The following is a 71575-nucleotide window of genomic DNA, read 5'->3' as shown; positions in this document are numbered from 1 at the left end:
ACCCGTGGGGTCACATGGCGCTGTTGGGTATCTATCTCAGCGACTCCACGCTGCCCCCAAGTCCTCTTAGACCCAGGCAGTCCGCTAGCTGTTCCAGTATGGCACCTTGCCACTCTGATCCCAAGAGTCAGTTCTGGCACCCGTGGGGCTATACGGAACTAGTCATAGTATCTTTGATTATTATCTCTCCTAGCAGTTCTCTGCTAGCCGTGAACTCCCTGGTCCCAGCTACCTGGTAAAATCAAGACTCAACGAACTGCAACCCAACAATCAGATATATGTGTTAAATTCCCAATCCACAATACATCCACACAATAAACTCATAACCCATTGATAAGGGTGTAATCCGTCCATTCAGATAAGATAAATTTTCCTACACAAATCCATTCCTTAAGGAATATACATAACTACCTTGGCAATTCAAGATCACCCGGATCTAGGTCATCCTTCTTGCTCTCCATCTCGATTCTCCTCCTCCTTCCCCTTCTCTCCCACCTTACAAAAGCTTTCTCCCCGCCTTATTATTTTTTTACTGTATTTTTTACTGTACAATCATGGCCTTGACCTAACCTGTGCCAGCCCTCACTTGCATATAGACATCAACCTACACTAGGTTATTATGGGAGTTACACCCTTTCCTTGGCCTGTTGTGTTCAGTGAGTTCTTGGATCTGTTTTCTCTGATACTATTTTAATATAGCCATGTTCCCCTGTGGTCCCAATTAACCCCAATATATTTATTAGGTACCTTTCTATTCCCAGGAATAGGTCATCTCTGCATGTCTGTGCATGTGGGCAGTGTTGAGCAGCAGATGCCCTTCAAATGCTTACCCAAATGCAGTCATAGTCCCTCTTCCAAATGTAGGGGAAGGCTGCTTCCCAAATAGAGTCTCTGTCTGAAGCTCTGCTCACAAAACCCCATTGTTGTGCACTCTTTGGAATGACAGTAAGAAAAGCCTGCTCCCAACAGAGAGAAACTCAGTGACACTGCATGATTTTGATTCTTAATCCTTTGAAGTATCCATTGAAGAACCTGGCCAGCGAGGTTCTTGTTACTTTTACTTTCTTTGAACTCAATAGCTGCACTTCTTTGCTATTATCTTTGAGAATAAATATCCGGGTGCAATGGCTGTTCCAGGTTGTCAATTTGACTATATCTGGAATGAACTATGATCCAGAATTGGAGGGCTCAACTGTAATCCAGATCTTGAGTCTGGAACACACAAGTTCCTGACCTGGATCTTCACATGGAGATCTTGACACACAGTGGCCATGAAAAACTTAGGCCTAGGCAAGTAGTACACAGCCTTAATTTGGGAAACCAAGGCAAGGAGATCTCTGAGTTCAAGGTCAGCTGGGACAGATCCAGGCATGGTGGTACACACCTTTAGTCTGGACCACACCTTCTGCTGGAGACCTACATAAGGACATTGGCCGAAAGATTTGCTCTTCTTCACCTGCTTGCATTTACTTGCCAGCACATCCCTGGGAACTCAACTTCTACAGAAGACCAGCTGAAACAACTAGCCTTGTGGGACTGAGTAACTACTAGATTCTTGGACTTCCTAGCTACATCTGACCATTTTTTGGGTAGTTGGACTACAGACTGTAATCACAGTATATTCTCTCAGTATAGAGAGACATTCCATAAGTTCTGTGACTCCAGAGAACCCTGACTATTACACATGTAATCCCCCCAATTAGCTGTGAGGACTAAAAGCATGCTGAGAGGTTGACTGTAGTTAATTCATAGTAAGGGAATACTAAAGGTCTTAGGGGAGAAAAATAACTTTTACTCTTATGAGCCTTTACACCTAGATGCGTTTCCTTTCTCTTTTTGTTCTGATCAAGAATGACGGGAGTGTAAAGATTGGTGAGAAAGTCTGGAATGCCTGGAGGACTGATATAACACTGGGACAGCCAATGGTATCAGTCACAGGCTATATTATTCTCAGGGTAGGACTACCCTGTCTTGCTACCCTATTTCAGGTATCCTCCAGACTGCTATGCCCACAAATCTCTAATCACAGATGTTTATGCCCTATGGGTATTCAACTGAACTTTCATGGCAACTGTGGGTATTAAGGTTGACAGAAAACTAAATTAGGGATGGGCAAGATGAATCAGTGGGTAAAGATACCATCAAGGCTGATGACCTGAGTTCAATTCCCATGCCCCTCAGGATAGAAGGAGAGATCCATCTCCTTCCCACTGTCTTCTGATCTCCAGATCTGCACTGTGATACAGGTAACACACACACATACTCTCTCTCTCTCTCTCTCTCTCTCTCTCTCTCTCTCACACACACACACACACACACACACACACACAAATAAACATAATATTTTAAAGGCAGAACGAGAATACAATAACCAACTACCACATGTTCAACCTCTCTCAGCTGTCCATCCTGACCATCCTCATGCTGACATACGAAAGTGTGGCCTCAGTATTGGTCTGAGCCTTAGCCTCTGGCTCTGACCAGTTTCTTCCGTTTCATTTGTGTCACATGCACCAGCTTATGCTTCACGTTTTCACTGCTTTGCTTCCTCACCATATTGGACTCTGACCCTCTGAGATCATGAGCCAAGCCAGTTAAGCAGTTTCAGTGCTTGATGACAATCATATAAGGGGAATTTAATATACATTAATAGACAGGGTGAACACACAATGGCCTGTGTGTGTTAAGGGGCAGACGTCAAAATATGAGCCACAGTTACCAAGCATGGTAGGTTGAAAAGTTGGGAGGTTGAGGAGGAAGAATTTTGAGTTCTAGGCTAACCTGGGTTACATAGTGTGATACTATCACAAACAAACAAACAAACAAACAAACAGAGGTTAGACAAAATGAAATGAAATTGCTTTACAAACACAGGGTTTAATTTAGCAAGATGTAAAATGTAAGCAAAGGTTGTTGGGGGTACCTGGAAGAGAATGGGGGACAAGAGACACGAAGAAAGACGCCAAGACAAGAGTCTGATCAAGGCGACAATTATATTTTTCCCAAAGCTGAATTTATACCATAACATGAGTAACAGAGCGGGGGGGGGGGGGACTGTGAAACGTTTATGTAGGCCAAGGACACAGTATTCGTGTGGTCAGGGAGTCGGCTGATGTTGACAGGATGTCAGAAAGGTCACAGGTTTGTCATATTATTAGTCAGCAGGAGAGCTTTATCGTATCATTCATCCTGACCACAGATTTGTATTAGTCCTCTGCAGCTCGCTGGGGATTCTCCATGAACCCAGTCATACTTAATTCTAACCATAATAATAGCATCAACAATGGAGGGCTTCAAGGGCATCGCTTCCAACAGTAAAATCCGTATTATTTTTTTCATAAATGGTGTTCTCTCCTCCGTAAGAAAAACAAAACAGCTGGCTAGAGACTGGAGTTCAAAGTGTTCTTTTGAGGACATCAAAACACTTTGTCAAATCAACTACTTTAAAAAGTATATTTATTTAAGTGACTGCTCACTCATTTACCCAACTGATTTGAGTTTGACTGCGTGACTGTGTTCTATACAAATAGTTAGCATAGCAGTGAAGACAGAGGCTCCCAGCGGACAGGTTATCTATCCAGTGGCTGCAAGTCAGAGCAGGATACAAGTTAAGTATTAGCTAGGTACTCTAGTCTTGCCAAATTTGGGTGCTTAACAGATTATTCTGGATTTAATGTTCTTACGGTTTCCTCCACACAAAGCCTCAGGCCTTTGAGAGGACTGGCATGCCTGCCATTCAAGGGCTGCTTCCGGTGGTTGTGTAACTTCAGTTCTTACAACGTTGACATCGACTCTATCTTTAGGGGATCTTTTCTTCTTTAGTTCCTCTGTTTCTAATTTGGGGAAAACAATGCATTTCTTTCTCACACCGAGGCAGTTGAAAATAAAGAAATGAAGCAACTGGGGGGAAAAAGGCAAGAAACCACGGGATGGGATTGGTTGTTGGTAGCATGTTTGCGCGCTGTACGTGAAGCTGCAGGTTCAGCCTCCAGCACCGAGCAGGCATGCTGGTGTGTGCCTGGAATCCAAGGGCCAGAGGAAGTCTAGGCAGGAGGATCAGAAATTCAAAGTCATCCTTGGCTACACGAGAAGTTTGAGGCTGGTCTGGGATACATAGCTCTGTGTCAAGAAAGAAAAGAAAAGAAGATTCAGAGATAATGATAATGATTTTTGGCTTTCTGGAAAAGAAGAGTCCTTTCCCTGTTTTGGTCCGGGTGCATAGCTAACATCTGAGCTGTGGGTCTGCCCTGAGCTCAGTGCTGGACTGGGGCATCCTCACAGCCAGTGTCTGATTTCCTGTTCCTCATACTCTGTATATCTTGTCAAGCTCTATGAACTTGGTCGCTTCATCTAAGTAAGGCCACCATGCATACAGGAACTGCTCCACGACGAATCTCAGCCAGGGGGTGACTTGGACTTCACCCCGGGCCCCCCTTTCTAGGAGCTCTTCCAGTTCCTCTCGAGTCAGGTAGCTGAAGCTACTGACTTCACTCGGATCTGCACAGATCTTGACGTCTTTCTTGATAAGCAGAAGGTAACAAACTTCGTGTTCTCCCCAGACTGCATCAGATTTTGCCTTATAATGATACCTTGTCATAAACACGATGTCCTCTAGAGAAACCTGTGATAGAAATGGATACAACGAGAACAAATGCAATGGTGTAAAATGCAGAATACATGGAGAAATAAAAGCAAATATATGTGTTCTCAAGAGACATTAACAACTTTGTTTAGTAGTTGGTAATTGATTAAAGCTTAATTTGGTTGACTGATCTGTTCATTTTTTTGTGATTGTAATATATTTTATAAATGATGGATTTTTTACAGTATATTCACACACGTGTAAAATATAATTTACACACACACCGTTTAACACCACTTGCCTCTTTTTACAATTCTTGTTGTTACCCTCTTTCCTAACCACCAATCTTCTGTTTTCACCATAAAGACACACACACAGACACACACAGAGACAAACACACGTACACACAGATAAACACACAAACACACAAATCTAGATTCTGTTTATGAAAGAAAATGTGATAATTGTCTTTCTTAGTCTTGTTTTGTTTGGTGTGATGATAACACACATAAATTAATGATAAAATAAATTTTAAAATATTTTTAAAAGAATATATTACACACGCATATCCCCCACATTTGTTTTAAATGATATCAACCTTTCATACATCCAATCCAGTCTACTTCTACACTTTGAGTGCTGTGACTACTGTCCCAAGAAACATACACATGTATCTTTGTTGTATGTGTATAAGGATTCCTATGGGCCTGTGTACAAGAGCTATAGAACCAGCTCAAATGGAAGTCTTTTTTTTTTTCTTAACAAGCAGCAACATCTTGTTTGGCATTTCAATGTAGTTAGGGTAATCATTAGGGTAATGGTTATGATGTTTAAGTTTCACCCCATGCCCTTTAATATACATTAAAGATATAAGACCCGTATGAACTCCAGACATGAAGGGGAGAGATATACTTCCACAGCACTCTTTGCCATTTTTCTTAGAAGTTTTCAGATGTGCCATAGGGAGTGGCATGAGCTTGCATCATCTCTAGGCATTTTCTTTGGTACTCACAACACAACACTGGTGTAAAAAGAAGGGAAACAGGGGCTGCTAAATAGGGCTCGGGCTTGCTTTATTTCTCATGGGAACACAGGGGCCCCCACACTGATACTGGAGAAGATGATGCTTGGCAACTGCTTGGCATAGACAGTTATAGAATAACCCAAACATCTGTGTCTCTTTCTTCTAGCTCATGTTGAGGTGCAGATATGGAAGAGGAAGCCTTATCGAGAGGCCCCGAGCCAGCCTGAAGGACTGCTATTTAAAAGACAGTTCTTCAACCTACTACTGTGTCTTGATTTTGCCAATAATTATTTCATTAAAACTTTGGAAGACATATTTATCATCAATAGATTTAATCGGTGACAGAGCTGTTTAATCTGTCCTCCTCTGCCTTCTCTATCCTTGCTGACTTCTTTAGCCAGTTGTCTCAGCTCGTGGCAAGTGCTTCATGCACTTTGCAAACAGACTTGAGTCCTCAGAAATTTACAAAGGACTCAGAGGCCTTATCTAGAGCACTCGTAAAATGCTGATCAACATTCAAAGCTGTGTTGATACGTTGGACAAATTTACCACGTACTTCCAAAAGTCATTGTCCATGTAGTGTTGGCGTGTTTTCCGTAATCACTCCCAGGCCCTTGCTGTGGATGAGAGTCCTCTGTTCCTGAGTCATTATGAGGTAAACCAGTAGACACGGCGTGGTGTAAGTCATACATGTTTGCCATGTCATGTTTCTCTTGGCAAGTAATATGGCATTCCACATGCAAGAACTGTAAGGGGCCTGCTGTTGTCCGTTGGGGATACTCATGATCACTTTAGTATACGAACTTGTATGGATTTTCAACACTGAAATTCTTTATCTTTTAGTCCACCTAGAACCTTTTTCCTATGTGGTGATAATTTGATTTTTTTTATAATAAACATGAAGTTTCTTGCTTGCAATAACCCCCTGCTTCAGTTGGAAAGGGAGACTCCAAGATTCCCTAAAAAAAAACTTTAAGAGAAAAAAGTCCCTTAAACTCTTCAGCGTGAGCCAAGGAGTTAACAACCCTGTGGATTTCTGTCTGGTTTAGGTCTTCTCCACCACAGTCATTTTGATTTCTTGGAGCAGCTCTGGGAAAGGGTGGTTTGAAGGAGTTCAACCATGGATTGGTGCCGCGTGTCTAACCTTGGCTCTGCTCTTTCTGCCAGATCAGCTTCTGTCAACTTATCCTTTTTACTAAACTGGGTAATGACACACCTATTTAAGCAATCCCTTTAATCTCAACCTGGCTACTACTGTCTGCCTAGGACTCATTTCTCAGTCTCCAGGATGCTCTTGTGCCAATGTACAACATGTTTTCCAAACCAAAACCAGACAAACCACCTGGTACCTTTGTAAACTCTTTCTCTACGAAGTTCAGGGTAGACCACGCATAAAGCCCAGGTAAGAGTTGGTCATTCCACATTGCTCTCCTGACATATTCTAACACGATGGCTTCGGTCAGTTGGGCTTTTATTCCATGTCTCATTGAAATCTACTACTATTGGTTCCAAAGACATTGTACTAGTGTGGAAACCTTATAGTTTTTTGTAGGTCCAAAGTCAAGGATGAAGTGAGGGTCCAGAGGTGGGAGTACCTTCTCACATAGCAAGAGATAATAAGTATTTCCTATAGAAGTCTTCATTCTATTTTTTTGAGGAGTTTCCATGCTGATTTCCATGGTGGATACACTAGTTTACACCCCACTAGCAGAATAAGAGGGCTTCTTTCTTTCTAACCACATCTCTGTCAGCATTTGCCATTCTTCCCAAGAAGCCATTTTTGATAGTAATAAGACAGAACCTCAGTGTATTTCAGTTCTTCAGTTATATTTCCCCCAAGGACAAAGAACATTAAAGACTTACAGGCTATTTGCACTTCTGTTATGAACTCGGGTTCACTCATTTGTCAATTTGCTGTTGAGATTGTTGGCCTTTTTTTTCTATACCTTAATTTAGACAACTAAATCTTAGTTAGACCCATTGAAATGGCCTGAATCCTTTAAAGAAGAAACTATTCCACCCCCTATTTCAGAGATCACCATGCAAGCTCAGCAGTTTTCTATGGAAAATATCTATCCCCTCTCAAGCCCCTGCTCCAGTGGATAAATGAAGGGATGTGCACAGCCAATCCTAGACATTCTTTTCAGTGCATATTTGCATATTTTGTGAAACCTCAGAGTTTTCCCAAAAGCCAGATTCCTCAGTAGATTTCACCTTGCCCAGATATCGAATTCGCCAAGCCCTACCACCTCTTTCTCACAGCCTCTGGGGGAGCTGAGGCCAGTGGCACAGACATGACTACCTGGTCCTGGGCGATGCCCAGCTCAGCCTGCAGCCGTCTCAGGGCTGCCCTCTTCACTCCCAAGGCGTCCTTCTCCTCCATTTCTTCAGGATTACTCAGTGGATGACTAGAACAGGAATCACTAAAGTACCCTGGAGAAAAGACACATGAGAAACAATTTTTTTTTTTGGTTCTTTTTTTCGGAGCTGGGGACCGAACCCAGGGCCTTGCGCTGCCTAGGTAAGCGCTCTACCACTGAGCTAAATCCCCAGCCCCGAGAAACAATATTCTTATTTGTCCCTGGAGATACAATAGTTGCAACAGAACTGCAGCCCTCACAGGATCATCAAGGCATGAGAGAGGAGAGAAGGGAAGGGAGTCAGGGTCCTTGCTTCCAGGGCTGTGATGTTGTTAGTTGAAAAACTAAGTGTTAGTTGAAATTCCTGGACAGATCACACCAAGCCAGCTCAGTTCTCCCTTTGGGAGGGGAAGAAGCGAGGAAGAGAAAGAGAGAAGAGAGAGTTGTGTTGGAGATTCCACTGAATCAAATCGTGTAGGCCTGTTCTTGTTAAGCCACTGTGAACCTACCAGGGAAGGTAAGCTTCGTGTCTGCTCGGCGCTGAATCAGAACTTTCTTCTCTGAGTTGAACAAAGCAACACTGAAGGCTCGGTGCAGCAGCCCTGAAAAGGCAAAGGTCCTCGTGTGCGCATGCGTGACAGACTTGTGACGGTTGCCTACATCCTGTCTTCAATCTCCATGTTTCCAAAGAGACCTAGATGCTTCTAGCAGTTGCATGCTTCATAGGACCAAGGTTTCATACCATCTAGCTATTAAAATTTATTTGACAAACTTGTGAGGGAAAACCAGATCTAGATGCTAGCGAAGCAAAATCCGCACACAAAGATTTTATTCAGGATTATTGTAACTGGGACAAAAGAGACCTCGGTATAGATTTGGGACCAACTCTGAGCATCAAATGGACACTTAAAGTCAAGTGACAGAGTGGAGGTGAGGGGAAATGTCTAAATGGGAAGAAAGACAAGGAAAAAGGAGAGTTGGGAGAAATTGGTACGTTCAGCTGGCCTTGGAGATCCATGAAGTTTTGAGGCAGAGGTAGGCAGGTCTCTGTGAGTTTCAGGTCTGCCTGTAATTCCTAGCAAGTTTCAGACCAGCCAGGACTGCACCATGAGACTCTGTCTCAGAACAAACAAATAACACCTAGATAATCCAATACCCCCTGTGATAGGGCTTGAAAACACGATTGAGTTTCAGGAGGGGGAATTCTTTTTGATCCTCACAGGATTCTTATCCCATAGGATTTTAGAGGGAAGTGCGCAGCTGCCTATAAGGTTCAGAATTCTGATGCTGGATGGTTTAAACAGACAATCTTCTGTCCAAGTCGCCTCCTCATTTTCGTCTTTGCCTCTTTATCAAATAAAAAGGGAGAGGAGGAGAAAGGGAGGGAAGAGGGAATGAATGGAGAGGGAGTGAGAAGAGAAAAGGAGACAGAAGGATAGGGAGAGGAAGAGGGAGAGGGAGAGGGAGAGGAAGAAGAGGGAGAGGGAGAGGGAGGGAGAGGGAGAGGGAGAGGGAGAGGAAGAAGAGGGAGAAGGAGAGGGAGAGGGAGAGGGAGAAACTATTGCACAGTAGACAAAACAAAACTACCTTTCTCAATGTTTTTATTCTGATGGCAGTTCCTCTTAGTGTCTGCACCAATGACCTTATCGTTTTCATCAACAATAATCAGCATCTCGTCTAAACGCTGCAGCTGGTGTTTATCGATCCAGTCAACAGTGACATCAGACATGTCTGCTAGCTGTGATCCGACCTGTGTAAAAGAGTAGCACCATCTACTGTTTTGCTATTCGTTATCAGACACCTCCAAGGTCATCACACACCTTCATCCCTCAATGACAGAAAACACTATCTATGGACGCAATATCGTTGTTAGGTACCAACGGGGCATGTATGTTTCCAATTGTATATTTCTGTAGAGAAGATCTTGATGACTTTCTGAGTGAGAACATAGCCCTCAAGGTCCCTTGAGTCTTTTCAAAGATGACCCAAAGGTAAATCTCCACAAAATGAATGAATGCCGAGGAAAAGTACATGTAATGCTGTTTGTGACATATTTCAAAATGAAGGCCTGGCGGTTGGAACAGACCTGGAGACATTCTATATAGTCTTTTCAGAAAGACATGTTCACCCATAGAAAGGCTAGTGTCTCCCTCTTACTGTCTGTCTTAGTTAGGGTTTTACTGCTGTGAACAGACACCATGAGCAAGACAAGTCTTGTAAGGACAACATTTAATTGGGGCTGCCTTACAGGTTCAGAGGTTCAGTCCATTATCATCAAGGCGGGAACATGGCAGCATCCAGGCAGGCATGGTGCAGGAGCTGAGAGTTCTACATCTTCATCTGAAGGCTGCTAGCAGGATACTAGATTCCAGGCAGCTAGGATGAGGGTCTTAAAGCTCACACCCACAGTGACACACCTGTAACAGGACCTCACCTCCTAATAGTGCCGCTCCCTTGCCCGAGCATATACAAACCTTAACAATGTCCAGATGAAAAGATAAAAGAACATTTTGAAATGGGGTTGGAGAGATGATTCAGCAGTTATGAGAGATTATTTCTCTGGGAAAGGACCCAGGTTCAGTTCCCATCACCCTATGGTGGCTCATAACCTGTAGAACCAAATTAAGCACAGAATGTACTACAGGCAAATTCACTCAGTATTCTCTATCCCTTTTCAACGTGCTCCAGAGCATAAGAGAGGGAATGTTGTCACTGGGTTAGTGGAGGAATCTGGATCTGTAGAGCACAAAAATACAAGTCATGAAGAGAAAGAATGAGAGGAGAGAAGGGAGAAGAGACAGATACAGAAGGAAGAAGAAAGAAAGAGATAGGGGTGGAGATCGTGGTTGAAGAATACAAAGAATTTTCCTAAAACAGTTTTCACAACTTTTTTTTTCATTGCTGAAGGGAACCCTGGGCCTCACTAAGGCTCTATCACTGTGCAAGATTTCCACTGTTATGGTTTTCAGAGTTGCAGTTCATAACCAAGATGGTACACATGAAAGCCTTAGAAGAGGATTTATAAAATCAGACGATTACTAGGAAAGCTTGTTATGTTATATGGAGACAAACTAGAAGCAGCAGAAAGAGTATGAGCTATCAAGGGGAGATAGAGAAAGACAGGGCTAGAAGAAAAGCAAGCAATTGGTGGGAGAGTGAAATTTCAGTGGATAAAACTCGGGGTTGCTCTTCCCGAAGACATGGGTTCGATACTCAGCTCCCACATTTTGTCTCACAAGAATCTGTAACTCAGTTCCAGGGAATCTGATGCTCTTTTCTGACCGTCACAGGCACTTGGGTGCATGTAGTACATAGACAGCCATGTAGGCAAAACACCCTCACATATAACATGATAATAAAATGTTTGAAACAAAGATTAAGAACTGCAAAAAGACTGGGTTAAAAGGATTAGACAGAGCAGTGCATATATGAGGGGGACACATGCACACAAAAACAAAACAATAAAAAACAAAACAAACATGTGTACTTTGAAAAACAGTAGCCCAGCTTATGCTTGCTGGGTGTGGTGGCTTACACTTCTAATCCTAGCACTCAGGAGGCAGAGGCAGGTGGATCTTTGTGAGATTGAGGCCATCCTGGTCTACAGAGTGAGTTTCAGGACTGTCAGGGCTACATAGAGAGACATTGTCTCAAAAGAAAAAACGGAATTAGTATTATTGAATTCAGACGGATAGGGCTGGGAGAGGTTCAGTAAGTGAAGCGCTTTCTTCTAGGGGAGACCCTGTGAAGAATTGATATCCTTTTCCATGATTTATTTGTGAGGCCATGGTGGAATTCTGGCAATGAAACCCAAAGCTTCACATGTGCTAAGAAAGTGAACGGCATCTCCGTCCTATTTTCTTTTCAAATGTTTGGTCGAGCTCTCCAGTGAGGCCACCCTGCGTATCCTTTCTCTGCGGTAAGATTTTAATTGCTCATCTCTTAAAGATGTATACAGGACTGGATTCACATCCCTGTATCAAGCAATTATTTATCAATTCCATCACTAATTTTAAAAATATGGGGCTGGAGAGATGGCTCAGCGGTTAAGAGCACTGACTGCTCTTCCAGAGGTCCTGAGTTCAATCCCCAGCAACCACATGGTGGCTCACAACCATCTGTAATGGGATCCAATGCCCTCTTCTGGTGTGTCTGAAGACTCTACAGTGTACTCATATAAGTAAAATAAATATATCTTAAAAAAAAAAACTGCCCTCTCTCTTTCTCTGTTCTGATCTCTCTCTCTCTCTCTCTCTCTCTCTCTCTCTCTCCCTTTTATTAACTTGAGCATTTCTTATTTACATTTCGAATGTTATTCCCTTTCCCAGTTTCTGGGCGAACATCCCCCTAACCCCTTCCCGCTCCCCTTCTTTATGGGTGTTCCCCTCCCCATCCTCCCCCTATTGCCGCCCTCCCCCCAACAATCTAGTTCACTGGGGGTTCAGTCTTAGCAGGACCCAGGGCTTCCCCTTCCACTGGTGATCTTACTAGGATATTCATTGCTACCTATGAGGTCAGAGTCCAGGGTCAGTCCATGTATAGTCTTTAGGTAGTGGTTTAGTCCCTGGAAGCTCTGGTTGGTTGGCATTGTTGTTCATAAGGGGTCTCGAGCCCCTTCAAGCTCTTCCAGTTCTTTCTCTGATTCCTTCAATGGGGGTCCTATTCTCAGTTCAGTGATTTGCTGCTGGCATTCGCCTCTGTATTTGCTGTATTCTGGCTGTGTCTCTCAGGAGAGATCTACATCCGGCTCCTGTCAGCCTGCACTTCTTTGCTTCATCCATCTTGTCTAATTGGGTGGCTGTATATGTATGGGCCATATGTGGGGCAGGCTCTGAATGGGTGTTCCTTCAGTCTCTGTTTTAATCTTTGCCTCTCTATTCCCTGCCATGGGTATTCTTGTTCCCCTTTTAAAGAAGGTGTGAAGCATTCACATTTTGATCATCCGTCTTGAGTTTCATGTGTTCTATGCATCTAGGGTAATCCAAGCATTTGGGCTAATATCCACTTATCAATGAGTGCATACCATGTGTGTTTTTCTGTGGTTGGGTTACCTCACTCAGGATGATATTTTCCAGTTGTTCTGATCTCTCTTAAGTCACGTCCCTTTCCTCTCTCTCCTCATGAGAGTTGGGCATATCCTAAAAAAAATGATCCTATCAATGTGAAGGCAGTACAGATGTTTTTCTTATTGACTTTTGGTATTTTTTTAAAAAGCTAGTAGATCACTTTAGAGAAGTTTTTATTTGCAGAAAAATGAGGAGAAAGCACATTTTCATGTAGTCTCCTCATATGCAAGCCACTCCTGTCCCTGTTATTGCTACTTTGCTTTAGTACGATACATTTATTATTACCAATGAACCTACAATGACACCTCAGTGTCATATAAGGTCAACAGTTTACAAGAAGGCTAATTCTTGGTGTACTTTCTTTAGACAGATGTATAATGACACATACTTGTCATTGTAGTTGCACACAGAAGTTTCACGGTTAATCAGGGATGAACCTGATTAATGAGTCAGAGTTTCTCTGAACAACCAGGATTACAATCCCAAAGGTATCCTCCCTACTCCGACATCCTCCCTAATTTCCAGCCCATCACCATTGAGCTTTTAACTGCCTCCATTTAAAAGAATAGTTTTATTTTATTCTATGTGTATGGGTGTTTTTCCTTCATTTTTAAAAAAAGATTTATTTATTTATTTCAATTATGTGAGTACACTGTCACTGTCTTCAGACACACCAGGAGAGGGGTTCGGATACCATTACAGATAGTTGTGAGCCACCATGTGGTTGCTGGGAATTGAACTCAGTACCTCTGGAAGAGCAGTTGGTGCTCTTAACCACTGAGCCATCTCTCCAGCCCTTCCGTTCAATTTTTATGCACAGCATATAAATTCATGGTTTCCCAAAGGCTAGGAGAGGTGTCAGATCCCCTGGAACTGGAGTAACAGATAGCTTTGAACTGCCATGTGAGTGCTGGGAACAGGTTTAGATCTTCTCTAAGAGCAGTCAGTGCTCTTAACCACAGAGCCTTCTCTCTAGGTCCCTAACTTTCTCTATTTTAATATGTTAAATTCATTCTCTGAGATTTTCATATGTGCATATAATGTATTTCTATCTTGTTTGCCTCGTATTCCCACCAACTCCTCCTGGATTCTCTCTTCACATTCCCCTCCAACCTCACGTCTTTCCTTGTTTGGTTTTGTAATGTCTTGGGTGACACCGCCTTTTCTTTTCCAGAATGTCATGTGTTTGGGACAATATGCTATGTTTCCTTCTGAATTGAGAAGGTTGTCTTTATTCTTTAAGTGGCTGACTCTTTAAAACACAAAAAGGTAAAGTAATTCGGAAGGACAATCAAGGGAGATTCTGCATATCAACCTCACACTGCCGCACATGTGCACTTGAACCCATACAGACATGAGAACACACCCGTGAACACATGCATGCAGAAGTTTCTTTCTCTCCATCTCTTTGTCTCTCTCTGTCTCTCTCTGTCTCTGTCTCTCTCTGTCTCTCTCTGTCTCTCTGTCTCTCTGTCTCTCTCTCTCTCTCTCTCTCTCTCTCTCTCACACACACACACACACACACACACACATGAGAAATGAAAGAAGATTAGAATAGATGCACGCATGTCCCTGTGTCCACATCCTCTATCAGAACGTGGCCATCCTAACTCGTGGTACAGCTGTCTCTGTTGTCCTCAAGCCTTTGGGTCTGATGCCATGATGTCAGTTTCTGTTACAGTGTTTTCTTACCATCTTTATTTAGTGGTTTGCTTCCAAAGCCATTGATTTTCCCGATTCTATTCTCTTCTCAACCGATTGATTTCCTCTCCAACCTTCACTTTCTTTCTTTTTTTCTTGAGGTTAGTTCCCTCTTCAATTTCTGATTTCTTGAGGTGTAAATTGTTATCTGTCTGAGGTTTCTTATGGCTTTTAGAGTTTTGTGTACACATGTGTGAGCGTGCTCTTGTGGGTACAGGTGCATGCACCCATGGCATGAATGTGGAGGTCAGAGGACAACCCTGGGTGTCTGTCTTCAGGTGACCTTTATCTGCTATTTGATATGGGGTCTCTTATTATCCTGCATCTGTCCCTACTAGCAAGCTTCAGAAGGTTTTGTCTGTTGCTTTCTCCTGTCTCACCATCACCAGAGGTACAAGGCTGCCACCACACCCAGCTTTTCAATGTGGAATCTAGAGATCAGAACTCCACTCCTCACTCTATGGAGGTAAATAGTCTACAACGGTGCCATCTCACCAACCCATTCGACCTTTTTTTCTGATATGGGCACTCATAGTTATAACTGCTCCCCCAGCATTATTTATCAATATGTTGTGGGTGTCCCTCACTTGATTAAATATATTTCGCTAATTTCCTTTGTGATATCTTTGAATTGTAAGTTACCTAGAAGAAGTGTGTGATTTAGCTTCCAAATGTTTGGATTTTATAAATTTCCTCCTGTTATTGATTTGTGGTTTAATCTTATTGATCTCATATGATTTTGTTTCCCTTTACAGTTATTAAATTCTATTCCACGTCTCAGCCTATCCTGAAATGTATTCATACACATAAAATTAAAAAAATCTAAATGAACAAAATTAATCAGCAGAGTAGTCTTCAAAACTGAGATTTTTTTGGGAGGTGGGGGGTTCAAAATAGGGTTTTTCTGTGCAGCCCCATCTGTCCTGGAACTCACTCTGTAGACCAGGCTGGCCCTAAACTCACAAAGATCTGCCTGCCTCTGCCTCCTGAGTTCTGAGATTAAAGGTATCTTCCACCATTGTCCAGCTAAAAGTGAGAATTTTTAGTATTTACGGGATCTCTCCTCCCCTCTAGCTTTGATTCTGAAATATGTCATAACCATCTTTTTCTTTGATCTAGAATTCTGCCATGATTAGAGAGAAAGAATGACTAGGCAAGGTTGGAGCAACATGAAAGCAGATGGTTGAGAAAAGTGTGATTTTTTTCCCCTCAGAGTTTATCATTAGTTCTGACATGACCTCTAAGTTTTTCTTAGTTTTCTATTTATTTTTAACGTCTCCTTGAATGATTTTCCTTATTTTTAAATTTTAATCACAGCAGCCTGTTCATGTGTGACCTTCAGTTAAAACTTTCAGTAGAGTGAGGAAAAGAAATCCCAACCATACAGGGTCAAGGGTTTCCCCCATAAGGCAGGAAGAAAGCCAAGTTCTTTGTAGATAGCCTTCCCATTTTCCCCAAATCCTCATGAGTTGAATTAACATAATCATAAAACACAGGAGCAGCTAAAGTACCAAATTACAGTTTCCCCTGCAACCATTTCCTCTTTTTGTCAAATTAAATATCAGAGTGATGACAGATGAAAGGTTCAAGTGAGCACACAAACAAAAGGATACCTTAAATCGCTTATTGAAAGCAGCAAAATGGCACCCAAATACATCTGAAAATCGAGCTCAGAGTAAACCATCAGCAAAAGAGTGGACCATCAGCAAAAACATGAAGGTCCCAGCCCAGAAAGAACTCCCTAACAATCCACTTGGGGTGGCAATATCAGATGGTCACGAGGTCCCGTGCTGGTATCCGGTGTCTACCTGGGTGACTCGTTTGGTGATCACAGATTGTTTGGCGTGCCCAGATTTATCCACACAAAACTGTCAACACAAAAACGAAACTCTCAACTCCAGGGGAATAAGATATTATTATCAAATATGAGTGATCACCAGGTGGGAACACAGATTCCGGTTATCTCAAACCTCATGTTCCACTGTGAAAGTGTAGTCACATGGGATTTTATTAGTTATAGAACAAAGTGAGAAAAAAAATAGGGACCTTTACCAAACACATTGGTGGAGGACAATAGGTAGATATGAACTAAGGAAATCTCTGTTAATGACCCAAATATTTTCCAGTGATATTCTTTGGCTTTCAAACTGCTGAAGGCTAGTGTTTTTCTAAGAGAATTGGATAGTAACAGATATAAAAGAATGACATAGAAGAATGGCTTCCAAAGGAACTGAAATTAGCCCAAAGTAATTGGCTCTAACCTGTTATATTTTAACTCTATAATCATAGGTTCCATCATTTGACCTTGTAGAATCCTTAACATATGGGGCTCCTCAGTATGTGTTTGTCAGATAGAGTTCAAAAGGCAAAGAGATTCATTCAGGTCATGTAAAGGCGAATGTGTCAGTATTTAGTTGAGCCAGCCTCTCCTAGCTCCACGGGGATGGGAGGATGATTAGAAGACCCATGGCAACACCTTGGGAAAAAGAGGCAAACCTGTTTATGGAGAACATCTGTGGATGTTAGCAATCTAAGTAAAGCAGTGCCTTCCCACCATTGCATTGAACTCAACATTGGTCTTTTGACGAAGCAAGTAATGGAATCTTTTCATCCTGTCTTGTTACTTGCAAACATTTTGCTTTAGTATCGCTTTCATTGCTGATTTCTGGTTCAGTTTTGGCTGGACATCTGTGGGCCCTCGGAGATCCTTCCATTCCTCGGTGAATAAATACAAAGATTGTATCACATGGGTGACATACTGCTAGCCTCTGAGTGTTTATAGAATTGGAGAAACAGTTGGAAAAAATCAGAATTTTTAAGTGGTATCCTGCCTGCATGAAAAGGGGCTTAACCTCCCAATCCAAAAGGGTATCAAATGAAAATTCCAGTGCAAGGGATGGCATCATTCCCTGTGAAGTGTTGATCAAGAAGACCCAAAGGCCCCTAAAATGACAGAGTATCACTAATGCTATTGGTTGCATGCCCGAGCTAGATGGTACAACTATAGGCTTAAGATCATGTAGTATGTGAAGAAGACAACCTCAGACTGAGCTGAAAGCTGCCTTCTGAAGGGTGACTTTTATGGTCACTGGAAGTTATTATTATCCAAGATGTCAAGGGAGCATTTTCGACAACTGTTCTGTGCAGGGGTGGACCTTATCAACATGAACAATAAGATTTGCCATCTAGTACAGTAGTGGCATAGGTACAATGGTTATGAACAGAGCAACAGATTCCTGGTTGGGTTTAAGAACTGCTCCATAAAGGAAAGTCATGTCTGGCACTGTAGTCAAGGACAAACTTGTGATTTGTGAAGTCCTAGGCCCCATTATGGAAGCAACAGCGACTGTCTGGTTGAGTAGGGTACCTGTCAAATTGTCCTCTCTCTAAACATTTGTGTTGATGCCTATAGACTACAGCTGCTGTTCCACATTTGTTTTGGAAGAAAACAACAAATGGGTAGTGGTTGCTGATAGATTTACCACTGGCTAAAATCTCAGGTAGAGATGAAGTTTAGGGTGTCATTGCCGTCCAACATTAAAAGAGGGATTATGAGTATATCACCCCTTCCAGGGTTCAAGGAACACTGTAGACAAGAGGATAGAGAGAATGTAAGAGTTGAAGAAAAGGGGAGGTAGCCTCGATCTAGACATGGAAAGTAATGATTAGTGGAGTAGAGTGATAGAATGATAGCAGTCAGATCTATGGTGGCAGTCATGGGGCTAATGATACTAGTAGATGGGTGGGGGTAAACTCAAAGGATCTTCACTTGGGATTTAAGCCATTCATCCTTTCTGTCTTTCCCACTCCACCATCTTCAAATGATCTTGGAAAATGCTAGAGCATTCAAGAAGTAGACGGCTGATTGAAGGAGGACTCCATGATGCAGCTTCTATATTGCAAGGACTGTGAATTGACTCAGCCATTTTGAAGTCACCCAAATTCTTGTAATGTACCCTTGCCCCATGCTCCATAAGGAAATGAACACACCGAGTCACCAACCTGGATTCTGGTGGACTCACACTTTGGTATGTCATTGGTGTCCTATCTGAGTGAACAGGCATTTGTTTTCATCTTGCCTGTTATTGTAATCATTATGTCTCACAGTATATTCAGATGGAAAAATGAGGAAAAAAACCACCCTGTGTACATAGAACACATTAATAATTAATTTGTTGGCCCCTGAACATGCACTTTCTTTTTTTTTTTATTAACTTGAGTATTTCTTATATACATTTCAAGTGTTATTCCCTTTCCCGGTTTCCGGGCAAACATCCCAATAACCCCTCCCCCTCCCCTTCTTTATGGGTGTTCCCCTCCCCATCCTCCCCCCATTGCTGCCCTCCCCCCAACAATCACGTTCACCGGGGGTTCAGTCTTAGCAGGACCCAGGGCTTCCCCTTCCACTGGTGCTCTTACTAGGACACTCATTGCTACCTATGAGGTCAGAGTCCAGGGTCAGTCCATGTATACTCTTTAGGTAGTGGCTTAGACCCTGGAAGCTCTGGTTGCCTGGCATTGTTGTACATATGGGGTCTCAAGCCCCTTCAAGCTCTTCCAGTTCTTTCTCTGATTTCTTCAACGAGGGTCCTATTCTCAGTTCAGTGGTTTGCTGCTGGCATTCGCCTCTGTATTTGCTGTATTCTGGCTGTGTCTCTCAGGAGAGATCTACATCCGGCTCCTGTCAGCCTGCACTTCTTTGCTTCATCCATCTTGTCTAATTGGGTGGCTGTATATGTATGGGCCACATGTGGGGCAGGCTCTGAATGGGTGTTCCTTCAGTCTCTGTTTTAATCTTTGCCTCTCTATTCCCTGCCAAGGGTATTCTTTTTCCTCATTTGAAGAAGGAGTGAAGCATTCACATTTTCATCATCCGTCTTGAGTTTCGTTTGTTCTAGGGATCTAGGGTAATTCAAGCATTTGGGCTAATAGCCACTTATCAATGAGTGCATACCATGTATGTCTTTCTGTGATTGGGTTAGCTCACTCAGGATGATATTTTCCAGTTCCAACCATTTGCCTACGAATTTCATAAAATCGTTGTTTTTGATAGCTGAGTAATATTCCATTGTGTAGATGTACCACATTTTCTGTATCCATTCCTCTGTTGAAGGGCATCTGGGTTCTTTCCAGTTTCTGGCTATTATAAATAAGGCTGCGATGAACATAGTGGAGCACGTGTCTCTTTTATATGTTGAGGCATCTTTTGGGTATATGCCCAAGAGAGGTATAGCTGGATCCTCAGGCAGTTCAATGTCCAATTTTCTGAGGAACCTCCAGACTGATTTCCAGAATGGTTTTACCAGTCTGCAATCCCACCAACAATGGAGGAGTGTTCCTCTTTCTCCACGTCCTCGCCAGCATCTGCTGTCACCTGAGTTTTTGATCTTAGCCATTCTCACTGGTGTGAGGTGAAATCTCAGGGTTGTTTTGATTTGCATTTCCCTTATGACTAAAGATGTTGAACATTTCTTTAGGTGTTTCTCAGCCATTCGGCATTCCACAGCTGTGAATTCTTTGTTTAGCTCTGAACCCCATTTTTAATAGGGTTATTTGTTTCCCTGCGGTCTAACTTCTTGAGTTCTTTGTATATTTTGGATATAAGGCCTCTATCTGTTGTAGGATTGTTAAAGATCTTTTCCCAATCTGTTGGTTGCCATTTTGTCCTAACCACAGTGTCCTTTGCCTTACAGAAGCTTTGCAGTTTTATGAGATCCCATTTGTCGATTCTTGATCTTAGAGCATAAGCCATTGGTGTTTTGTTCAGGAAATTTTTTCCAGTGCCCATGTGTTCCAGATGCTTCCCTAGTTTTTCTTCTATTAGTTTGAGTGTGTCTGGTTTGATGTGGAGGTCCTTGATCCACTTGGACTTAAGCTTTGTACAGGGTGATAAGCATGGATCGCTCTGCATTCTTCTACATGTTGCCCTCCAGTTGAACCAGCACCATTTGCTGAAAATGCTATCTTTTTTTCCATTGGATGGTTTTGGCTCCTTTGTCAAAAATCAAGTGACCATATGTGTGTGGGTTCATTTCTGGGTCTTCAATTCTATTCCATTGGTCTATCTGTCTGTCTCTGTACCAATACCATGCAGTTTTTATCACTATTGCTCTGTAATACTGCTTGAGTTCAGGGATAGTGATTCCCCCTGAAGTCCTTTTATTGTTGAGGATAGCTTTAGCTATCCTGGGTTTTTTGTTATTCCAGATGAATTTGCAAATTGTTCTGTCTAACTCTTTGAAGAATTGGATTGGTATTTTGATGGGGATTGCATTGAATCTGTAGATTGCTTTTGGTAAAATGGCCATTTTTACTATATTAATCCTGCCAATCCATGAGCATGGGAGATCTTTCCATCTTCTGAGGTCTTCTTCAATTTCCTTCTTCAGTGTCTTGTAGTTCTTATTGTACAGATCTTTTACTTGCTTGGTTAAAGTCACACCGAGGTACTTTATATTATTTGGGTCTATTATGAAGGGTGTCGCTTCCGTAATTTCTTTCTCGGCTTGTTTCTCTTTTGTGTAGAGGAAGGCAACTGATTTATTTGAGTTAATTTTATACCCAGCCACTTTGCTGAAGTTGTTTATCAGCTTTAATAGTTCTCTGGTGGAACTTTTGGGATCACTTAAATATACTATCATGTCATCTGCAAATAGTGATATTTTGACTTCTTCTTTTCCGATCTGTATCCCCTTGATCTCCTTTTGTTGTCTGATTGCTCTGGCTAGAACTTCAAGAACTATATTGAATAAGTAGGGAGAGAGTGGGCAGCCTTGTCTAGTCCCTGATTTTAGTGGGATTGCTTCAAGTTTCTCTCCATTTAGTTTAATGTTAGCAACTGGTTTGCTGTATATGGCTTTTACTATGTTTAGGTATGGGCCTTGAATTCCTATTCTTTCCAGGATTTTTATCATGAAGGGGTGTTGAATGTTGTCAAATGCTTTCTCAGCATCTAATGAAATGATCATGTGGTTCTGTTCTTTCAGTTTGTTTATATAATGGATCACGTTGATGGTTTTCCGTATATTAAACCATCCCTGCATGCCTGGGATGAAGCCTACTTGATCATGGTGGATGATTGTTTTGATGTGCTCTTGAATTCGGTTTGCCAGAATTTTATTGAGTATTTTTGCGTCGATATTCATAAGGGAAATTGGTCTGAAGTTCTCTTTCTTTGTTGTGTCTTTGTGTGGTTTAGGTATAAGAGTAATTGTGGCTTCGTAGAAGGTATTCGGTAGGGCTCCATCTGTTTCAATTTTGTGGAATAGTTTGGATAATATTGGTATGAGGTCTTCTATGAAGGTTTGATAGAATTCTGCACTAAACCCGTCTGGACCTGGGCTCTTTTTGGTTGGGAGACCTTTAATGACTGCTTCTATCCCCTTAGGAGTTATGGGGTTGTTTAACTGGTTTATCTGTTCCTGATTTAACTTTGATACCTGGTATCTGTCTAGGAAATTGTCCATTTCCTGAAGATTTTCAAGTTTTGTTGAATATAGGTTTTTATAGTAAGATCTGATGAGTTTTTGAATTTCCTCTGAATCTGCAGTTATGTCACCCTTTTAATTTCTGATTTTGTTAATTTGTACGCACTCTCTGTGTCCTCTCGTTAGACTGGCTAAGGGTTTATCTATCTTGTTGATTTTCTCAAAGAACCAACTTTTGGTTCTGTTGATTCTTTCTATGGTCCTTTTTGTTTCTACTTGGTTGATTTCAGCTCTGAGTTTGATTATTTCCTGCCTTCTACTCCTCCTGCGTGTATTTGCTTCTTTTTGTTCTAGAGCTTTTAGGTGTGCTGTCAAGCTGCTGACATATGCTCTTTCCTGTTTCTTTCTGCAGGCACTCAGCGCTATGAGTTTTCCTCTTAGCACAGCTTTCAATGTGTCCCATACGTTTGGGTATGTTGTACCTTCATTTTCATTAAATTCTAAGAAGTTTTTAATTTCTTTCTTCATTTCTTCCTTGACCAGGTTATCATTGAGTAAAGCATTCTTCAATTTCCACGTATATGTGGGCATTCTTCCCTTATTGTTATTGAAGACCAGTTTTAGGCCGTGGTGCTCCGATAGCACGCATGGGATTATTTCTATCTTTCTGTACCTGTTGAGGCCCGTTTTTTGACCAATTATATGGTCAATTTTGGAGAAAGTACCATGAGGAGCTGAGAAGAAGGTATATCCTTTTGCTTTAGGATAGAATGTTCTATAAATATCCGTTAAGTCCATTTGGCTCATGACTTCTCTTAGTCTGTCGACATCACTGTTTAATTTCTGTTTCCATGATCTGTCCATTGATGAGAGTGGGGTGTTGAAATCTCCCACTATTATTGTGTGAGGTGCAATGTGTGTTTTGAGCTTTAGTAAGGTTTCTTTTACGTATGTAGGCGCCCTTGTATTTGGGGCATAGATATTTAGGATTGAGAGTTCATCTTGGTGGATTTTTCCTTTGATGAATATGAAGTGTCCTTCCTTATCTTTTTTGATGACTTTTAGTTGGAAATTGATTTTATTTGATATTAGAATGGCTACTCCAGCTTGCTTCTTCTGACCATTTGCTTGGAAAGTTGTTTTCCAGCCTTTCACTCTGAGGTAGTGTCTGTCTTTGTCTCTGAGGTGTGTTTCCTGTAGGCAGCAGAATGCAGGGTCCTCATTGCATATCCAGTTTGTTAATCTATGTCTTTTTATTGGGGAATTGAGACCATTGATGTTGAGAGATATTAAGGAATAGTGATTATTGCTTCCTGGTATATTCATATTTGGATGTGAGGTTATGTTTCTGTGCTTTTCTTCTCTTTGTTTTGTTGCCAAGACGATTAGTTTCTTGCTTTTTCTAGGGTGTAGCTTGCCTCCTTATGTTGTGCTTTACCATTTATTATCCTTTGTAGTGCTGGATTTGTAGAAAGATATTGTGTAAATTTGGTTTTGTCATGGAATATCTTGGTTTATCCATGTATGTTAATTGAGAGTTTTGCAGGATACAGTAACCTGGGATGGCATTTGTGTTCTCTTAGGGTCTGTACGACATCTGTCCAGGATCTTCTGGCTTTCATAGTCTCTGGCGAGAAGTCTGGTGTGATTCTGATAGGTCTGCCTTTATATGTTACTTGACCTTTTTCCCTTACTGCTTTTAGAATTCTTTCTTTATTTTGTGAATTTGGTGTTTTGACTATTATGTGTCGGGAGGTGTTTCTTTTCTGGTCCAATCTATTTGGAGTTCTGTAGGCTTCTTGTATGCCTACGGGTATCTCTTTTTTTAGGTTACGGACGTTTTCTTCTATGATTTTGTTGAAGATATTTACTGGTCCTTTGAGCTGGGAGTCTTCACTCTCTTCTATACCTATTATCCTTAGGTTTGATCTTCTCATTGAGTCCTGGATTTCCTGTATGTTTTGGACCAGTAGCTTTTTCCGTTTTACATTATCTTTGACAGTTGAGTCAATGATTTCTATGGAATCTTCTGCTCCTGAGATTCTCTCTTCCATCTCTTGTATTCTGTTGGTGAAGCTTGTATCTACAGCTCCTTGTCTCTTCTTTTGGTTTTCTATATCCAGGGTTGTTTCCATGTGTTCTTTCTTGATTGCTTCTATTTCCATTTTTAATTCCTTCAACTGTTTGATTGTGTTTTCCTGGAATTCTTTCAGGGATTTTTGAGTCTCCTCTCTATGGGCTTCTACTTGTTTATTTATGTTTTCCTGGAATTCTTTCAGGGATTTTTGTGTCTCCTCTCTATGGGCTTCTACTTGTTTATTTATGTTTTCCTGGAATTCTTTCAGGCATTTTTGCGATTCCTCTCTGTAGGCTTCTACTTGTTCTCTAAGGGAGTTCTTCACGTCTTTCTTGAAGTCCTCCAGCATCATGATCAAAAATGATTTTGAAACTAGATCTTGCTTTTCTGGTGTGTTTGGATATTCCATGTTTGTTTTGATGGGAGAATTGGGCTCCGATGGTGCCATGTAGTCTTGGTTTCTGTTGCTTGGGTTCCTGCACTTGCCTCTCGCCATCAGATTATCTCTAGTGTTACTTTGTTCTGCTATTTCTGACACTGGCTAGACTGTCCTATAAGCCTGTGTGTCAGGAGTGCTGTAGACCTGTTTTCCTCTCTTTCAGTCAGTTATGGGGACAGAGTGCTCTGCTTTCGGGCGTGTAGTTTTTCCTCTCTACAGGTCTTCAGCTGTTCCTGTGGGCCTGTGTCTTGAGTTCACCAGGCAGCTTTCTTGCAGCAGAAAATTTGGTCTTACCTGTGGTCCCGAGGCTCAAGTTCGCTCGTGGGGTGCTGCCCATGGGCTCTCTGCAGCGGCAGCAACCAGGAAGACCTGTGCCGCCCCTTCCGGGAGCTTCAGTGCACCAGGGTTCCAGATGGTCTTTGGCTTTTTCCTCTGGCGTCCGAGATGTGTGTGCAGAGAGCAGTCTCTTCTGGTTTCCCAGGCTTGTCTGCATCTCTGAAGGTTTAGCTCTCCCTCCCACGGGATTTGGGTGCAGAGAACTGTTTATCTGGCCTGTTTCCTTCAGGTTCCAGCGGTGTCTCAGGCAGGGGTCCTGCCGCTCCTGGGCCCTCCCCTACGGGAGCCCAGAGGCCTTGTCAAGTTTCCTCTTGGGCCAGGGATGTGGGTAGGGGTGAGCAGTGTTGGTGGTCTCTTCCACTCTGCAGCCTCAGGAGTGCCCACCTGACCAGGCGGTTGGGTCTCTCTCTCACGGGGTCTGGGCGCACTTTCTTGTCCCAGGACCCAGATAGTCAGCTATCCAGAGTAGAGAGTCCAGTCTGGTCTCCCATCTTATTCTGTCTTTTTGTCTCTGTCTGTCTGTCTGTCTGTCTGTCTGTCTCTCTCTCTCTCTCTCTCTCTCTCTCTCTCTCTCTCTCTTTCTGTGTGTGTGTGTGTGTGTGTGTGTGTGTGTGTGTGTGTACATATTCATGTGGATGTGTGCATGTGTTTGGAGGCCAGATGCTGACATTGTTGCCTTCAACTGTTCTCCTCTCTGCCTTATTTATTGAGACAAGATCTGTTGCTGGGCCTGAAGCTCAGTGACTCTGTTAGGCAGGCCAGCCAATGTGTGCCTGATACCCTCCCCTTCGCTCCCCTCCTCCCAGCATTGTCACCAGGTTTACAGGTGCTCACTGCTGCACTTGGCTTGCTACCTGGGTGCAGGGGATTCATGTTCTTGCAGGACACTTTACTGACTGAACCCTTTCTTTAGCTCCTAAACTGTCACTTTTTAAAATCTACATTCCCAGCTCTCCACCTCAGGAATAAGTCAGTTTAGGATGACTTGTTGAGAATATTCTCGTGGATTCAAGATAGGTCTTCCCTGTTCCTACGACTTGCTATAAAAATTCTAGGTCAAGTTTTCCTTGAAAATATTTTTTAAGATTTGTGTGCATTCATGCGTGCACGTGTGTGTGCATGTGTGCGTGCGTGCGTGCATGTGTGTGTTTAATACCCTGAAGTACAGCGTGCTCTAATGTTTCTTTCCAGGTGATTTTAGTCTAGGTGACTTTCTACTGTGTAGCTATGATTAGAACACTTTATCCCCATAGAAATAAAGATAATTATTGAGTATGAAAAAAGTTGCGCAAACATGGGAGGAGGAACTAAAGAGCCTAGCATTGATGTAAATCACACGCAACAATGCGCACTAAAGCAAGCTTTACTTGGCAGCAGAGTTAGTATTTCAGTGAATTAAACAAAAGGGAAAAAACAATGTAGGCATAGGACCTGGAGCAAGGACTCATCGACTTTCAGATGATGAGTTACGGAAGATGACAGGTTAACAAAGGCTTTGTTATTTTTTTTTTTTTTTTTTTTTTTATTAACTTGAGTATTTCTTATATACATTTCGAGTGTTATTCCCTTTCCCGGTTTCCGGGCAAACATCCCCCTCCCCCCTCCCCTTCCTTATGGGTGTTCCCCTCCCAACCCTCCCCCCATTGCCGCCCTCCCCCCATAGACTAGTTCACTGTGGGTTCAGTCTTAGCAGGACCCAGGGCTTCCCCTTCCACTGGTGCTCTTACTAGGATATTCATTGCTACCTATGGGGTCAGAGTCCAGGGTCAGTCCATGTATAGTCTTTAGGTAGTGGCTTAGTCCCTGGAAGCTCTGGTTGCTTGACATTGTTGTACTTTTGGGGTCTCGAGCCCCTTCAAGCTCTTCCAGTTCTTTCTCTGATTCCTTCAATAGGGGACCTATTCTCAGTTCAGTGGTTTGCTGCTGGCATTCGCCTCTATATTTGCTGTATTCTGGCTGTGTCTCTCAGGAGCGATCTACATCCGGCTCCTGTCGGTCTGCACTTCTTTGCTTCATCCATCTTGTCTAATTGGGTGGCTGTATATGTATGGGCCACATGTGGGGCAGGCTCTGAATGGGTGTTCCTTCAGTCTCTGTTTTAATCTTTGCCTCTCCCTTCCCTGCCAAGGGTATTCTTTTTCCTCATTTAAAGAAGGAGTGAAGCATTCACATTTTGATCATCCATCTTGAGTTTCGTTTGTTCTAGGGATCTAGGGTAATTCAAGCATTTGGGCTAATAGCCACTTATCAATGAGTGCATACCATGTATGTCTTTCTGTGATTGGGTTAGCTCACTCAGGATGATATTTTCCAGTTCCAACCATTTGCCTACGAATTTCATAAAGTCGTTGTTTTTGATAGCTGAGTAATATTCCATTGTGTAGATGTACCACATTTTCTGTATCCATTCCTCTGTTGAAGGGCATCTGGGTTCTTTCCAGCTTCTGGCTATTATAAATAAGGCTGCGATGAACATAGTGGAGCACGTGTCTCTTTTATATGTTGAGGCATCTGTTGGGTATATGCCCAAGAGAGGTATAGCTGGATCATCAGGCAGTTCAATGTCCAATTTTCTGAGGAACCTCCAGACTGATTTCCAGAATGGTTTTACCAGTCTGCAATCCCACCAACAATGGAGGAGTGTTCCTCTTTCTCCACATCCTCGCCAGCATCTGCTGTCACCTGAGTTTTTGATCTTAGCCAATCGCACTGGTGTGAGGTGAAATCTCAGGGTTGTTTTGATTTGCATTTCCCTTATGACTAAAGATGTTGAACATTTCTTTAGGTGTTTTTCAGCCATTCGGCATTCCTCAGCTGTGAATTCTTTGTTTAGCTCTGAACCCCATTTTTTAATAGGGTTATTTGTTTCCCTGCGGTCTAACTTCTTGAGTTCTTTGTATATTTTGGAAATAAGGCCTCTATCTGTTGTAGGATTGGTAAAGATCTTTTCCCAATCTGTTGGTTGCCGTTTTGTCCTAACCACAGTGTCCTTTGCCTTACAGAAGCTTTGCAGTTTTATGAGATCCCATTTGTCGATTCTTGATCTTAGAGCATAAGCCATTGGTGTTTTGTTCAGGAAATTTTTTCCAGTGCCCATGTGTTCCAGATGCTTCCCTAGTTTTTCTTCTATTAGTTTGAGTGTGTCTGGTTTGATGTGGAGGTCCTTGATCCACTTGGACTTAAGCTTTGTACAGGGTGATAAGCATGGATCGATCTGCATTCTTCTACATGTTGCCCTCCAGTTGAACCAGCACCATTTGCTGAAAATACTATCTTTTTTCCATTGGATGGTTTTGGCTCCTTTGTCAAAAATCAAGTGACCATAGGTGTGTGGGTTCATTTCTGGGTCTTCAATTCTATTCCATTGGTCTATCTGTCTGTCTCTGTACCAATACCATGCAGTTTTTATCACTATTGCTCTGTAATACTGCTTGAGTTCAGGGATAGTGATTCCCCCTGAAGTCCTTTTATTGTTGAGGATAGCTTTAGCTATCCTGGGTTTTTTGTTATTCCAGATGAATTTGCAAATTGTTCTGTCTAACTCTTTGAAGAATTGGATTGGTATTTTGATGGGGATTGCATTGAATCTGTAGATTGCTTTTGGTAAAATGGCCATTTTTACCATATTAATCCTGCCAATCCATGAGCATGGGAGATCTTTCCATCTTCTGAGGTCTTCTTCAATTTCTTTCCTCAGTGTCTTGAAGTTCTTATTGTACAGATCTTTTACTTGCTTGGTTAAAGTCACACCGAGGTACTTTATATTATTTGGGTCTATTATGAAGGGTGTCGTTTCCCTAATTTCTTTCTCGGCTTGTTTCTCTTTTGTATAGAGGAAGGCAACTGATTTATTTGAGTTAATTTTATACCCAGCCACTTTGCTGAAGTTGTTTATCAGCTTTAGTAGTTCTCTGGTGGAACTTTTGGGATCACTTAAATATACTATCATGTCATCTGCAAATAGTGATATTTTGACCTCTTCTTTTCCGATCTGTATCCCTTTGATCTCCTTTTGTTGTCTGATTGCTCTGGCTAGAACTTCAAGAACTATATTGAATAAGTAGGGAGAGAGTGGGCAGCCTTGTCTAGTCCCTGATTTTAGTGGGATTGCTTCAAGTTTCTCTCCATTTAGTTTAATGTTAGCAACTGGTTTGCTGTATATGGCTTTTACTATGTTTAGGTATGGGCCTTGAATTCCTATTCTTTCCAGGACTTTTATCATGAAGGGGTGTTGAATTTTGTCAAATGCTTTCTCAGCATCTAATGAAATGATCATGTGGTTCTGTTCTTTCAGTTTGTTTATATAATGGATCACGTTGATGGTTTTCCGTATATTAAACCATCCCTGCATGCCTGGGATGAAGCCTACTTGATCATGGTGGATGATTGTTTTGATGTGCTCTTGAATTCGGTTTGCCAGAATTTTATTGAGTATTTTTGCGTCGATATTCATAAGGGAAATTGGTCTGAAGTTCTCTTTCTTTGTTGTGTCTTTGTGTGGTTTAGGTATAAGAGTAATTGTGGCTTCGTAGAAGGAATTCGGTAGGGCTCCATCTGTTTCAATTTTGTGGAATAGTTTGGATAATATTGGTATGAGGTCTTCTATGAAGGTTTGATAGAATTCTGCACTAAACCCGTCTGGACCTGGGCTCTTTTTGGTTGGGAGACCTTTAATGACTGCTTCTATTTCCTTAGGAGTTATGGGGTTGTTTAACTGGTTTATCTGTTCCTGATTTAACTTCGATACCTGGTATCTGTCTAGGAAATTGTCCATTTCCTGAAGATTTTCAAATTTTGTTGAATATAGGTTTTTATAGTAAGATCTGATGATTTTTTGAATTTCCTCCGAATCTGTAGTTATGTCTCCCTTTTCATTTCTGATTTTGTTAATTTGGACACACTCTCTGTGTCCTCTCGTTAGTCTGGCTAAGGGTTTATCTATCTTGTTGATTTTCTCAAAGAACCAACTTTTGGTTCTGTTGATTCTTTCTATGGTCCTTTTTGTTTCTACTTGGTTGATTTCAGCTCTGAGTTTGATTATTTCCTGCCTTCTACTCCTCCTGGGTGTATTTGCTTCTTTTTGTTCTAGAGCTTTTAGGTGTGCTGTCAAGCTGCTGACATATGCTCTTTCCTGTTTCTTTCTGCAGGCACTCAGCGCTATGAGTTTTCCTCTTAGCACAGCTTTCATTGTGTCCCATAAGTTTGAGTATGTTGTATCTTCATTTTCATTAAATTCTAAAAAGTTTTTAATTTCTTTCTTTATTTCTTCCTTGACCAGGTTATCATTGAGTAGAGCATTGTTCAATTTCCACGTATATGTGGGCATTCTTCCCTTATTGTTATTGAAGACCAGTTTTAGGCCGTGGTGGTCCGATAGCACGCATGGGATTATTTCTATCTTTCTGTACCTGTTGAGGCCCGTTTTTTGACCAATTATATGGTCAATTTTGGAGAAAGTACCATGAGGAGCTGAGAAGAAGGTATATCCTTTTGCTTTAGGATAGAATGTTCTATAAATATCCGTTAAGTCCATTTGGCTCATGACTTCTCTTAGTCTGTCTACATCACTGTTTAATTTCTGTTTCCATGATCTGTCCATTGATGAGAGTGGGGTGTTGAAATCTCCCACTATTATTGTGTGAGGTGCAATGTGTGTTTTGAGCTTTAGTAAGGTTTCTTTTACATATGTAGGTGCCCTTGTATTTGGGGCATAGATATTTAGGATTGAGAGTTCATCTTGGTTGATTTTTCCTTTGATGAATATGAAGTGTCCTTCCTTATCTTTTTTGATGACTTTTAGTTGGAAATTGATTTTATTTGATATTAGAATGGCTACTCCAGCTTGCTTCTTCTGACCATTTGCTTGGAAAGTTGTTTTCCAGCCTTTCACTCTGAGGTAGTGTCTGTCTTTGTCTCTGAGGTGTGTTTCCTGTAGGCAGCAGAATGCAGGGTCCTCGTTGTGTATCCAGTTTGTTAATCTATGTCTTTTTATTGGGGAGTTGAGGCCATTGATATTGAGAGATATTAAGGAATAGTGATTATTGTTTCCCGTTATATTCATATTTGATGTAAGGTTATGTTTGTGTGCTTTCATTCTCTTTGTTTTGTTGCCAAGACGATTAGTTTCTTGCTTCTTCTAGGGTATAGCTTGCCTCCTTATGTTGGGCTTTACCATTTATTATCCTTTGTAGTGCTGGATTTGTAGAAAGATATTGTGTAAATTTGGTTTTGTCATGGAATATCTTGGTTTCTCCATCAATGTTAATTGAGAGTTTTGCTGGATACAGTAATCTGGGCTGGCATTTGTGTTCTCTTAGGGTCTGTATAACATCAGTCCAGGATCTTCTGGCCTTCATAGTTTCTGGCGAGAAGTCTGGTGTGATTCTGATAGGTCTCCCTTTATATGTTACTTGACCTTTTTCCCTTACTGCTTTTAATATTCTTTCTTTATTTTGTGCGTTTGGTGTTTTGACAATTATGTGACGGGAGGTGTTTCTTTTCTGGTCCAATCTATTTGGAGTTCTGTAGGCTTCCTGTATGTCTATGGGTATCTCTTTTTTTAGGTTAGGGAAGTTTTCTTCTATGATTTTGTTGAAGATATTTACTGGTCCTTTGAGCTGGGAGTCTTCACTCTCTTCTATACCTATTATCCTTAGGTTTGATCTTCTCATTGAGTCCTGGATTTCCTGTATGTTTTGGACCAGTAGCTTTTTCCGCTTTACATTATCTTTGACAGTTGAGTCAATGATTTCTATGGAATCTTCTGCTCCTGAGATTCTCTCTTCCATCTCTTGTATTCTGTTGGTGAAGCTTGTATCTACAGCTCCTTGTCTCTTCTTTTGGTTTTCTATATCCAGGGTTGTTTCCATGTGTTCTTTCTTGATTGCTTCTATTTCCATTTTTAATTCCTTCAACTGTTTGATTGTGTTTTCCTGGAATTCTTTCAGGGATTTTTGCGATTCCTCTCTGTAGGCTTCTACTTGTTTATTAATGTTTTCCTGTGCTTCCCTAAGTGTGTTCAGGTCTTTCCTGAAGTCCTCCAGCATCATGATCAAAAATGATTTTGAAACTAGATCTTGCTTTTCTGGTGTGTTTGGATATTCCATGTTTGTTTTGGTGGGAGAATTGGGCTCCGATGATGGCATGTAGTCTTGGTTTCTGTTGCTTGGGTTCCTGCGCTTGCCTCTCGCCATCAGATTATCTCTAGTGTTACTTTGTTCTGCTATTTCTGACAGTGGCTAGACTGTCCTATAAGCCTGTGTGTCAGGAGTGCTGTAGACCTGTTTTCCTCTCTTTCAGTCAGTTATGGGGACAGAGTGTTCTGCTTTCGGGCGTGTAGTTTTTCCTCTCTACAGGTCTTCAGCTGTTCCTGTGGGCCTGTGTCTTGAGTTCACCAGGCAGCTTTCTTGCAGCAGAAAATTTGGTCTTACCTGTGGTCCCGAGGCTCAGGTTTGCTCGTGGGGTGCTGTCCAGGGGCTCTCTGCAGCGGCAGCAACCAGGAAGACCTGTGCCGCCCCTTCCGGGAGCTTCAGTGCACCAGGGTTCCAGATGGTCTTTGGCTTTTTCCTCTGGCGTCCGAGATGTGTGTGCAGGGAGCAGTCTCTTCTGGTTTCCCAGGCCTGTCTGCCTCTCTGAAGGTTTAGCTCTCCCTCCCACGGGATTTGGGTGCAGAGAACTGTTTATCCGGTCTGTTTCCTTCAGGGTCCGGCGGTGTCTCCGGCAGGGGTCCTGCCGCTCCTGGGCCCTCCCCCACGGGAGCCCAGAGGCCTTATACAGTTTCCTCTTGGGCCAGGGATGTGGGCAGGGGTGAGCAGTGTTGGTGGTCTCTTCCGCTCTGCAGCCTCAGGAGTGCCCACCTGACCAGGCGGTTGGGTCTCTCTCTCACCGGGTCTGGGAGCAGAGAGCTGCTGCGGGCCGGGATCCGCGGGTGTGGGACTTCCGGTAAACACAGAACGTGCCCGGTTCTAGAGAAATTCTGCTTCCGTGTGTCCCAAGCTCACCAGGCAGCTTTCTTGCAGCAGAAAATTTGGTCTTACCTGTGGTCCCGAGGCTCAGGTTTGCTCGTGGGGTGCTGTCCAGGGGCTCTCTGCAGCGGCAGCAACCAGGAAGACCTGTGCCGCCCCTTCCGGGAGCTTCAGTGCACCAGGGTTCCAGATGGTCTTTGGCTTTTTCCTCTGGCGTCCGAGATGTGTGTGCAGGGAGCAGTCTCTTCTGGTTTCCCAGGCCTGTCTGCCTCTCTGAAGGTTTAGCTCTCCCTCCCACGGGATTTGGGTGCAGAGAACTGTTTATCCAGTCTGTTTCCTTCAGGGTCCGGCGGTGTCTGTGGCAGGGGTCCTGCCGCTCCTGGGCCCTCCCCCACGGGAGCCCAGAGGCCTTATACAGTTTCCTCTTGGGCCAGGGATGTGGGCAGGGGTGAGCAGTGTTGGTGGTCTCTTCCGCTCTGCAGCCTCAGGAGTGCCCACCTGACCAGGCGGTTGGGTCTCTCTCTCACCGGGTCTGGGAGCAGAGAGCTGCTGCGGGCCGGGAACAAAGGCTTTGTTAAATGGTTCATTGTGTACTTGGTGAATGACAGAATGGTGGCTGCACAGGGTTGTCTAGTTCTCTTAGGTCCACTGAAAAAAATCTATTGAAGAATCTATTTTCAACTGGTATCCCTTAACGAAATTGGGTTGTTCTGGCTAGTTTTATGCCATCTCCATACAAGCTAGAGTCATCAGAGAGAGGGGAGCCTCACCTGAGAAATGCCTCCAAAAAATCAGGCTGTAGGTAAGCTGTAGGGCATTTTTAAATTAATGATTAATGGTGGAGAACTGAGAACTTATGGGTGGTGCCATCCCTGGGCTGGTGGTCCGGGGTTCTGTAAGAAAGCAGGTTGAGAGAGTCATCAAAAACAAGCCAGTAAGCAGCACCCCCCATGGTCTCTGCATCAGCTCCTGCCTGCAGGCCCTTGTCCTGCTTCAGTTCTTGTCCTGATTTCCTTGGAACCATAAGCTAAATAAACCCTTTCCTCCCCAAGTTTCTTTGGAGTTTTATCACAGTGAGAGTCTCATCACCCTACGACACATGTCTATTACGTTGTGTTTGTTACATAGATTATTGGATAAAGAAGTACTCAGAGGGTTTCAGTCATACCCAATTGTGGTATAGTTCCCATTAGTGTGATGCCAGTTGAGTGACACTGTACTAAGAATAATACCTCTTTCTCTCCCCCACCTCCCCTCACTTCCTTTCCACCTCTGACCCCATCTTTCCCTGTCTTTCTTTTTTATGCAGATGCCAAACTCAGGACCTTGGACACACTAGGCAAATACTGTACTCTAAAAGCTATTTGGCAAAAACACAACAACCAGAAGTCTAAATTTTAGATCTGGAGAGATTCTCAGCAGATTAAGAGCACTTGCTGGTCTTGCAGAAGACCCTAGTTCGGTTCTTAGTACTCATATGTGGTGGTTCTTAACCACCTGCAACCCAACTCCAGGAGGTCTAATGTTCTCTTCTTATCTCTGCAGGTATATATGTACACACACACACACACACACACACACACACACACACACATACACACACACACACGAAGTGGTATTTTATGGTTTCTTTGGAAACTCAGTTATGTCATATGATGTTTTGTTGGGGAAGATAGGTGAAAGGATGTTTTGCTGAAGCAAGCACATGAGAGGACATACGATGTTTAGAAAGAATAGAAATATGACCCCACAGCCAGTGGGAGGAGTCTCTGGCATTGGTTCACCTTACATCTTGTTGCTGATCTTTGCTTGTCATGACTTTGTAGACAGAAACTCACCAAAGAACTTTTCATGATATTCTGGGGGCTGCTTGCTGCTTGCTGCTTCCATGGACTCAGATGAACTGGTGAGGTCTTGAAGAACTTTAGACAAAATCCAAGCTTACATGCATGCATACAAACAAACAACATGCAGGCAAAGCACTCATACACATAAAATAAAATAGGAAAAAATTTTAAAGTCTAAATTTTCTTTGTCAGGTCACCTTATCTATAGAACATAGTTTCCTATTTATAAGGTGACCTGAAGTACTAACTTGTCCTTCCTTTGCAAAACAAAGGAAGAAAAAGTGAAGAGCTAAGTACTTCTTGTTTTGAGGCAGGGTCTCTCTCCTTACACACTAGTTTCCTGCCAAGTCTCCTGCCTGTGCTCCCGTGTCACCCTGGGAAAGCTGAGATTACAGCTGTGCATCACTACATCCAAGGGCTGAAGTCAGCTCATCAGACTTGTATGGCTTTTGCCTGCAGAACCGACTCCCAGTCCCTAGGCGTCATCGTCTTTAAAAGTGAACGAGTAGTTTGCACTGGTTGGCTCACCTTTGCATTCATTCCCCTGCCCGGCCTTGAATGCTTTCCAAGGCAAAACCACCATTGGCTTTTTTGGTGGCTGGATCAGAAAGATCCAATGGCAGTGTGGTTCAGCAGACACCATTTGAACATGAAGCAGAATGGTTGAAATATTCCCAGAAGGGAAGTATTTAGCATTCATATTTACAGAAAATAGATGCTTCTTGTGGTTGGAGAGATGGGTCAGCAGTTAAGAGCACTGGCTGCTCTTCTAGGGGACCTGGGTTCAATTCCCAGCAACTACATGACAACTCGCAACTGTCTGTAACTCCAGTTCCAGGGAATTTAACATGCTCGCACAGACATACATGCTGGAAAAACACCAATGCAAATAAATCATAAACTTCATTAAAACTTTGAGGTTTTTTTTTCTTTTATGTAATTTAACCATCATTTCTCCACTGTGAACTTTGTAAATATCAAACTGTTGTAAAGGTTGAAGGGCTTCAATAGAGTGGCAAAAGGCAAATAAGAAACAAGGTTTTGGCCTGAGGGAATGACCGGATAAACAGTTCTCTGCACCCGAATCCCGTGGGAGGGAAAGCTAAACCTTCAGAGAGGCAGATACGCCTGGGAAACCAGAAGAGTCTACACTCGGCCCACATCTCTGACTCCATAGGAAAACACCAAACGCTATCTGGAACCCTGGTACTCGGAAGCTCCCGGAAAGGGCAGGATCTTCCTGAATGCCTCCGCCTTGGAGAGCTCATAAGCAACACCCCACGAGCAAACTTGAGCCTCGGGACCACAGGTAAGACAAACCTTCCAGCTCCAACTGACCTGCCTGGTGAACTCAAGACACAGGCCCACAGGAACAGCTGAAGACCTGTAGATAGGAAAAACTACACGCCCGAGAGCAGAACACTCTGTCCCCATAACTGGCTGAAAGAAAACAGGAAAACAGGTCTACAGCACTCCTGACACACAGGCTTATAGGACAGTCTAGCCAGTGTCAGAAATAGCAGAACAAAGTAACACTAGAGATAATCTGATGGCGAGAGGTAAGCGCAGGTACCCAAACAACAGAAACCAAGACTACATGGCATCATTGGAGCCCAATTCTCCCACCAAAGCAATCACAGAATATTGAAACACACGAGAAAAGCAAGATCTAGTTTCAAAATCATATTTGATCATGATGCTGGAGGACTTCAAGAAAGACATGAAGAACTCCCTTACAGAAACACAGGAAAACATAAATAAATAGTAGAAGTCTACAGAGAGGAATCACAAAAATCCCTGAAAGAATTCCAGGAAAATATAAACAAACAAATAGAAGCCTATAGAGAGGAATCACAAAAATCCCTGAAAGAATTCCAGGAAAACACAATCAAACAATTGAAGGAATTAAAAATGGAAATAGAAGCAATCAAGAAAGAACACATGGAAACAACCCTGGATATAGAAAACCAAAGGAAGAGACAAGGAGCCGTAGATACAAGCATCACAAACAGAATACAAGATATAGAAGAGAATCTCAGGAGCAGAAGATTCCATAGAAATCATCGACTCAACAGTCAAAGATAATGTAAAACGGAAAAAGCTACTGGTCCAAAACATACAGGAAATCCAGGACTCAATGAGAAGATCAAACCTAAGGATAATAGGTATAGAAGAGAGTGAAGACTCCCGGCTCAAAGGACCAGTAAATATATTCAACAAAATCATAGAAGAAAACGTCCCTAACCTAAAAAAAGAGATACCCGTAGGCATACAAGAAGCCTACAGAACTCCAAATAGATTGGACCAGAAAAGAAACACCTCCCGACACATAATAGTCAAAACACCAAATGCACAAAATAAAGAAAGAATACTAAAAGCAGTAAGGGAAAAAGGTCAAGTAACATATAAAGGCAGACCTATCAGAATCACACCAGACTTCTCGCCAGAGACTATGAAAGCCAGAAGATCCTGTACAGATGTCATACAGACCCTAAGAGAACACAAATGCCATCCCAGGTTACTGTATCCTGCAAAACTCTCTTTTTTTTTTTTTGTTCTTTTTTTCGGAGCTGGGAACCGAACCCAGGGCCTTGCGCTTCCTAGGTAAGCGCTCTACCACTGAGCTAAATCCCCAACCCTTGCAAAACTTTCAATTAACATACATGGATAAACCAAGATATTCCATGACAAAACCAAATTTACACAATATCTTTCTACAAATCCAGCACTACAAAGGATAATAAATGGTAAAGCACAACATAAGGAGGCAAGCTACACCCTAGAAAAAGCAAGAAACTAATCGTCTTGGCAACAAAACAAAGAGAAGAAAAGCACAGAAACATAACCTCACATCCAAATATGAATATACCAGGAAGCAATAATCACTATTCCTTAATATCTCTCAACATCAATGGTCTCAATTCCCCAATAAAAAGACATAGATTAACAAACTGGATATGCAATGAGGACCCTGCATTCTGCTGCCTACAGGAAACACACCTCAGAGACAAAGACAGACACTACCTCAGAGTGAAAGGCTGGAAAACAACTTTCCAAGCAAATGGTCAGAAGAAGCAAGCTGGAGTAGCCATTCTAATATCAAATAAAATCCATTTTCAACTAAAAGTCATCAAAAAAGATAAGGAAGGACACTTCATATTCATCAAAGGAAAAATCCACCAAGATGAACTCTCAATCCTAAATATCTATGCCCCAAATACAAGGGCAACTACATACGTAAAAGAAATCTTACTAAAGCTCAAAACACACATTGCACCTCACACAATAATAGTAGGAGATTTCAACACCCCACTCTCATCAATGGACAGATCATTGAAACAGAAATTAAACAGAGAATTAGACAGACTAAGAGAAGTCATGAGCCAAATGGACTTAACAGATATTTATAAAACATTCTACCCTAAAGCAAAAGGATATACCTTCTTCTCAGCTCCTCATGGTACTTTCTCCAAAATTGACCATATAATTGGTCAAAAAACGGGCCTCAACAGGTACAGAAAGTTAGAAATAATCCCATGCATGCTATCGGACCACCACGGCCTAAAACTGGTCTTCAATAACAATAAGGGAAGAATGCCCACATATACGTGGAAATTAAACAATGCTCTACTCAATGATAACCTAGTCAAGGAAGAAATAAAGAAAGAAATTAAAAACTTCTTAGAATTTAATGAAAATGAAGGTACAACATACCCAAACTTATGGGACACAATGAAAGCTGTGCTAAGAGGAAAACTCATAGCGCTGAGTGCCTGCAGAAAGAAACAGGAAAGAGCATATGTCAGCAGCTTGACAGCAAACCTAAAAGCTCTAGAACAAAAAGAAGCAAACACACCCAGGAGGAGTAGAAGACAGGAAATAATCAAACTCAGAGCTGAAATCAACCAAGTAGAAACAAAAAGGACCATAGAAAGAATCAACAGAACCAAAAGTTGGTTCTTTGAGAAAATCAACAAGATAGATAAACCCTTAGCCAGACTAACGAGAGAACACATAGAGTGTGTACAAATTAACAAAATCAGAAATGAAAAGGGAGACATAACTACAGATTCAGAGGAAATTCAAAAAATCATCAGATCTTACTATAAAAACCTATATTCAACAAAACTTGAAAATCTTCAGGAAATGGACAATTTCCTAGACAGATACCAGGTACCGAAGTTAAATCAGGAACAGATAATCCAGGTAAACAACCCCATAACTCCTAAGGAAATAGAAGCAGTCATTAAAGGTCTCCCAACCAAAAAGAGCCCAGGTCCAGACGGGTTTAGTGCAGAATTCTATAAGACCTTCATAGAAGACCTCATACCAATATTATCCAAACTATTCCACAAAATTGAAACACATGGATCACTACCGAATTCCTTCTATGAAGCCACAATTACTCTTATACCTAAACCACGCAAAGACCCAACAAAGAAAGAGAACTTCAGACCAATTTCCCTTATGAATATCAACGCAAAAATACTCAATAAAATTCTGGCAAACCGAATCCAAGAGCCCATCAAAACAATCATCCACCATGATCAAGTAGGCTTCATCCCAGGCATGCAGGGATGGTTTAATATACGGAAAACCATCAACGTGATCCATTATATAAACAAACTGAAAGAACAGAACCACATGATCATTTCATTAGATGCTGAGAAAGCATTTGACAAAATTCAACACCCCTTCATGATAAAAGTCATGGAAAGAATAGGAATTCAAGGCCCATACCTAAACATAGTAAAAGCCATATACAGCAAACCAGTTGCTAACATTAAACTAAATGGAGAGAAACTTGAAGCAATCCCACTAAAATCAGGGACTAGACAAGGCTGCCCACTCTCTCCCTTATTCAATATAGTTCTTGAAGTTCTAGCCAGAGCAATCAGACAACAAAAGGAAGTCAAGGGGATACAGATCGGAAAAGAAGAAGTCAAAATATCACTATTTGCAGATGACATGATAGTATATTTAAGTGATCCCAAAAGTTCCACCAGAGAACTACTAAAGCTGATAAACAACTTCAGCAAAGTGGCTGGGTATAAAATTAACTCAAATAAATCAGTAGCCTTCCTCTACACAAAAGAGAAACAAGCCGAGAAAGAAATTACGGAAGCGACACCCTTCATAATAGACCCAAATAATATAAAGTACCTCGGTGTGACTTTAACCAAGCAAGTAAAAGATCTGTACAATAAGAACTTCAAGACACTGAGGAAAGAAATTGAAGAAGACCTCAGAAGATGGAAAGATCTCCCATGCTCATGGATTGGCAGGATTAATATAGTAAAAATGGCCATTTTACCAAAAGCAATCTACAGATTCAATGCAATCCCCATCAAAATACCAATCCAATTCTTCAAAGAGTTAGACAGAACAATTTGCAAATTCATCTGGAATAACAAAAAACCCAGGATAGCTAAAGCTATCCTCAACAATAAAAGGACTTCAGGGGGAATCACTATCCCTGAACTCAAGCAGTATTACAGAGCAATAGTGATAAAAACTGCATGGTATTGGTACAGAGACAGACAGATAGACCAATGGAATAGAATTGAAGACCCAGAAATGAACCCACACACATATGGTCACTTGATTTTTGACAAAGGAGCCAAAACCATCCAATGGAAAAAAGATAGCATTTTCAGCAAATGGTGCTGGTTCAACTGGAGGGCAACATGTAGAAGAATGCAGAGCGATCCATGCTTATCACCCTGTACAAAGCTTAAGTCCAAGTGGATCAAGGACCTCCACATCAAACCAGACACACTCAAACTAATAGAAGAAAAACTAGGGAAGCATCTGGAACACATGGGCACTGGAAAAAATTTCCTGAACAAAACACCAATGGCTTATGCTCTAAGATCAAGAATCGACAAATGGGATCTCATAAAACTGCAAAGCTTCTGTAAGGCAAAGGACACTGTGGTTAGGACAAAATGGCAACCAACAGATTGGGAAAAGATCTTTAACAATCCTACAACAGATAGAGGCCTTATATCCAAAATATACAAAGAACTCAAGAAGTTAGACCGCAGGGAGACAAATAAGCCTATTAAAAAATGGGGTTCAGAGCTAAACAAAGAATTCACAGCTGAGGAATGCCGAATGGCTGAGAAACACCTAAATGTTCAACATCTTTAGTCATAAGCGAAATGCAAATCAAAACAACCCTGAGATTTCACCTCACGCCAGTGAGAATGGCTAAGATCAAAACCTCAGGTGACAGCAAATGCTGGCGAGGATGCAGAGAAAGAGGAACACTCCTCCATTGTTGGTGGGATTGCAGACTGGTACAACTATTCTGGAAATCAGTCTGGAGGTTCCTCAGAAAATTGGACATTGAACTGCCTGAGGATCCAGCTATACCTCTCTTGGGCATATACCCAAAAGATGCCCCAACATATAAAAAAGACACGTGCTCCACTATGTTCATCGCAGCCTTATTTATAATAGCCAGAAGCTGGAAAGAACCCAGATGCCCTTCAACAGAGGAATGGATACAGAAAATGTGGTACATCTACACAATGGAATATTACTCAGCTATCAAAAACAACGAGTCTATGAAATTCGTAGGCAAATGGTTGGAACTGGAAAATATCATCCTGAGTGAGTTAACCCAATCACAGAAAGACATACATGGTATGCACTCATTGATAAGTGGCTATTAGCCCAAATGCTTGAATTACCCTAGATGCCTAGAATAAATGAAACTCAAGACGGATGATTAAAATGTGAATGCTTCACTCCTTCTTTAAAAGGGGAACAAGAATACCCTTGGCAGAGAATAGAGAGGCAAAGATTAAAACAGAGACTGAAGGAACACCCATTCAGAGCCTGCCCCACATGTGGCCCATACATATACAGCCACCCAATTAGACAAGATGGATGAAGCAAAGAAGTGCAGACCGACAGGAGCCAGATGTAGATCGCTCCTGAGAGACACAGCCAGAATACAGCAAATACAGAGGCGAATGCCAGAAGCAAACCACTGAACTGAGAATAGGACCCCCGTTGAAGGAATCAGAGAAAGAACTGGAAGAGCTTGAAGGGGCTCAAGACCCCATATGTACAACAATGCCAAGCAACCAGAGCTTCCAGGGACTAAGCCACTACCTAAAGAGTATACATGGACTGACCCTGGACTCTGACCTCATAGGTAGCAATGAATATCCTAGTAAGAGCACCAGTGGAAGGGGAAGCCCTGGGTCCTGCTAAGACTGAACCCCCAGTGAACTAGACTTTTGGGGGAGGGCGGCAATGGGGGGAGGGGAGGAGGGGAACACCCATAAGGAAGGGGAGGGGGGAGGGGGATGTTTGCCCGGAAACCGGGAAAGGGAATAACACTTGAAATGTATATAAGAAATACTCAAGTTAATAAAAAAAATAAAAGAAATGCAGGGACAAAGATAGAACAGAGACTGAAGGAATAACTGACCAATAACTGGCCCAAATTGAGACCCATCCCGTGGGCAAGCATCAATCCTGACATGATTAATAAATACTCTGTTCTGCTTGCAGATAGGAGCCTAGCATCACTGTCCTCTGAGAGACTCCACCCAGCAGCTGACTCAGACAGATGCAGAGACCCACAGTCAAACATTAGAGCTGGGAGTTTCTTATGGAAGAGTTGAGGGAAGGACTGAGGGATACACAGGAAGACCAACAGAGTTAACTAACCTGGACCTTTGGGGCTCTCACAGACTGAACCACCAACCAAAGAGCACATACACGGGCTGGACCTAGGCCTTCCTGCACATATGTAGCAGATGTGTAGTTGGGTAGTTCAGTCTTCATGGGAGTCCACCAAAACCTGGAGCAGAGGCTCTCCCTAAATCTGTTGCCTGTCTATGGAATTCGTTCCCCAACTGGTCTGCCTTGTTTGACCTTAGTGGGAGAGAATGCATCTAGCTCTGCAGAGACCTGATGTGCCAGGGTTGGGGGATACCTACAGGGGGCCCTACCCTCTCAGGGAAAGGGGAGAGGGAGGGGAGAGACTCCATGGGGGTGGAGCTGGGAGGAAGCAATTGGGTTGTAGAATGAATGAATGAATAAATGAATGAATAATAAATATTCAAAAAAAGACACGTGCTCCACTATGTTCATAGCAGCCTTATTTATTCTTTTTTTTTTTTTTTCGGAGCTGGGGACCAAACCCAGGGCCTTGCGCTTCCTAGGCAAGCGCTCTACCACTGAGCTAAATCCCCAACCGGCAGCCTTATTTATAATAGCCAGAAGCTTGGAAAACCCCAGATGCCTTCAACAGAGGAATGGATACAGAAAATGTGGTACATCTACACAATGGAATATTACTCAGCTATGAAAAACAATGACTTTATGAAATTCATAGGCTAATGGATGGAACTGGAAAATATCATCCTGAGTGAGGTAACCCAATCACAGAAAAACACACATGGTATATACTTATTGATAAGTGGCTATTAGCCCAAATGCTTGAATTACCCTAGATTCATAGAACACATGAACTCAAGACGGATGATCAAAATGTGAATGCTTCACTCCTTCTTTAAAAGGGGAACAAGAATACCCTTGGCAGGGAATAGAGAGGCAAAGATTAAAACAGACACAGAAGGAACACCCATTCAGAGCCGGCCCCACATGTGGCCTATACATATACAGCCACCCAATTAGACAATATTGATGAAGCAAAGAAGTGCAGGCTGACAGGAGCCGGATGTAGATCGCTCCTGAGAGACACAGCCAGAATACAGCAAATACAGAGGCGAATGCCAGCAGCAAACCACTGAACTGAGAACAGGACCCCCATTGAAGGAATCAGAGAAAGAACTGGAAGAGCTTAAAGGGGCTTGAGACCCCATATGAACAACAATGCCAAGCAACCAGAGCTTCCAGGGACTAAGCCACTACCTAAACACTATACATGGACTGACCCTGGACTCTGACCTCATAGGTAGCAGTGAATATACTAGTAAGATCACCAGTGGAAGGGGAAGCCCTGGGTTCTACTAAGACTGAACCCCCAGTGAATGTGATTGTTGAGGGGGAGGGTGGCAATTTGGAGAGGATGGGGAGGGGAACACCCATACAGAAGGGGAGGGGGAGAGGTTAGGGGGATGGTGGCCTGGAAACCGGGAAAGGAAATAACACTCGAAATGTAAATAAGAAATACTCAATTTAATAAAGCCAAAAAAAAAGTAAAAAAAAAAAAAAAGATGAAGAAGCCAAGTCTTTAGGAGGTGGGAGAGTTTGTCAGTTTTGATAGCCATGTGAAAAAAAGGCTCATTTCTCCCAGGGCCAATGTCTCTTCAGTGGACTCTGCAGGGTTTCCTTAGATGCCTGCATCTGTTCTTTTGAGACAGGCAGGGTCTCTCTAGTCAGGGTGACCTTAGCTCACTCACTGTAGTCACTCTAGTTTTACACTCATGGCAGTTACAGATGAGAGCCACCATACCAGCTCCTGTATTGGGTTTTTGTCTTATTAAAAAATAAGTACTTTTTCTCCTTGTTCCTTTGGTTATTGTGGGCAGTTTTCAATGTTGCATTTTACACACTAGTTTTGTTAGAACTGTTTTGGATGTAGGAGAGTGACTCTGGGACAGCCGAGACACTTTGGAGTGAGTGTACTTCGGTTAATGAAGCCTGGTTGTTAGGTTGTAGATACTCCAGGGATTTCGGATCATCCTTTGGAGGATCGGAACACCATTGAGATGCAGGCCATCACAGCCCTGGCCCAGTTCTGTATGTGTTGGATTTGTCTGAGCAGTGTGGACATGGGTTGAAGGAGCAATTAGAACTCTTCCAGAATATCAGACCCCTGTTTATCAACAAGGTAAGTGTGCTAACTAATGCTTAATTTACGTAGTAGCACCTTCTCACTCATAGGTAATGGGTTCCAAGACCACTGAAGCCATTCTATGTTCATTCACCACAGATGTTAGTGATGTGACAACTTACATAAACCTGGTTGCCTGGTAGCACAGACAGTAGTAAGCCAGACAAAGGGATGATCTGTGTCCTGGTGGGAATGCAGCACTAAGACAAGACTTCATTGCACTGCTTAGGATGGAGCACATTTTATTTACAAGTTGTTTATTTATAGAACTTTCCACTTGGTGTTTTATACCAGTAATTGATTTCAGCTTGGGTCAGAGAAATGGCAGGAAGCAAAGGCATGGACAAGGAGAGGGACTACATGATTCTATACATTATTCTATACATTATCCTATACATGATTCTATACATGATTCTATACATTATTCTATACATGATTCTATACATGATTCTACACGTGATTCTATACATGATTCTATACATGATTCTATACATGATTCTATACATGATTCTATAGTGTAAAAGTAGTAACTTCTTTTCTTCCTTGCTAGCCTCTTATTGTTGTACCAAACAAATGTGATGTGAAGAGAATAGCTGACTTTCTGAAGGAGATCAGGTAAGTCACTGATACATTAATTATGTATACTTTCTTTTAAAGTAGCTGTGAGTCCTTAGACCGTCCTTTAGAAAGATTTTTAGTGCTCCCAGATCAGGTTTCTATTCGAGAACTAAGATGATCCTCAGTGGTTTAGTGGTAGGACATTAAAGCTGGAGTGTAGGTTCCTGACTCCTGCTCTGTGTCCAGTCTGTAGGAACGCCTGTGTTCTGGGGTTGCTACACTAAACCACTGGGAAATGTGCTTCCCTAGAAAAGGACTGCTTTTAAATTGGTACCCAAGGGGAAGCCAGGTACCTCAAGTCATGTGTACTTTTATCTTTTCCAGGCCTTAGGCTATGAAATGTTCTAGGGAAGTATTTCCCACAAGTTTCTCTTTAGAACGAGTGTAAATATGGCTTACTTTATTACATAGTGGAATCTGTAGCTAAGTAAGTTTGCAAGTGAGTAAGGGAGAACACCTTCTAAGTTCAGTGTCTGCCAGCATTATCCATGAGGTAGGCTGCATTGGTAGTCAAAAATTTTCAAACAGTTTAACCCTTTTAGTAGACAGTTTTCAGGATAAATGCTTTGAGAGACAGGTACTTGAACAGTGCTCTCACTGCCATCCCTGAGTAGAAGTTCCCTTCATGTTTACCTGTAGCTTGTCAGAAATTAATACCCTAGGGCTCATAGACTCCTCATCCAACCCCCTGGGGTATGGAGCAGTATGAGTTTGCACAGGTGACAAGTGCACACTGAAAGAGCTGTCTGGATATATCTTTATATCTTTTGTCATGTTTAAACCAAGGTGGATGGTTCCTGAGTGGAAGGGACTTCTGTCCATGGGAAGCATTAGTTTGTCCTAAGTTGTCTTCTTAGGGCAGAACACAGCAAGTTTGGGGTTTTTTTTTTCAACTACTTACTTATTTAAAGACAGGACTAATGTAGGTTAGGATGGCCTTGAACTCTTTATCCTCCCGTCTGCTCATTCCAGCTGGCAGGATCGTATATTCTTTAAATTACTAATTATCTAACTGATGTCAGAGAATCAGTTTATTTTAAAAAGCAGAGAAACAAAAACTCTTTATATCTTATAAATAATCTTAATTTGTCAGTCCATATGGCATTGAAGAGAGGAGGAGGCGGGAAGGGAGTGGGTAGAGCCAGGAAGGCTTACAAGTGAAACAAACTGGTCAGGTGCTCAGGCTTTGGGGTCAGCTCAGGTCCAGCTTTACTACTCAGCAATGTGGTAGGAAAGGGAGTCACCCTGCGGAGCCCCACATGTCTGGCTAGTGAAGGTACTGCCTGGATAATTGGTCACTGACCAGCTGTTAGTAGAGAGCTGACATCACTGTAGGTTATCTTTCTGGTCTCTGATTCTCTCTAGTGAAAACAGTGCCTACCCAGCAGTCGTTGGTGTTACAGGAATTGGGAAGTGGATGCTGTAGAAATGTACAGCTTGCTTAGGGCTTGCACTGTAGAGCCTGTCCTTCAACATTGGTGTGTTGTCACATCGTAGTAACAGTCAACAGTTATCACATGACTGGGGGCTCAGTGACTGCCTTACACCCTGGGTCACAGTGACTGCCTTACACCCTGGGTCACAGTGACTGTTTTACACCCCGGGTCATTCGTTGTTAAGTGACAGGATTTGTGCTCAGAGACCCTAGCTTTCGCTGAAATCATGCTCTACACCCTTGATAATAGAAGTTGACCTTGTTCATGGGAACTTTTAGTGTCTATTAGAAGTTGGTCCCCCGTCTCTAAGCTAGAGAGAGGTTTGTAGTTGTAAACATTTGAGAAGAGCATATTGCGTCCCTTCTTTAGAGTCTTAGTGATTCACAAAATGAAACAGCAAATATTTTTGTATTTTCTGAAGAATTCTCTTGGGCTATTATAGCAGAAACTTTAAAATAAGGAATAGCATTGAAAACGTCTTTTGAAAAGTTGGTCCTGTCTTCATGAGGAACTGTGCTTCAGAAATCCCAGCAGGGAGACTGAGGCAGAAGCTAGCTTGTATTACATGGTGTATGTGTTCTAGGCCAGCCTGAACTACGAATCCAGGGTCTGCCTTCTTAAAACAAAACAATAAAAGTTGGTCATCCTCTTCTTTTGCATTTTTCCTCCTGAGAAATTGCATCTTGAGTTTGTGGATATAGGTCAGTGGGAGCTTGCTTGTAGCTGAGTTTAACCCCTAGTGCTGGGAGTTGGGGAGTAGGGGAAATCTTACAGAGTATTCCACAGAGCTTCTGACTTTGATTCGGTTTGATTCTGTGGGGGTTTGTTTGTTTGTTTAATTTTTGAGGCAACATTTTTCTCTGTAGCTTTGACTGTCGTAGAGCCTCACTTTAAACCAGGCTGGCCTTGAACTCAGAGATCCATCTGGCTCTGCTGTTCCACTTATGTATTTATTTATTTATTTTTAATTATATAAGATTGTTGTAGAAATTAACTTAAAACTGTTCTTAGAGTTAAAAACAAATCATAGTTGTTGAGCAAATAGTGTTTGCAACCTCCATTCACAAAACATTAATGCATGTTGCCCTTCTTTTCTTTGTATTCCAGAAAATATTTCTAGACTTGCAGGCTGAAGGATTTCCTGTCATCGAGACCAGCACCCTGACTGAGGAAGGTGTCATTCAAGTTAAAACGGAGGTTGGTGCTTTCTTAACTCAGGGCTAGTGTTTTTGTCTGAGAACGGTCAGTTATGGGAAACTGTTTGCATTTTGGGAATTACTAACACTGGAAATAATTTAGGTTGGGTTTTTGTTTTTGTGTTTGTTTTTGTTTTCCTTGAATACGATTAGTTGTTTAAATTGTTAGGTGAACCTTTGGGGAACCTAGTTACCTGCTGAAAGAAAATATGTAGGAAGTTCCATACTGGGTTGTGAACCTGTGGATGAGTGGAGGACTTGATTCTTCCTTGCAGTGTGAGGCTGGGGACTGGCCTCAATGGCTTTGTGACTCTTATTTTTCTACTTTCTTAGGCTTGTGATAGGCTTTTGGCTCACCGAGTAGAAACGAAAATGAAAGGAAATAAAGTGAATGAGGTTCTGAACAGATTGCACTTAGCTGTGCCCAACAAGAGAGATGACAAGGTAAGGCAAGGCCGCCCTTCTTCGCAGGCTTCAGTTTGTGTTGCTGTGCTGGGCCGGTGGCCGCTTGGCACGTGCCTCTTCCTGGTGTTGCCCAGAGTCACACTCGGGTTTCACTTTTTCATTCCTGGTGAAGTCACACGTGCCTGTGGGAGGGATGAAGTAAAGAAGAGTTCTGTGCACCTACTTCTCCCTGTCACAGTCTGCGTTGTAACTTGTTGTTTGTCCCTTAGAAGTAGCTTGGGTGCAATTGTCACACGTCCCCATCCCCCCTGTTTTTTAAATTGAGCCAGTGGAAGCATATTTTTATGTTTTTCTGCCATTATAAGCAGTCTACATCTTTATAGATGTGTTCCTACAAATAAATCTGTATTTTAGGATATAAGTTCCTAAAAGTTGTTTTCTTTATCACTTTTTTCCTTGCCTGCTTTGTAAATATGTACACAGTGTGCATTCCTGGTGTCTGTGGAGGTCCAGAGACAGCATCAGATCCCCTGAAGTCATAGTTAGCGGTGAGCCGCTTGACTCCTGAGTCCTGTGAACTGAACTAGGTCCTCCGCAGGAACAACCTGCAGATTTTCTTAACCACTGAACTATCTCTCCAGCCCCTCTTTATTTTATTGTTGTTTTTAAACATCTCAAAAACCCTGCACATTTTCATTACATTAGCATTAGTGCTCTTTCGTAGTTATTAGATTGTGGGTTCTAGAGAACTGGCGACATTATTTCTAAAATACTTTAGTGTCATTTTTCTCTGTATTTTCATATTTTTGTTTCTGTTTGCTTTCTTTTTTCTTCTGAATAGAGTTTTGTGTGTGCTCAATTTAGTTTTTCCTGAGGGAGGTGTGGTTTACTACTTGTTTCATGGAGTGGTCATTGTTCTCAACTAATTAATGAATTTAATGCTGTTGAATTCTAAACATACTTAGGTTTATGTCTGTTTCTCATTCTACTGTTTTCCTGTGTGTTTTTCTTATAAGTTTTATGATAATTTTTGTTTTTTTTTTCCAAATGAACTATAGAATCAATTTTGGTGGTTGCCTGGTCTCTTTTACCTACCTCACTCCCCAGAATGCACTTTATTTTAATTGGTGTGGGTTGTTTTGTGTTTCCCTTGCAGACTGCCTTTGTGTGTGTGTGTGTGTTTGGTTCCTTTAAGTTTCTTTCATACTCGGGAAGGCATTTCACATACTTTAAACAATGTCTTCTTAGGAGAGACCCCCTTTAATCCCAGAAGGAGTGGTAGCTTGTCGGAAGAGAATGGAGATCGCAGAGCCCAAGAAGAAGAGGGTAGGTTACTGGACCTCTTTGTCCGAGTTTCTTATGAACAGGGACAGAAGGCCTGCCTATGCACCAGAAAAAGTGATGCTGGGTGGTGGTCTTAGCCATGTGAAGCCTCCTTGGTACAGGAGATGCAAATTGAGTGTGCCCAGGGTTTGGCCCTGTAAGATTCAGGGACACAGTGGTGAATCCTTAGCATATGATTGACTGGAGCTTTTCAGTTGATGTCGTAGTTCAGTGAACAAAGTCCATGAGACACGTAGTCCCCAGGTGGGCAAAACAGCCCTCCTGATAAACATAGATGTGCAAAAGGTCAGAGGCTGCTTCATCGGGAAGGAGGCTGCAAAGCATCTGGGGACATAAAGCTAAGTCAAACTTTTGGGGCTTTCTTTTCAGGAATGAGATCTTGAGTTGGAAATGGGAGATGATTATATTTTGGATCTTCAGAATAAGTAAGGTGTTCTGGAGTGTCAGTTGTATGAAAAGTGTTTCAGAAAAGAAAGGAACTCAGTGAGTGAAAGTCTTCCAGTGAGTTTATTGGTTTATAAACTTTTACTTTTTTCTTTTTTTTTTAATATTTATTTATTATATATGAGTCCACTCAAGATGTCCTCACACACACACAGAAGAGGGCATCAGATCCCATTACAGATGGCTGTGAGCTACCATGTGGTTGCTGGGAATTGAACTCAGGACTTCTGTAAGAGTAGTCAGTTCTCTTAACCACTGAGCCATCCCTCCAGCCCCCAAGATTTTACTTTTTTGAAGATTAGAAGTTGCAGACTTACAGAGCTGTGTATAAATAATGTCCTGTTGTTTCAGATGAAAGGATTCTTTTTCTGTAGTATTTGGAAGTTGGACACACGGGTCAGTATTGTTCTTGTTAAGAGTAAGTTAAGGGTGTTGAACACAGCTGTTTTGTTAGGCTGTAAAGTGGTTTTACTTATAAAGGGATTATCCAGAGTAGTCATCTTGATGACACAGTACTTGAAGATTTGAGAAACTACCATAAACATAACTCCTTTTTCCTTTCAATATTAGAATACTGGGACTTAATGAATTCATCTGAGAAGTATGATAAGATACCAGAGATTTGGGAAGGCCACAATGTTGCTGATTATATCGATCCTGCTATCATGAAGGTCTGCAATGCTTTTTAAATTACTTGCCCCACTTTGATGAGACTAGAAGAATTTCACCAACTTTTACTCCTTCCTTGTTCTCCTTTTGTTCTATGCCCTCAGACATCTTTTTCACCCTGTTTTTGCTCTCTTGGAGACATCACTTCTCAAATCAAAGGACATTAATTATTCTTTTTCTGTGTGGTCCTGGTGGCGCCCAGCCTTCCCCACCGAGCTGCAGTGGCCCCATCATTTTGCTTGTGTTGATGTCCAGTGTGGAGATCCATCCTGTCCCTGGTTCCATCCTCTCTCTGGAACATCTTCTGAGTCTTCTCAGACAACCTCCTGTAGTCTTTTGCTAGTTTAGCAAGTGACAGCGAATTAACAAGAAAATTCAGTCCATGGGGTATGAGCTCTGATTTACAGATTTCTCTGTCTCACTGACCTTTTTATGTTTGGTTCCTTCTAATCTGGAAGGGGGGATTGACCTCAGTGCCTTTCTTAGACACATTCCCACAGAGAGCTGGCCCACCGCCGACCTCTCTCCTGCTGGGGCACCTATCCTTTGCATGCTTTTTCATAGCGCGTCAATGTTTACACGATTATCTTCCCATTTATCTATGTTTCTGTGTGTGTGCGTGTGCGTGTTTGTGTGCGTTGCTGGGGAGTGAACCCAGGATCTTGTGCTTGTGAGCTTTGTCACCTCGCTGCATCCCCAACCTCTGTGCATTTAAAGTTTCACTTTGTCACCAGTGCAGTTGTGCTTAGTATGGTATTTGAGAAGATGAATGGGGGTTTGTACAGATTATTTTGTGTATCTGCTGGGGACACTAGGGAATGAGGGAAGGGGTCCCTCATTATCTTTAAAGATGAAATGCAATTGGCAGAAAACAGTGCATACGTTGGTCATGCTGTCTCTTTGGCCTTCATAAATCCTCTTTCCCATGAGATTAACTGTACACGTGGGCCCCGGTTGTGACGAGACCACACAGCATTCTCATACCTTCAGGAATTTGAGGAAACATGATTCCTGTAAATATGTCGCTGCACTTACTTCCCTGCAGGGTTTCCTTCTTAACTTCATGATTCTTTTTAAAGAAATTAGAAGAGTTGGAAAAGGAAGAAGAGCTCAGAACAGCTGCTGGGGAGTATGACAGTGAGTCTGAGAGTGAAGACGAGGAAATGGTGGAAATCCACAGCTGGCAAAACAAATTAGAGAGAAGAAGTTGAAAATTCTACAGTCCAAAGAAAAGAACACACAGGGACCCCGGATGCCCCGGACTGCTAAGAAGGTTAGTCTGGAGCACCGCAGAGCCAAGTCCAGGCTTGCATGCTGGATCCTGTGTAATCTGCCATGAGAGCCAGACTTCACTGCCTGGGATGTCAGGTGCGGCACACCCGGGCGTTCGCAGGGTCTTTGCTCTGGGCTGCAACTTCTCTCCATGCATTGCAGCTCCAGGTGCATCCCTGCTGCAGACTGAGTCATTGCTGCCGTGATGTGAGTTAAACCGAAACCTGATGATGGCCAAGGATGTTAGGTAGTTGTTAAAGAGGGTCTCAGGTAGTCCGGGCTAGCCTTGAGCCTGTAGCCAAGGAGTTCCTTCCCGACTCCTGCTCCATAGGTGCCAGGAGTACAGCCGTGTGCCAGTGTGCATTTTTGTTACCTAAGTTTTCTATTGATTGAGACTCCTAAATCCACAAGGCAGCTCGCCAGCCCCTGATGCTGCTGAGCATAGGAGCATCGCTCTCCAGGTGTGAATGGACCCTGAGCACCACTTGGCTTTGTGTCGGGATGTCATTGTCTTTACTTTTGTTCTTGTTGGAACTACCTCTGTGTCCATAGCCTTCCTGAAAGCTGAGGTCAGGGAGTGAGTGGCAGGTTCCCAAAAGGGACAGATACTGGGCAGTTAAAGTATAATGGAGGTGGGGGTTGGAGGTGGGGGGTTGGCGTTGTAGATTCCACAATGGACGCTCCTGGTTTGAAAATACTGTTTTCATGTGCTTGGGCGGCCACTAATATTCACAGACGTGTTGTTTCTCCTGGTGCTTAGTTGTCTGTGAGAAGACACTCTGGTTCACGAGTCTGTCTTCCCTCAGCTGTAGTGCCTTCTCTAGTCCATGCAGCAATTCTCTCACCCCGAGAACATAGCAGTCTTGCCATGGCTTCTGTGTAGCAAGTGCACTGTTTGTTTTTGTGGGGTGTAATTGAACTGTCCAGAAACTGAAGTTATCCCAACTGGCAACAAGCATTTACAGTAGGTAATAGTCACTGTACAGCTATACTCTGAAGACCCGGAGCAGGAACAAACTCAGTCTCTCCTGCTGTATGCTGACACGTGGATCCTTTATTTGACTCCGGCTGGGTGAGAGAAATCTCCCCCATCAAGCCATCAATCAGCCCTGCACTGACTCTGTTGGGTATCCCTCAGTTAATTCACATCTCACACTGTCTCCCTGCCTGAAGGGGGCATCAAGACCGTAAGGCTGAGAGTTTCCTTGCACCAGGCTAGCCCCACTTGCAGGTTATGGGGCAGGGCCTCTAGAGCTCAACTCTCTAATTACAGAGTGTGGTTCCCCTGATCCTGTCTTTGAGTTTGCATAATTTACTAGAGTACCTCACAATTGGGAAAACATTCCCTTTTGTTGATTACATTTGCCAGTTCATCGTAAAGTGTATTTTAAAATTTAAGAGATGAAGGCAGTGAAGTGCTGAATGAGGGCAATCTGAAGGGACCTTCAGTCCTGGGCCATGTGACCCCTCTTAGCACATGGCTGGGTGTTTCTCATTTTCCTGTATGCTAGGCATCTAGAGTCACTTCAAACTCTGTTCTTTTAGGTTTTTATTAAAGCTTTTTGTATAAACATACTTGGATCCTGGACTGTAAATGTGTGATGGGCAAGCTTCTAAACTAATGCTAACAGACTACGTCTGTCCGCCCAGCCTCTTTAGGCCTTTCTGTGCTACATACCTGTGCGCCTCTGAAACAGGGTCTTGAGTTTGCTGCCACAGGGTAATCAGACCTGGCCTGCTCCCGTACAGAAAGGCGGGGGAAGGGGAACGGACATTTTTAAGTTCTGTCGTCTGCCTTGGAGAGGACATTATATATAATATTACATGTAATGGTGCAAGACTGTAGCATGTCCTTCCATAGAGACATAGTTGGTGCAGCTTTCTATTTCTTAGGAAGAAAATGGAGCATGTGTAAAGGGGGCAGAAGATGAGAGAAACCGAGAGACGGACTGACTGACTGACTCTTGTGTATGGCCTGAAGTCCATAGTTAAAAAGACTCAACTTTACCCCAGGTAGCCTCTGGAACCAGGGACTAAAGGCCAGATGCTCTAGTCTTTTCTGTTCCAGTCCTGAGGAAAGGATGAGGGCTGCGGGCTGGCATCCAGTAACCGAGAGCAGAGCACGTGTCTACCACTTCTCTGTCCAGCACAGCTTCACCTGTGTTTTTCCTCTCTCTCTCTCTCTCTCTCTCTCTCTCTCTCTCTCTCTCTCTCTCTCTCTCTCTCTCTCTCCTTTTCTTTTAAAATTAAATTTCAACAGACATTTTACTTAAAACAAGTTATCTTCCCTCCCCTCCCCACCTTCTCAGGTTCAACGGGCAGATTTAGAGAATGAGATGCGTAGTCTTGGCGTGGACATGGATGATAAAGACAATGTAAGTCTGGAGGGGCAGTGTGGTTTCAGATGATCCGTGCTTTTGTTGTTTTGAGACGTTCATTGTCTTGCTGTGTCGCCCAGCCTGCCTTCAAACTCAGTCTTTCCCTGCCTCTAGTTCTCCAGTGCTGGTGGCAGGCATGTGCTGCCAAACCCTTCCCACAGTCAGTTTGCTTAACGATGCGGGTACCTTCTGAGAAATCTGTCACTAGGTGATCTGCTAATGTAAATGTCATGGCATGCACATGATATACATAATGTAGCTGGTGCATATGCCTACTGCCTCAGCTGTTTGGAGTGGGAGGTTAAAACCTCAGCATACATCATGTGAACTGTGGACCAAAGCCATTGCCATCACTGCTTGTGATTGATGTTATCCAGTAAAGAACATTAGTGCACAGGATGTGCAAGAGCTGCGGCCTAAGAGCACCATCTTACTCACCACCAGCATGGGTGCTGAGCTGGACATTCCTGAAGCCTTGTCAGGAGACACAGGAGAGCATAGCACTGCGTCTGACCCTTAACCCCTGGCTTCAGACCAGAGCCCGCGAGTAAGCTGCAGTAGGCCTTCCAGAGTCTTTCACTTGCGAGTGATATTGTCTTTAAGAGCTCGTCTGTTTTCTCTTCTTGTTGGACTAATTTCGATTGTTACCAAGAGCACTGTTTGTTTTCCAGGCCCACTATGCAGTCCAGGCCAGAAGATCTCGGAGTGTCACCAGGAAAAGAAAACGAGAAGAGTCTGTTCCTCCCTCTTCCATAGCCCGCAGTCGCAGTCGGAGTTGCTCTAAAACGCCACGTGATGTTTCTGGTCTTCGGGATGTCAAGGTTTGTTTCGTTGATCTGGGACAAAAGAAAATAAGAACCTTCAGGGGTGTTTATAGAACCTCCAGCAAGCACCAGCCATTACTTGAGGAGGGTTGTGATTAAGAGATTAGCTGTTCATCCTATCTTCTACTTTGTAGCATCCTTTGGAGAGGAACTTGGACCAGAAGCAGTTGGATCCCCTGGATAGGTGTTCTGGCAAACCATTCTGAACCCCTTGACATGGCAGATAGACAGACATGGCCTCATAAAGTATGGATAGTCTAGGCTTAGGTCCCAACTGTTTGCAAAATACTAGGAAGAGGCCCCATTTCCAGTGAGGAAGTAGGCTGGGAAAACTTGGTTCATTTTCCTCATTAGGGGAATTGTTATCTCTTCAAGGTGGTAGCTTGTCACTATGGTATAATTTGTAATGTCTTTTTCAAAGGTGCAATAGTTGCTTAAAATCTCACTGAAATTTCTTTTTGAGAAAAAACTTTTTTTTTACTATTTTGAAAATTCAAATATAAGAGAAAACTTATGTAAACTAGCAGGTTCTCTAATAGAAGGCTGAAGTTTTCATTTCAGATGTCATTTCTATCTGGAAGTCTAGGAAGTGAGTGTTGAGTTGAGGTAGTGTTTTACTATGACTCCTAAGCGGCCTGAGAGTCCAGACTGCTCCATGTTCACCCGGGAGTAAGATTACACTATTGGTCTATGGGTTTCAATACTGGCATTGACATGAGTCAGAAGGTTCAGACCATGGAAGTCTGAACAGATGCTCTTGTAGTCTACTAACGGAAGAAAGGTCCAAGGCTTCCTCGCGTAGTCACTGAGCTCAGATACTCTTATAGTCTATAACTGTAGAAAGGTCCAAGGCTTCCTCACGTAGTCACTGAGCTCAGATGCTCTTGTAGTGTATGACTGTAGAAAGGCTCAAGGCTTCCTCATGTAGTCACTGAGCTCAGATGCTCTTATAGTGTATAACTGTAGAAAGGTTCAAGGCTTCCTCACGTAGTCATTGAGCTCCTGCAGATAGTGTGGTGGTCTGAGAACCCGGTGACTGAGACAACTGGGTCTTGATGGTTCCTTCTGACTTTGGTAAAATGGTTCCCAGGTAATTACAATGCAGGACAGAAATGTGGTTTTCATTGTTGTGTGTTCTCCTGTGTAGATGGTGAAGAAAGCCAAGACCATGATGAAGAAAGCCCAGAAGAAGATGAATCGCTTGGGGAAGAAGGGGGAAGCAGATAGGCATGTGTTTGATATGAAGCCCAAGCACCTACTCTCTGGGAAGAGGAAAGCTGGTAAAAAGGACAGGAGATAATGTCCTCTTCAGTCGGAGTAGTTTAACTAGACCCGTGATTATTTCTGAGTGTGTGATGGTGTGTTTTATAGAATTTGGGATCAACATCTGTTAACCAAAGAAACGATGGAAATGACTTTTAAATGCTTGTTGCTGTGCTGAAAACTGGTAAAGCCGAGTAAGCGTGTGGTGCCGTGGCCCTGTGCAGTCAGATGTTACCTGCAGAGCGCTCTGTACTGGATGACGCGCTTCTTTCACAGCCAAGGGACTCATTTTGCAGAAAAGATGTATTGGTGTAAGGAGGCTGCTTTGGTGGGGGAAAACTTTTGTAGTAGATCTTTTGACACCCAAAATACCTATTTTTGTTAAGAAAGTATTCCTGCTGGGAGGTCTTACATTTAGCGTGTATCAGAACTTAAACTACAGTCTTAAATTATTTTCTGCATCTGTAGTACAATGCATCATTGTAACTTCAAACATTTTATCCAAAGTAAACATCCAGCAAAAACATAGTTTTGATTATTTACATTTAGTTTGCTTTAATTGCAAGTCTCTTGATAGCCAAAAGGAAGGGGCAGGGAATAGGACTTTGCTTAGAGCAAAAATAGGTTTTTAAAGGGAATAAGTGCCTGGATATGTCTTCTTTCACTAACAACTGCTGGATTAAGATTGGTGTCCTAGAAAGTAAAGAAACATTGATGAGAGGGATCCCAGTGTGGCTGGAACTACACCACAGATCAGAAGACAGCCTTCCCACTGTCAGCGCTTCCTGTCAGTGTGACCGCTTCTGACCTGTATCGGAAACCAGTGATGTATACATGTATTATATTCTCTATCCTAAATCATATGGACTCTTTGAGACTTTTTTAAAAAATAGTTTTATTTGTCTTGGATATGTCATGTATTTGCATTTCAAATGTTATCCCCTTTCTCCCCTCTTCCATCCCCCTCCCCAGCTTCTATGAGGGTGCTCCCACTCCCACCCACCCACTCCAACCTCAACACCCGAGACTTCTTATATTGGCTTTAGTTGTCTGATGACATTTGATGTCTTGATCTATTTTTTTATGTGTAGATGATTAAAGTCTATAATCATTAGTATGACTAATACCTTGATTAAATCATAGAATTATTCATCTAACAGTAGAAGATCTAGACAAAGCTTTTTTTTTCCTTAATAGAACTTGTATTTACTTAAATTTCAGAGGCGTTAGTGAGAAAGGGTAGAGAGTGCTGTTCAAAACAAAACAATTAAGCAAATACAGGAGCAGAATGTTCGAGGTCTTGAGCTTCACTGTGTTAGGAATCTGTCCTCATTGCTGTTAGAAAGAACTGGCTGTGAATGCTGGTGTTTGGTAGGTAGGCACTGGGCTACCTCTCTGCCTACCATGCCCTTTAGCAGTGCTGGTTACTAATAGAAGAAGCTGGAATGTGGTGGGGATTCAGCCGCTCCTCCTCTGAGAGAGACACTAAATAGTCTTTAAATGTTAGAGGACTCATTCTGATTGTAAGCATATACTACAAAGACTACAAAGACTAAAGACAGCACTGCAGTACTGTCATAAAGACAGCCATGCAGATGGTTGGAACAGAGTAGAGTAATAGCAGAAATCATTATCCTAAACAATGGACCAGAACAAACAGTGGGCAAAGGACTGTTTCTCCAGCAGCCACTGTGGGAAATGTATGGTTAAAGTCAGGCTCTACCTTACACCACATTAGAACATACATGTTTAAAAGCCTAAGGAGGAGAAGGACCTGCAGAACTCCAAAGCTTTAAAGAAAAGGGTAAAACCATCAGAACAATTGACAATTTCTTGGCTATGGCACCAGAGTAAAGGAAAGGTGAAAGTACATAAGCAGGACGCCCTCGGGATTCTTGGTATCGGAGGAGACAGCCTGCGGGATGGGAGAGGAGATCTGCAAGTGGCAGGAGTATGAGTAATCCATGGTTTGTAAAGCTCAACAGAGACCAACTCAATATTGCAAGGGTCTTGAATATGTATTTCTCCAACCGAGATAGTCAGGTGTCCAGATAGCCACAGGCAGACATCTTCAGGGATGCTTTCACCTAAACACTGGGGAAATACGAATGAGCGCGAAACCACTGCTGCACACCCACCAAGCTGACCAGGTCAAACAACAGCCAAGAAGGGGGTAAGCATGGGAAACCCAGGTAGTTCTTCCCTTGTAGTACGTCCCTCAGGTGCTTGGTAGAGTGCTTTGCTAACATGAAACATTCCTGGATAGACAGTCAACACACAGGTGGAAACCTTACCATGCCTTGCTCCTTATCCTGCTTGCTGCTAAGGTGATCCCTCCTTGTTTGAGAAAAATAACTGACTGTATTTTCAAAAGCTATCTCACTCATTTTTAATTTTTTTCTAAAGATATCAGTCATCTTGTTTGTAACAATGATAGTTTAATTTCATGTTTATTCTGTTCCTGGGGTTCAATACATAAAACGAAAAATGTTTATAACCAGAAAATGTTCACTGGATCAAAGTTTTCCCTAGATCTGTCTGTGATAATATCAATAATACAGTGATCTGAAGTTAGGGTCTATTTCCAACAAGGTAAAAGTTACTGTTCACAGTGGGGAGGGCGTGATGCCTATTCTTGGTTGTCAACCTGACTATGGGGATTAACTAAAACCCCAAAATGGCGAGCACAACTGTGAGGGATTTTTGCTTAATTTGAAGCTTAGATTCTTCCTGGGCATTCCAGCAGGGAAAATCTACTGAGTCTAAATGTTGCAGCAAGACAGGAGAGATGGGAGAAAAGACATCCTGGGGTTTCGGTGTTAGAATTTGTTCCCTCCAAGTCAGCCTGTTGAACTCTGAATTCATTATAGGAATAATGACTCCTACTCAAGGAAGAATTAGGCAACATCCACTGGATGTTTTTAATTTTCAAGACAGTTGCCCAAGCTTGGTGTAGTGGAAAATGCCTTTGATCCAGCACCTGGGAGGCAGAAGTAGAGGGATCTCTGAGTGGAATGCTAGCCTGGTCTACAGTGAGTTCTAAGATAGCCAGAGCTTATAGTGAGACCCTGTCTTTGAAAAAAGAAAAGAAACATACCCAGTACTATGGGGAACAGGGAGTTTTTTGATGACTGAATCTTCTAGCACAATTCTCATAGTAAAGATTATGTGTTTCCATCATTATTGGTAAGTATATTCACAATAACATTTGACCAGGCAAATTTATTCGTTGATTTATACTGACGAACATTAAGCTGCTTGCTTTTTGGCCGTTATTTAACATGTAGAAGACAGGCTTAATGTTTTGTACTGGGGGTCAGCAGTGGCCTAGGTAAAAATTCAACAGGAAGTACTTGATTAAGCTCATCAGCTCCACAAAGAGTCCTTGTGAAATCTGTGAACCCGGTGAAAACCAACAAAGCTCTTATGTAATCCTCACGCACCACATGCTGCCTACAGAGAGAACCCTGATCAGGTGAGCCTATGTAACACAAGGGATGGTGGTGACACCACAGGGAGGTTTTAGGAGAAAAGAGATATTTTTCCATAGATGATACAGAAATATTCTGAGCTGGAGAGAAAGAGGAAGCACTTAAATGAAATGAAGAGCTTGAATTTTATTTAGTGCAAGCAATTAGGAAAGTGCAAGCAAAAAGGAAATTAGAACTCAAGGTTCTGTCATACATGCCAGTTTTACCCATGGGTTATTAAAGAACTTTGTTTTTGAGACATTTTATAATTTTATGCACACGAGTTATTTGCCTTGATCTGTATGTATACCACATAGTTCATTCCAGGTACCCACAGAGGTCATAAGAGTGAACAGGAGCAAGTACTCTTAGCTGCTGTCATTTCCCACACCCAATCCCTGCTTCAACCATTACTTTTCTACACCCCTCAAAGTCCATATATCTTGTCAGGCTCCACAAATGGGGACACATCCTCTAAATAAGGCCACCAAGGCAACAGGAAGTCTTCTACCATGCTTCTGAACCATGGGGTGATCTTCTCTGCCCCACGGGCCTCCCTGTCCAGTAGCTCCTGAACATCCTCCTGGCTCATATAGCTGTAGCTTCTCACTTCCCTGGGATCTGGGTTCAGCGTAAGGTCCTTCCTCACCAACAGAAGATAGCCAATCTCATGGTCTCCCCAGACGGCATCTGACTGACACTTTTGGTATTTTCGGGTCATGAAGGTTATGTCCTTTATGGAAATCTGTTAAAGTTGTTACAGTATTAATAATAGAGAAAATGGGCATTAGATAGAAAACAGCTCATTTCTTTCCTCATTCCTTTCCAGAATGCCATACAAGCACTTAAGCTTCAAGCAGATGGTAGGCAAATCACAATGAAGAGAGCACCGAACTTGGGTTTCATTTCCTGGTCACTATGGCTTCCTTGTTCACTTACAGTGAAGACCATGTATACAGGACATAAGGCTAAACACAGTTATGTAGTGTAGGACATACAGTTACGGGAAAGATTTCTTTTAGAAAATGCAAATAAAAGCACTGGAGGGCTGGTGATGGTAGTACACGCCTTTAATCCCAGTACTAAGGCAAGGCAAGCAGATCATTGTGAGATCCAGGTTAGCCTAGTCTACAAAGCAAGAACCAGGACAGCCAGGCTTACCTACACACACACACACACACACACACACACACACACACACACACACACGCACATACACACAAACCAGGACAGCCAGGCTCACCTACACACACACACACACACACACACACACACACACACACGCACATGCACACACACACAAACCAGGACAGCCAGGCTCACCTACACACACACACACACACACACACACACACACACACACACACACACGCACACGCACATGCACACACACACAAACCAGGACAGCCAGGCTCACCTACACACACACACACACACACACACACACACACACACACACACATACACACACAGAAACACACACACATGCACCCTCTAAAAAAAGTTGGGCACTTCATAGGAATGCTGTTTCCTATGGGAGACAGAAGCCATGTTAGCCAGCAGCCACTCCCTCAGTGATCATTTGATGGATGAAACTTGACAACACTGGCATGTGACATTCTGTGTATTAAACAGATCCCTGAGCACATGAAAAAGTTCATTGAGCCCCATGCTGAGTGAGTGGGTACCTGGTCCTGGGGGATGCCCAGTTCAGCCTGCAGACGTCTCAGGGCCGCCCTCCTCACTCCCACGGCATCCTCCTCTTCCAGCTCCTCAGGCACATATAAAGGGTGACTAGAACAGGAATCTGTAAAATGTCCTGGGGCAACATACAGCATGCAGCTTTAGAGAGAACACTCTTTATTGAATAGGAGCAATTTCCTTCCTGGTCATAGTGTAGAGAGTGGGTTCACCTTGGACTTTTATCAGTATCAGCTCTTCTATATGCAAATAGTAGATTATAAAATCTCAAAACTTGATTCGAGTTGCAAAATGCTTATAATTTAATGTCCTTGTATCGAGTGCGAGTGGGACTGTCTTTCTGTCTCTCTGTCTCTCTGTCTCTCTTTCTCTCTCTCTCTCTCTCTCTCTCTCTCTCTCACACACACACACACACACACACACACGGGGTTGTGAGGGAAGAGTGCTCAGATGTGTTCTCTCACTAGTCATTCCTGTGAGGTTCCCAAACCCTAAGTTAGACTCCAGTGCTCCCTGGGGTTGAGCTGGGTGGCTCACCAGGAAAAGTGTACTTGGCATCTGCTCTCTGCTGAACCAAGAGCTGGTTTTGTGTGTTGAAGAGGACCACACTGAAGCCTCGGTGTAGCAGACCTGCAAAGTGACCATGTGCGAGTTAGGGTCATGCTGGAGTCAGCATGGAGTCTGCATATCCATCTCTTTCTCAGTCTCATGCAACTCAGGATGATGGCACCAGGAGTGGCTGGTGATTCTTGCTGGGATAGAACCTATGCCAGTCGACTGCATTTGGTGACTCACACAGTAAGTCTGCAAGTGAGTACTGCAGTTTTCCTCCACTTGTAAACAAAACCTAGAGAGCCAAGAAGTAAAGTAAGCCTTGCAAGGCAGGCTGAGCCCCACTGTGTGAATCTAAAGCTATAACTTGAAAGTATGTCCTAGCTGCTTTGGTCACACTGTGCAGGCATATGGATGACCGAGTGGCACACAGACTCACTGCTTATGCCTGGAAGTTGGGACACATGACGCACCGAGAGGGCTCACAGTGGGGTGTCTCCCACCACCCCCTTTTCCTGAGACACATATAGACCTCACAGGCCTGCCTATGGAGAAGAGGCTGGCCTTGAACTCAGAGAGATAACTTGTCTCTGCTTCTCTACTGGGACTAAAGATGTACAGCGCCACCCCCAGCTTGTCTACAATTTCTGACTTTCCCAATCCCTTCGAGGCAGCAGTCACAGTCTGCATCACCCAGTGCACTGATGGAAGTGTTAGCCTTATCAAGTTAGCAGCAGCCGCAGCAGCACCCGCTGGACAGCTGCCTCCTGACCCTGCATGGCTCAGAGTGGCCCATGGCAGCAGGCCTGCACATGGCACCTTCCTTTCCACTCACCCTTGTTGATGTTTTCCATCAGGTGGCAGTTCCTCTTGGTGTCGGCCCCAATGATCTGGTCCTGCTTGTCAATGACAATGAGGATCTCCTCCAGGCGTTTTATCTGGAGTTCATTCAGGTGGGTTTTGCTTGCCTGGAACATACCTGTGAACACCAACGGCCTCTTGTGTAAACAGAAAGCATAAGGGGAGAGAGGTGTGTGAGCCCCTCCAACGTCAGCGCCGGAAGCATGCGCAGATATGGAAGTGTAACGAGAAGGATGAGGCTTTAGTGATCAGACAGTGAGCTACACGGGCAACTGAGAGTGCTCATGGTCTGAATTTTATTTCTCCATGATGATTAAATCGCTGTGTAGAGAGAGCAGTGTCCTCAAATGAAGCTAACTGTGGGCAAGGGACACTCCTGCACGAATGCCACCAAATAACGTCTCTACTGTTAGCCATCATTGTCGCTCTCTGTGTCTTCCTTTAATTTGCGATTATTATTTTTTTTTGTATTTGATACTTGCCTGTTCACAAAAGAAGTCCAGGAGAATGTAGAACTGGAGAAATCAAAAGCACCAGGGTTGGGAATAGAGTTCAGTGATAGGGAACTTGTTTTATCTGAGCGAGGACCTGAGACCCAATGCGCAGTACTACAGAATAGATAAATAAATGTTCCCACAAGCCCATGCAGCCCACTCCCAATACAGGGTGATCATGCTAAGGAAGCCAGGAGACGAGTGCCTGGGTCAGAGAGATACACACCGCACTGACAGCACAGCTCTGAGATACCAACCGTTAGGCACAGACAGACTTAGGCTCTCACCTTCTCTGAAGTTTTGTTTGTGCCGCCTCTGAAACCCGGGAGTGAATGGACACAGGAGACCTCAGCTGCAGCTTCCTTTATACGTGGTAACACAGTAGTATCCTGTTGGAAGACCTTTTCAGATTTGGCTCTGTGACAAAACGGTCTCTGTCCTTATCCCTTCCCACTGGAGACTGACAGACGGTGTGCCTACCTCAGTGTATTAGCATAGATGAATAAGAATGACAGGTGTTGCAACTTTTTTCCTGGAATCCATGCATTAAGTATTCCACTGTAGTTTATCTGAGATCTTAGAGGCTCAAGTCACTGTAACATTATTCAAGAGTCTTGATTGCACTTAACCCCAAAAGCACATAAAGTAAAATAAAAAGGCCGAGGCGGCAGTTTGAATTAGGTAGTTGTACATGTCTAGAACACGGAAGTCCATAGCGATGTCAGAATGCTTTTCATCTCCAATACAGTAGTCAGGTCAGAGCAGAGCAAAATAAACTAAATTTAAAATGAAAAAGCAGGAGCGGGGCTGGAGAGACGGCTCAGTGGTTAAGAGCACAGTCTGCTCTTCTGAAGGACCCAGGTTCTATTCCCAGCACCCACAAGGCAGCTCACAACTGTCCATAACTCCAGTTCCAGGGGATCTGACAACTTCACACCAATGCACACAAAATTAAATAAATGAAGGCCCCAAATCTGAAGCATCAGTGCCTGGAGTAGAGACTATGTGTGGAGGCCACCTACCCAGCCGCATCCCGTCACACTCTCCCAAGGTACATGCATGCTAACGTCCCTCTCCCTGGCAGGCCATGCACACTCACTCAGGCATCTACTTCTGTCCGTGTAACCTTCTCCGACTCAAACTTGAGAAGATGCAGTGGAGTCTTAAGGAAAGTCTTAACATCCCTCCCTGTAGGTCTGAACTAGGCTGATCTCCTGCCCCAGCCCATCTCCTCTCTCTCCTCCACCCGCTGGATTCAGTTTTTATGCCAACAACTGGGATGTAGCAGCTGACTTAAGTTTCACCAAGTAGGTGTTTGAATGTCATTCCATGCTGTAAGTGGTCTGTCTTCTTTCTCTGGAAAACACATGGCTCTCTACTGTTTCAGAGTGAAAGAAGGAAAATTGCAGTTAACACTGGGACGGGCCTGTCTACAGAAAGAGCCACACTGTGTTAAAGATTCTTCAAGGCTTGACTTCTTTTTGCATTGCAGAAAAAATATTCAGTCCCTTCTAAGTTTTATTCATATAATGTCTTTGTAATCTCAGCTGAAATGCAAAAATTCAAACATATACACAATATGTTGAATAAATCAAATCTTTACTTTTATATATAAGTTACATATATGTATACATACATATATTAATTTTAAAAGTCACATTATTGTAATGAACACACAAATAAAAACCAACATTTTTCCATTCCCAACACCATGCATCTCAATGAACTCATGTAAAGTTAGTCTAGACGTTCCGATTAGATTGCTACTTAGCCAAATTATTGATTAAATAAAATACTTAGGCTGTGGTCACTTACATGGAGCCTCTGCACTGGCCCAAAGGAGTAAAGCTACTTACCCTGAAGGTCATACCAAGACTGATCACGTTTTCTATGTGTTTATCTTATTTTGTGAAAGTGTGTGTGTTTGTGTGTGTGTGTGTGTGTGTGTGTGTGTGTGTGTGTATTGGCACACACGCCCACACACACCATGTGCGTGCAGGAACAGGTAGATATCAGAAGATTCATCAGATCCCGTGGAGCTGGTGTTGCAAATGGTTTTGACCTATCATGTAGGTGCATGTTGGGAACTGAACTGAGATCCTCTGGAAGAGCAGTGAGCACTCTTAAGTGTCGAACCATCTCCCCCTGCCCCTAAAATGATCACATGTAAATATTAAAGTTGACAGTGGCTCCTAGCTCTGTTTGAGTCTAGTAACAAGAAATACATATTGAGTGTATGTATGTATGTATGCATGTAAAAAGTGTGAGGGGTTGTAGACCTTAAATTTATCTAGGGACTCCAGATTGCCTGACAATCATTTTGTTGGTTCTTCACATCCTTGCTTTTATTTTATACACACACACAATACACACACACACACACACACACACACACACACACACACACACACACACACCCAAACCATCACTATTTCCTGAAGCTGGAACATATTATTTGTAGAAAAAGTCAAAATATTTTGTATGTTGTGCTGTCTAGCATGATGTCAACTTGACAAAGCTACAATCATTAGAGAAGAAGAAACTTCAGTTGCCAAACGCCACCATAGGACCTGTAGGGCATTGTTTAAATTGGTGATTGACAGGGAAAGTGCCCAGTCCATTGTTCATTGGTCCACTGCTGGGCTGGTCATCCTAGGTTGTATAAGAAAGCAGGCTGAGCAGGCCATGAGGAGAAGCCAGTAACAGCACCCATCCATGGTTTGTGCATCAGCTTCTGCCTCCGAGTTCCTGTCCTGACTTCCTTCAGTAGTGAACAGTAGTCAAAAGCATAAGAAAAATAAACCCTTTCCTCCCTGAGTTGCTTTGGTTATGGTGTTTCACTGCAGCAATAAAAACCCCAAGTAGGATCTGTGTATTGTTCCACTTCAAGCAGAGCTTGAGCTTGGGTTTAAATGACGTGTCCTGTGTGGTGCGGATACTTCAGTCATCTTTCCTATTCTAAGCTCAGCCCGGAACCAGCAGGAGTATTTGGAAGCTTGTTTGCAATGCAGAGTCTTAGTTGGAAGGAGAAGAAAGACTGACCATTTTTGGTGAAAACAACAACAACAGAACCCTTAGAAGGATTTGGGGCAGGGTTTTGTCAGTGTAGACTGAATGGGCAGGTGTGGCTGAGCTGAAAGAATCTGTCTGTCTGCTGTCACACATGGCCCTGCTTGGGTCTCATTGTGGAGTTTAGTGGTTCATCAGGTGAGTGTGTGTGTGTGTGTGTGTGTGTTATATGTGTGTGCTGTATGCATGTGTACATTATGTACAGGTTCACATGTTCAGCTGCATATGGGGATTGTATGTGTACAAGAGACACCACAGGAAGGTGGGTGTCGGCCTCACAAGCACCAGCCAACTCCTGGGAGCAGGATCTCTCACTAGGCTAGATTGAGGAAGCAGTAAGCCCTAGGGATTTTCCTGTCTTTGCCTTAGTACTGTGATTTATTACAATGAAATGATTACACCGATCATTAATATGGGGAGTGGAATGTTCCACAGCACTGTTGGGGAGGTCAGAGGACAATTGCACAGTTGGTTCTCTCCCTTCACCTTTACGTGTGTCCAGGGATTGAACTGGGCTCTCCAGTCTTGACTCATACGTGCTTTTAGCAGTAAGGGCCTCTCACCTGGTCCTGCACCTTACATCTCTACCTGAGTTCTGAGGATCAAACCCAGGTCTTTAGACTTGCAAGGGAAACATTTTGAGGACTGCATCACATTCCCTCCTCACAGTAGGATCTATTACTGTCAAAGTGTGAAATGGCTCTGCTCAGATGGGAAATTGAATACACTAACCACGGTCTTTAATGTGGCAAACCTATAGATGTCATGGGTTCTACACTCATCTTTGAATTATCGTTGGAATCAGTGCTCCCCAACAGTGCGCTGGGAAGTTGTTGGGAGAAACATCACAGTGTGAAATCAACCAAGAAGGGTCGGTGATGACGAGTGCAGATGACTCCTCGACTCTGCTGGGGATGTCATCAGGACAAAAGCACTGAGTCTAAATGTGGCAAGGGACAAGACTGGGAATGACAGAGAAGAGATCCTAATGACAGAAGCCCTCCTCTCCAAGTGACCAGTTCTACCTTGAAATCCTATGAATTCCTTATTCCAACAATCACCCCAGGACTATAGGCCATACAATACTCAGTGAAGGAACAGGTAATTTGTTCTCAGTTTTTATTTATTGACAAGAAAAACGACCGAATGCAATAAGACAGCAAATGGCAAAGCAGTTAACAAAAAAACCTTTTTGTTTTTGTAGTAACAAGAAATTACTTTTCTCATTAGTCAAAAAACAAAAAAAAACAAAAACAAAAAAAAACAACCCAAAAAACTTAGAAAAATCAAAATAGCTAGTTTTTTCTTTCTTTTTTCTTTTTTTTTTTCGGAGCTGGGGACCGAACCCAGGGCCTTCCGCTTGCTAGGCAAGCGCTCTACCACTGAGCTAAATCCCCAAACCCAGCTAGTTTTTTTTTTTCATCTGCTTGTTATTAGTTAGTTCAGAAATGTTTCTCCCAAAGCCCATGCATTTAAGTGTTTACCCTGATGCAGGATTGATGATAGATGGTTTAGGTGACTAGAACATTGGGGCTTTCTTATTGCAACAGCGGGCAAATCTATTGAACTCATAGATAATGGGCTCTAAGGAGGTGGGATCTAGGTGGGTTATGCCTGTGAAGGATTTACTCTTCTCTGTGCGTCTCTCTCTCTCTTTGTGCTTCCCTGCCAACATGAACTTTGCCCTCTTCTACCTACCTCATAGCTCTAGCTTTTGCCTTACTGCTTTCTGTCTTACCTTAGGTCGAAAGCAATTGAGCCATAAACACACATTGAGACTTTGATACAGTAAACCCAAAGCATTCGTCCCTGTGTACTAAGTTTGTTTCCCAGCTATTTTATCACAGTTCCAGAACGCCGACTAACAAGCCAATGGCTCCAGAGTCTGCATTGAGCATTTCCATGAATTTTATAGATTAAAGGTAGTTTGGAATAGACATTCAACATTTTTTATAATATAGGTATAGCATTTTGCCAAAAATATTCACCCCTTCCTCACTTTGAAGAAAATGAATGTTTTGACTTCTTTTTACATTTGTCCAAAACAGTCCTGTATTTTCTCTTGTAAATCATTACTAGATAGCATAGAGTTAGACCTGAAAGCAACTGGAATTCTGGGGTTTAGCTCACCAAATGAGGGCGAGCTTCTGTGAAGTTAATGAACCTGATTAGAAATGCAAATTTCTGCCTCTTTTAACTTTATTCTATCTATCTATCTATCTATCTATCTATCTATCTATCTACCTACCTACCTACCTACCTATCTTTCAATCATCTACTTACCTTTTTATCTTTCTATTTATTTTAGTTTTTGGAGACAGGGTTTTTCTGTGTAGTCCAGGCTGTTCTGGAACTCACTAAGTAGATCAGGCTAGACTCAAACTCAGAGATCCATCTGCCTCTGCCTCTGGAGTGCTATGACCAAAGGTGCCCAACCCCTGTCCAGCCACAAATTCCTCCTGTATGTTGTTATAATCATGCAGCACACATCCCACCGGAGGGAATTCTGCAGTTGCAAGTGATGACTATAAAAGGCAGAGAGATGACCGGGATCGCAGTGGTCCTTGTCTGAGCCTCTGCTCTACAGAGACTACAGCATATCAGATGCACCACACAGAAGTTTTAGGGAGGAAAGTGATATTTCTGTAGACTGCAGTGGAAAACTTTTTAAGAGCTCGAAGAATCAAGGGAACAACTAGTTAAAACTCTCAGGGTGGGCACTCCTGAGACTGCAGAGCGGAAGAGACCACCAACACTGCCCACCCCTGCCCACATCCCTGGCCCAAGAGGAAACTGTATACGGCCTCTGGGTTCCCATAGATAAGGGCACAGGAGCAGCAGGTCTCCTGCGAATGAGACACCGCCGGAACCTGAATGGACTGACTGGATAAACAGTTTTCTGCACCCAAATCCCATGGGAGGGAGAGCTAAACCTTCAGAGAGGCAGACACGCCTGGGAAACCAGAAGAGACTACACTCTGCCCACATCTCTGAATCCAGAGGAAAACACCAAACGCCATCTGGGACTCTGGTGCATGGGGGCTCCCAGAAAGGGCGGCACAGGTTCTCCTGGTTGCTACCCCCACGAAGAGCTCATAAGCAACACCCCACGCGCAAACTTGAGCCTCGGGACCACAGGTAAGACCAACTTTTCTGCTCCAAAGACCTGCCTGGTGAACTCAGGGCACAGGCCCACAGGAATAGCTGAAGACCTGTAGATAGGAAAAACTACATGCCCAAAAGCAGAACACTTTGTTCTCAGAACTGGCTGAAAGAAAACAGGAAAACAGGTCTACAGCACTCCTGACACACAGGCTTATAGGACAGTCTAGCCACTGTCAGAAATAGCAGAACACAGTAACACTAGAGATAATCTGATGGCGAGAGTCAAGCACAGAAATCCAAGCAACAGAAACCAAGACTACATGGCATCATTGGAGCCCAATTCTCCCACCAAAGCAAACACACCAGAAAAGCAAGATCTAGATTCAAAATCACACTTCATCATGATGCTGGAGGACTTCAAGAAAGACATGAAGAACTCCCTTACAGAAACACAGGAAAACATAAATAAACAAGTAGAAGCCTACAGAGAGGAATCACAAAAATCCCTGAAAGAATTCCAGGAAAACACAATCAAACAGTTGAAGGAATTAAAAATGAAAATAGAAGCAATCAAAAAAGAACACATGGAAACAACCCTGGATATAGAAAACCAAAGGAAGAGACAAGGAGCCGTAGATACAAGCATCACCAACAGAACAAAAGAGATAGAAGAGAGAATCTCAGGAGCAGAAGATTCCATAGAATTCATCGACTCACCTGTCAAAGATAATGTAAAGCAGAAAAAGCTACTGGTCCAAAACATACAGGAAATCCAGGACTCAATGAGAAGATCAAACCTAAGGATAATAGGTATAGAAGAGAGTAAAGACTCCTAGCTCAAAGGACCAGTAAATATCTTCAACAAAATCACAGAAGAAAACTTCCCTAACCTAAAGAAAAAATTACCCATAAGCATACAAGAAGCCTACAGAACTCCAAATAGGTTGGACCAGAAAAGAAACACCTCCCGTCACATAATAGTCAAAACACCAAATGCACAAAATAAAGAAAGAATATTAAAAGCAGTAAGGGAAAAAGGTCAAGAAACATATAAAGACAGACCTATCAGAATCACACCAGACTTTTCGCCAGAGACTATGAAAGCCAGAAGATCCTGGACAGATGTCATACAGACCCTAAGAAAACACAAATGCCAGCCCAGGTTACTGTATCCTGCAAAACTCTCAATTAACATAGATGGAGAAATCAAGATATTCCATGACGAAAACATATTTACGCAATATCTTTCTACAAATCCAGCGCTACAAAGGATAATAAATGGTAAAGCCCAACATAAGGAGGCAAGCTACACCCTAGAAAAAGCAAGAAACTAATCACCTTGGCAACAAAACAAAGAGAAGAAAAGCACACAAGCATAACCTCACATCCAAATATGAATATAACGGGAAGCAATAATCGCTATTCCTTAATATCTCTCAACATCAATGGACTCAACTCCCCAATAAAAAGACATAGATTAACAAACTGGATACACAACGAGGACCCTGCATTCTGCTGCCTATAAGAAACACACCTCAGAGACAAAGACAGACACTACCTCAGAGTGAAAGGCTGGAAATCAACTTTCCAAGCAAATGGTCTGAAGAAGCAAGCTGGGGTAGCCATTCCAATATCAAATAGAATCAATTTTCAACTAAAAGTCAACAAAAAAGATAAGGAAGGTCACTTCATATTCATCAAAGGAAAAATCCACCAAGATGAACTCTCAATCCTGAATATCTATGCTACAAATACAAGGGCACCTACATACATAAAAGAAACATTACTAAAGCTCAAAGCACACATTGCATCTCACACAATAATAGTA

At 42.7% G+C, this 71575-nt stretch overlaps 2 protein-coding genes and 1 pseudogene across 3 annotated transcripts; 1 reads left to right on the top strand and 2 right to left on the bottom strand.

Moving 5' to 3' along the window:
- Nucleotides 1-3047: 3047 nt before the first annotated feature.
- LOC134482779 (isopentenyl-diphosphate delta-isomerase 2-like) lies at nt 3048-9695 on the bottom strand. Its single transcript, XM_087591933.1, has 4 exons — nt 9554-9695; nt 8476-8622; nt 7909-8039; nt 3048-4621 (listed from the first exon to the last, which is right to left on the bottom strand). Exons 1-4 carry the CDS (start codon nt 9693-9695, stop codon nt 4304-4306), a joined length of 738 nt encoding a protein of 245 aa, XP_087448059.1. The 3' UTR covers nt 3048-4303.
- Nucleotides 9696-26306: 16611 nt separating this feature from the next.
- Nucleotides 26307-57609, top strand: LOC134482732 (GTP-binding protein 4-like; annotated as a pseudogene). Its single transcript, XR_015641990.1, has 12 exons — nt 26307-26390; nt 44465-44643; nt 45197-45261; nt 47808-47897; nt 48230-48340; nt 49550-49627; nt 50015-50075; nt 50660-50760; nt 51838-52031; nt 54340-54405; nt 55080-55229; nt 56380-57609. The product of XR_015641990.1 is annotated as a GTP-binding protein 4-like, transcript variant X2 (transcript).
- LOC134482635 (isopentenyl-diphosphate delta-isomerase 2-like) lies at nt 57389-65003 on the bottom strand. The gene is made up of 5 exons (XM_087591733.1): nt 63861-65003; nt 63054-63197; nt 62204-62296; nt 61654-61784; nt 57389-60710 (listed from the first exon to the last, which is right to left on the bottom strand). The coding sequence occupies exons 2-5, from the start codon at nt 63193-63195 to the stop codon at nt 60393-60395; spliced, it is 684 nt and encodes a 227-aa protein (XP_087447859.1). The 5' UTR covers nt 63196-63197; nt 63861-65003; the 3' UTR covers nt 57389-60392.
- Nucleotides 65004-71575: the final 6572 nt, after the last annotated feature.

The sequence above is a fragment of the Rattus norvegicus genome, chromosome 17, assembly GCF_021556685.1.
Source record: "Rattus norvegicus strain SHRSP/BbbUtx chromosome 17, alternate assembly SHRSP_T2T, whole genome shotgun sequence".
Taxonomy (NCBI): domain Eukaryota; kingdom Metazoa; phylum Chordata; class Mammalia; order Rodentia; family Muridae; genus Rattus; species Rattus norvegicus.
This window is presented reverse-complemented; position numbering and strand designations above follow the sequence as displayed.

Excerpts from the sequence above, each read along its gene's own strand:
- LOC134482779 (XM_087591933.1), bottom strand. The coding sequence starts at position 9,695 with ATGTCTGATGTCACTGTTGACTGGATCGATAAACACCAGCTGCAGCGT. Across the intron at positions 8,040-8,475 it reads CACGAAGCTTACCTTCCCTG|GGTACTTTAGTGATTCCTGT; the intron begins GTAGGTTCACAG and ends TCTTTTCTCCAG. Across the intron at positions 4,622-7,908 it reads TGGGCATCGCCCAGGACCAG|GTTTCTCTAGAGGACATCGT; the intron begins GTAGTCATGTCT and ends TTTCTATCACAG.
- LOC134482635 (XM_087591733.1), bottom strand. The coding sequence starts at position 63,195 with ATGTTCCAGGCAAGCAAAACCCACCTGAATGAACTCCAGATAAAACGC. Across the intron at positions 62,297-63,053 it reads GATGGAAAACATCAACAAGG|GTCTGCTACACCGAGGCTTC; the intron begins GTGAGTGGAAAG and ends GTCACTTTGCAG. Across the intron at positions 60,711-61,653 it reads TGGGCATCCCCCAGGACCAG|ATTTCCATAAAGGACATAAC; the intron begins GTACCCACTCAC and ends CAACTTTAACAG.